Genomic DNA, 62,259 nt, shown 5'->3' with positions numbered 1-62,259 from the left:
CTATATGTACAACATGGTATGTTGGATGTGGCGCTATGTACATAGAGAATACTACACGAGGTCTCATTACTTACGAATTATACGAAACGAGTGTCCTTCCTATGGTATCTGACCGAGCGAAAGCGAGGTCAAAAAACCATAGGAAGGTCACGAGTTTCGTATAATTCGTATGTCATGAGACCGATTGTGGTATTTTATTTATTACCCACGTGTTACATGCATTAAATTGACAAAATAGCGTAGTTTTGGTATTGTTGTGGTTTCAAACCGAAACCGGTTTCATAAAGAGGTTGCGGAAGAATTTTGTTCTGACGTACACTTGTGCATGACGTCACACTGTATTGACGTCACTCGTCTGTCCCCTTGGTAATCGACGTCACGATGCATGTCAGTTGTCATCGCCTCTCGTACAGCCTCCTTCAGTAAACTACTCCGTAGCACACACACACACACACACACACACACACACACACACACGTTCTTGGTTTGCAACAGCTTCAACCGGCTAACATCACTGGTGGAAACATTGCGTTTATGTTTTTCGACGGATATAACGTCTCAGTTCGACTCACAATTAAACAGCGACACCACAACGTTCGCAATGTTTACATTCCCACAAAGTTGTAGAATGAATGAATTCACGTGTTTGTTATGAATGAACAAGTAGTTCCGTCACAACGTGACCTAACTGAGAGGTCATCGGTTATCCAATCAAATCGTTAGAATCTCAGGTCAAGTCGTTACGACATAGGTCAACGCGATACGACACTCGTGTAACGTACGAGATTAGTATGCAACTACCCATACGTTGACCACCTGGGTAATAAAACATAATGTGTCTGAGGTGTATGCAATATACAACATGACATGTTGGTTGTGGTGCATTATACAATAAGATAGATCAGATGTGATGCAATAGACAATGAGATACAAGGGATGTGATGCAATATACAGCATGATATGTCAGATGTGGTGCTTTAAACTATACGACATGTCATATATGATGCTATATACAACATAGCATAAAGCATGATATCTCGGATGTTGCGGACTGCCTCCGTGGTGTAGTGGTTAGAGCGTCCACCCGGAGAGCGGAAGGTCGCGGTTCGATCCCCGACCGCGTCATACCAAAAGACGTTAAAATATGGTACTTGTTGGTCCCTGCCTGGTGCTCGGCATTAATGGGTACAACAAGGACTGGTCGGCTAGGAGTCTAGGAGTCAGTATAATGTGTCTGAGTGGGGTATTCATGCTTCACTGCGGCATGGTATCTCAGTGGGCTAGCACTATAAAACCAGCTTCAGTCTGGGCTAGTACAAGCAGCCGCACATACACATACACACTCATGCACGTCGTCATATGAGCGAAATATTCTCAAGCACGACGTTAAACCCAATTTCACCTCCCCTCACCTCGGATGTTGCGCTATGTACAACATATGTCGGATGTGACCCCATATACAATATGATATGTCTGATATGGCGCAATATACAACATTGTATGCTTGGTGCTGTGCTATATACAGCATGATATGTCGGAGGTGCCGCAATATACAATACGATATGTTGGATGTGATGCAATATACAGCAGGAAAGATCAGATGTGGCCATATATACAATATGATATGTCGGATATGGTGCTATATACAACATGATAGGTCGTTTGATATGATATATACAATACGATGTTTCGGCTATGACACTGTATACAACTTATGTTGGATGTTGCGCAATATACAGCATATGTTGGATGTGACCCAACATACAATATGCTATGTCTGGTGTGACGCTATATACAACACTGTATGCTGCATGTTGCACTATATAAAACATGATATGTTGGGTATGGCACCACATACAACACCCTATACAGGCTGATATTTCACTGGTCTAACTATGTTACATCCTGGTATGTTGGATATCTGATTATGTTCATGTATTTGTATATGTCATCATGTAATGACCGCCGTTTATGACGGAAGACTTTGGTTTCATGAAAAATAAAATAAATTTAACAAAAGAAGTGGGCAGGTAAGTTTTTGTCAAGGCTGGCAAGTTTTACATCTAACCAGCCCTGTGGTCGGGCTGATATTTTAGGAGTTTCATACCCTGCATAAAGCCGTCTTGTACGTCTGCAAGTGACTTTTTACAAGATGTAGTATCAAGAAAGACAGTTGACTCAATCCCATTTCAAATTATTTGTGCATGAGAGAGGCAGCAGCACTTGTACCGAAATGGAAGTCAACTGTCTTCCTCGACCAAGTACAATATTTAAACTATGGCACCACATGGTTCTACAGCACATACAATTCTTAACATAAAAAAAAATGCAAGTCTTTTTTTGTCTTTGTGAAATGTACAAGTGAAGAAAGGCAATGAAGAAACACTTTACTGTGTACATAATTCATTTTGAACTCGTCGCAGTCGTTTCGTCACGTCTGAGGCTCTTCCCCCTGCTCTTGTCCATCCTTTCTAGGCTACCATACCAAGTAACATTAAACATTTCACACCAGACAACGGGCGTGGAATATGGTTCGGTTAGCCGAGCGCAGTGAGGCTTTGCCATGTGGATGCTACAGGCCCGGGTGCCGTTCTATAAAGCGATCGTAGCGCTAAGGTGATCGTAACTCCCATACTTTAACATAGACGTACGACAGTCGTAGCGCTACGATCGGTCTTTGAAACGGGGCCCTGATCAACGTCAGCTGCAGTGGTGACAGACAGACAGACAGTGTCGAACGGCCTCTTTCTGGTCACAGGACCGTTACATCCGGGTCACACAACTGCGTGACCGACAGCTACGAGCAACACAGGCAGATGCACCCACCCACGTCATCCAGTGTCGGCCGACACAATCCGTCGTCGTTGAAGAGCGGTGGGAATCAGATGTCGTCGTCTTTGTCTCAGACCTAACGGCTGATATCGCTTTATATCACAGTCAAGTACGTCGTACAACCTACTGCATCATGATAATATTGTTTTATAACAATAGCAAGGACACATTGTACATTTTACTGCATCCTGATGATACAGCTTTATAACACTACCAAGTACATTGTATAACCTACTGCATCCTGATGATACAGCTTTATAACACTACCAAGTACATTGTATAACCTACTGTATCCTGATGATACAGCTTTATAACACTACCAAGTACATTGTATAACCTACTGCATCCTGATGATACGGCCACTGCATCCTGATGATACAGCTTTATAACACTACCAAGTACATTGTATAACCTACTGCATCCTGATGATACAGCTTTATAACACTACCAAGTACATTGTATAACCTACTGCATCCTGATGATACAGCTTTATAACACTACCAAGTACATTGTATAACCTACTGTATCCTGAGGATCGCCTTCTCCTGGCGTGTGAGTCTGTTCTTGACTGTCAGGAGGTTCATCTTGTTCGACTCCTGCCCCTCCCAGATGTACCGAAGGTTCTTGTTCATGTCATTCAGGGGAGGCGACTCCCATCTCTCCAGGAGGTCATGTGGTTGTGACACCACCTCAGACTCGCAGTACTTCTGGATCCGGTAACTCTGTGGACCACACACGGGAAGACTGACTGGCAATACTACTCATGAACGCTCGGCGTAGAACTGACGCATACTCCATATTTTAACTAACATACTCTAACGTAGTTAATGCTCTAACATAGTCCATACCTAGTCCATACTCTAACGTAGTCCATACTTAGTCCATACTTCAACGTAGTCCATACTTAGTCCATACGCTACCGTAGTCCATACTTAGTCCATACTTTAACGTAGTCAATACTTTGTCCATACTCTAACGTATTCCATACTTAGTCCATACTTTAACGTAGTCCATACTTAGTCCATACGCTACCGTAGTCCATACTTAGTCCATACTTTAACGTAGTCAATACTTTGTCCATACTCTAACGTATTCCATACCTAGTCCATACTTTAACGTAGTCCATACTTAGTCCATACGCTACCATAGTCCATACTTAGTCCATACTTTAACGTAGTCCATACTTAGTCCATACTCTACCGTAGTCCATACTTAGTCCATACTTTAACGTAGTCAATACTTTGTCCATACTCTAACGTATTCCATACCTAGTCCATACTTTAACGTAGTCCATACTTAGTCCATACGCTACCATAGTCCATACTTAGTCCATACTTTAACGTAGTCCATACTTTGTCCATACTCTAACGTAGTCCATACTTAATCCATATTCTAACGTAAGTTGAAATGGCTACATGAAAACAAGAAATTGATTACTTGTATATCACAAGATTATATTCACATATATGTATATGAAGGCTGGTCGGTGTTAAAGTAGGAGACAGTAAAGAGGAGGGTGTTTAAAGTGGATCTGAAGAGGATACATTCTCAGCCAGTAAGATGTTTTCAGCACACTGTCTGGGTCATGTTAGTGGCGACGGGTATGCAGTGCTGGTGAATTATTACACCATAAATACAACCATAAACTTATTTCAGATTCTAGGTCGAGTCACATAAGCCTTTAAGGGGCTGTAATAAAAGGGTGTATGGAAGTATATATGCCGGTAGTATCTCAATGTTCTCACTCTCCGCAAGTAGATACTGTTGAATTCCACCCTCGCTATAATCCAGGCTCTGTTGAGCTCCAGGGCACGCTGCGCGTCTGTCTGCACGTTCTGGTAGGTGTCGCTGAGCTGAGCGATGAGGATGTTGAGGAGGACGACGATGCAGGTGAAGAGGAAGATGACCAAGATGACGCAGCTCAGCGTGCTGTATAAAGAAATAAACACGGTCAGCAGCCCAGAACCCACAACCAGTTACTTGACAGATGCCGTGACAATATATCGGACATTACATTATTGTAACCACTTTCTAAGAGGCATCGAATATTCTTATGTTGACATAGACAACAGAAGATACGGCTGCTAGAACCGCAAGACTGACCAGAAAATGCCGCCTTTAAAGTTGCTGTTATACCCTCCCATGACATCAACTCACTTGTATCCGTCTTGGCCGTAGTAGGCCACGATGGGGTCGGACTCGATGAGGATGCGCACTCCGGTAAACATCACCTCCCAGAAGGTTCTGTGAAGACCGCACAGAGCCATGGCTAGATTATTGATATATTGTATAGCCATTCTATCCATTTTAATAACAGAATACATCCAGTAATTATTGTTTGAAACAGCACTCAGATATACTGCAACTGTATGCCCGCGGCAAATAATCGAGTATGGACTAGACAATCCTGTGATTGATTGTTATTAAAGGGGATTATTCTCGCTATCAGACATGGAGCTCAGCCATCCATGAACCTGCATGTTACATAGGAACACAACCGTCAGTACATACCCAGTCTCAGGGTGCACCTGTAGGGAGTTCTCTCCCCTGAGCGCTAGGATGAAGGATCCGCTGAAGGCCAGCAAGATGACGGAGAAAAGGACAGTGAACTGGACGAAGTCGTGCCCCAGGATCCGCTTCAAGACAAGTGCATATGCACCTGTCTGCCTGTACACAGGGAAGTACAGTGTACACCAAGAGGATATATGTGGGGTATTGCGAGTGGTAGAAACCAATGGTCAATTATGTGCACACTGAACCCCATCCCAGACTCCACCCCATCCAACCCCAACCCCACCCCACAACTGGGGTAAGTTTACAAACACGCCGAGGTCATTGTTGAGGATAAGGATCGTGAGGTTCCTTCAGCTGATTACATGAAAGCTGCACTTGGAGAGCTTCTGATACGATCTTACCCAAAGACCACCGCATACCTGACGATCTTGAGAGCCCGCAGTAGATGTGGCCATACTTGAAGATCGCCGCAGACATGAAGATGACATGAGCCCATAGAAGATTTCATATTACCTGTTGCATATCTGACCTCCATCAGTGCCAACAGTGGATATGACATTAACTGAAGATATTCGAAGACCACGAGTGCCAACAGCAGATATGACCTTATCTGAAGACTGCTGCATACTTGAAGATCTTGAGAGCCCACAGCAGATATGACCTTACCTGAAGACTGCTGCATACTTGAAGATCTTGAGAGCCCACAGCTGCATACTTGAAGATTTTGAGAGCCCACAGCAGATATCTCCTTACCTGAAGACTGCTGCATACTTGAAGATCTTGAGCGCCCACAGCAGATATCTCCTTACCTGAAGACTGCTGCATACTTGAAGATCTTGAGCGCCCACAGCAGATATCTCCTTACCTGAAGACTGCTGCATACTTGAAGATCTTGAGAGCCCACAGCAGATATCTCCTTACCTGAAGACTGCTGCATACTTGAAGATCTTGAGAAGATCTTACCTGAAGACTGCTGCTTTGAAGATCTTGAGAGCCCACAGCAGATATCTCCTTACCTGAAGAGACTTGATCTTGATATACCTTATCTGAAGACTGCTGCATACTTGAAGATCTTGAGAGCCCACAGCAGATATCTCCTTACCTGAAGACTGCTGCATACTTGAAGATCTTGAGAGCCCACAGCAGATATCTCCTTACCTGAAGACTGCTGCATACTTGAAGATCTTGAGCGCCCACATCATATATCTCCTTACCTGAAGACTGCTGCATACTTGAAGATCTTGAGAGCCCACAGCAGATATCTCCTTACCTGAAGACTGCTGCATACTTGAAGATCTTGAGCGCCCACAGCAGATATCTCCTTACCTGAAGACTGCTGCATACTTGAAGATCTTGAGAGCCCACAGCAGATATCTCCTTACCTGAAGACTGCTGCATACTTGAAGATCTTGAGAGCCCACAGCAGATATCTCCTTACCTGAAGACTGCTGCATACTTGAAGATCTTGAGAGCCCACAACAGATATCTCCTTACCTGAAGACTGCTGCATACTTGAAGATCTTGAGAGCCCACAACAGATATCTCCTTACCTGAAGACTGCTGCATACTTGAAGATCTTGAGCGCCCACAGCAGATATCTCCTTACCTGAAGACTGCTGCATACTTGAAGATCTTGAGAGCCCACAACAGATATCTCCTTACCTGAAGACTGCTGCATACTTGAAGATCTTGAGCGCCCACAACAGATATCTCCTTACCTGAAGACTGCTGCATACTTGAAGATCTTGAGAGCCCACAGCAGATATCTCCTTACCTGAAGACTGCTGCATACTTGAAGATCTTGAGAGCCCACAGCAGATATCTCCTTACCTGAAGACTGCTGCATACTTGAAGATCTTGAGAGCCCACAGCAGATATCTCCTTACCTGAAGACTGCTGCATACTTGAAGATCTTGAGAGCCCACAGCAGATATCTCCTTACCTGAAGACTGCTGCATACTTGAAGATCTTGAGAGCCCACAGCAGATATCTCCTTACCTGAAGACTGCTGCATACTTGAAGATCTTGAGCGCCCACAGCAGATATCTCCTTACCTGAAGACTGCTGCATACTTGAAGATCTTGAGCGCCCACAGCAGATATCTCCTTACCTGAAGACTGCTGCATACTTGAAGATCTTGAGCGCCCACATCATATATCTCCTTACCTGAAGACTGCTGCATACTTGAAGATCTTGAGCGCCCACAGCAGGTAGCCGATGGAGAAGACGTGCCACTGGTGCTGGGAGTGCGTGAAGCGGAGCGGGATGACGGACAGCAGCAGGCACGACGAGGACAAGTCCAGCCAGTTGAACATGTCGCGCCAGTAGGCCAGGCGGTGTCTGGGAAATACCGGCAAACATAGAAGCATCTGGTATTGGTGCCAAGGAAACAGATTCCTTGCTGCTCCAAGTTCGTTGTTGGACAGTCACGGTCATAAACACATTGACTATACACACAAACTGATATTGTTACGTATAAAGACGATTCCCCCATCAACAGAGGAACCAGAGAAAGATCATTCATCAGCCGATGTTAAATAGAATTCTTCACATTAAACACATTAAACTTTTGGAAAACACCTCACCTCCTCATCTGATTCACCTCAAGAGCAAGACTGAAACCCACCGCGCTACTCGCCCACACCTCAGCAGCCGCACGCGCCTTATCTCGGGGGTCTGGGTACTGGGCAGGGTCAGGGGTCAAGGTCGCTACAGCCAGAGAGTAGGTCAGGCAGAGCAGGGTGAAGCAGTATATGATGCTATTCACACTGCAGACAAAAGCATGTCAATGTCAGAAACGGAATTATCCTTGGTTCAAACTTTAAACTGTTTGATGTTTGATTGTCCCACGTAACGCCATTGCCTACATTTCAACGGGGAGACAATCTTAGGTCATAATTACATTAATGAAGTCGCTACATTAACAGACGTTACGTACACGAAGCGAGACCTGGCGTATTCTTTCCACTTCCGCCGTATGAGAAGCCGGACACAGTCATGGAACACCACCTCCTGGACAGACGGAGATACAGCGATGGAGACAGTGGGAAGGACGGGGTATACATCACAGACAGAAGTACAGGAACTATCTCACAGTACACAACATGACGGTCTGAGTTCTATCCCCTGACGGCCAGATGTCTATGCCCCGACAGCCTTGAATAATGTTAATTGTAGTTATCCTGCCTGGTATAAAGGGAGCAAAACTCATCTGTGAGTCAGTTAACAGTGCCTTAGTGGGCAATCTTGTTCACGTGCAGCATGGTATCTCAGTGGCATAGTTCTATAAAACCTTTATACGTGTATACCACCATCTTCCTGGGAAAAGGGAGGTAACAACTAGACAGCAATTTCTTGGTTCGATCGTATTTTCACAAGTGGCTATTATGATTTATTGACCAGTCATGTTATACCTCTTATAGGTTGAAATCTGGTCGTTGATAGTTAGTTAACTGTTTTACCTACAGGAGGTGAATGATCACAAGCAGCCACGTGCGCGCGCACACATACGCACGCACGTACATGCAAGTGCTATAAAAGTGCTATATTCGCGATGTGAAACTACACTTATCGTCTCATTGCCCACCGTGAAATGAGATGTCACCTGTATTCCATCAAACAATGCATGGTTTGTATCACAGTAAGCAATGTATCACCAAATATTTGACTAGTTCTCTGCTCGCCCACAACACAGACGCTCACCGGAACATATTTACCTTAAGACTTCCCTTGGCGATGAGATTGAGGCAAGATTTGGACTCGTCATCAAAGTCTTTGTGGGTTGGTGGTCTCCCTTCCTCGTCGGCCTCCAGCACGTGGTAGAACACCATCACGTGCCCCGTTTCACCGATTGGGTCCATGAGACAGTCAAGGACCCCCATAGCTGCGTGCTGAGGAACAAATCAGTGGCGTCAATTTCAGTAACGCTTTCAACAATTCTGGCAAAGGAGGAGAGAGTCTATGAGCACTCAAAATGGAACGGTGAAAGCATTTGCTATTTATTAAGTCTCACCTGCATTTCTTTACGAAGCAGGTCATGAAGGGTGAACTCTGACTTCGTGGAGGTCCTTGTGATATACATGTCTCTAACGCTGAAACATGGAACACAGGCGGTGATTGGTTGAATCTAAGACTGAAAAGTGCAACATAGACAGTGATTGGTGGAAAGTAATACTGAACCATGCAACAAAGGCAGTTATTGGTTGAAACCTGTACTAAAACACGAAACACAGACCGCGAATGGTTGAATCTAATACTGAAACACACACCGGCAACAGCAACAACAGCAACTGAACCTCAGCGAGTGATTGCCTTTATCATGGGAGACGCGCGGAGTTTCATACTTTTGTGTCTCTCTGCTGATTTGGCGTGAACCTTTATGCATTATTTGTCAAAAGGTATTCCAGTGCAAATATGTAGTCGGTTCGCTCCTACAGCAACACTGTTAGCTTACACGGCGTTGGGCATGTAGCTGAGGATTAGGGCCGCGATGTCGTCGTTGTTGTTGTTGAGGGCAAGGTGGTAGGGCATGTTGTTGTCCTTGTCTCGGACGTGGGGGAGGGCGTCGTTCTCCAGCAGTTTACTACACACACCCTTGAATTTCCTCTTGACGGCGTGGTGGAGGGGGGTCTGCCAGCAGCTGTCGCACGTCGATGGGTTGGCGCCACGTTGTAGAAGCATATTGACAAACAGCTGGACCTGTTGGAACACATTGCAGCAGATATATAATAGTTACATTAATAGGAATGGATTTTCTCCGGAAGATTGTGTTGTAGCAGCCATTCCAGGACGAGAGATACCAGAGCGTTCAGCCACATCTGGGAGTAGAACCTGAGACAGATCAGGAGACACGTTGTCCAGAAACAGCAGCTCTGACAAACCTTATACTCTGTTGGGAATTCTGACACCACGAACATGAGCGCCTTCTCCTTGTCGCCATACTTCTCCACTAGTCTGTCCATAACCACCTCCCTCTCCGCCTCCTGGCGCCCGATCAGCAGCGTCCGAGTCTTGGCCGCCACCTGGTTGAAGATGAGGCCTTGGTGAAACGTGTGCGTGCGTGTTTGATTGCTTGCTTACGTGCGTACGTGCATACATGCGTGTGTGTGTGTGTGTGCCGTATGGTAGAAGGGGTGTTTTTTATAATGGTGTGTGTTGATGTTTTTTCATTAGGGTATTTATTAAACTTTTCAGGATGTACGTGTTGTGCATGTGTTTTTTGGTTGTTGTGTATGTTTGTGTGCGCTTTGGGCGTAAGTGTTGTTTGCAACGCCACAGATTTTAATCTTGCCCTGATGACATACACTGGACCTAATCAGGGCACTTTCGTCAGACCTAAACAGAACACTTCCGTCAGACCTAAACAGAACACTTCCGTCAGACCTAAACAGAACATTTCCGTCAGACCTAAACAGGGCACTTCCGTCAGACCTAAACAGGGCACTTCCGTCAGACCTAAACAGGGCACTTCCGTCAGGCCTAAACAGAACACTTCCGTTAGATCTAAACAGAACACTTCCGTCAGGCCTAAACAGAACACTTCCGTCAGACCTAAACAGGGCACTTCCGTCAGACCTAAACAGGGCACTTCCGTCAGGCCTAAACAGAACATTTCCGTTAGATCTAAACAGAACACTTCCGTCAGACCTAAAAAGGGCACTTCCGTCAGTCCTATACAGAGCAATTCCGTCAGACCTAAACAGGGCACTTCCGTTAGACCTAAAAAGGGCACTTCCGTCAGTCCTATACAGAGCTCTTCCGTCAGAAATCCAATTCAACATATTCCTAAGATTCTAAATAATTTCTGGTCATACTATAATAATGGTGGACTGGCATGTCACTGTAGATAGCAAAAAAGGAAAATAATTGTGGTCTGAGGCCTGACGGCCCTCCTGAAAGACCTACACTGGGCACTCTCCAAAGACCTACCCCGGGCACTACCGAAAGACCTACTATGTTCTTTCTCGAAAGACCTACATCGGACGGTCCTGAGAATCTTACCCCGGGCACTACCTTAAGATCTACCTCGTTCACTCACTACGGCACGGACACAGGGAACTCCTGAAACACCTACCTCTTGCTGGAACTGATCCTCTGTCAACTCCTCCCCCAGCAGGTCGGAGAACGAGGGGGTCTGGGGCAGGTGTGTCGGCGGGATGTGGATACAGGCACCACAGAACCCAGCGTCCTCGGGGTAGGCGTAGTCTGCAGCAGGAAGCACGTGGGAGATGGGTAGGCGCACAGACACACTCACAAGACAGCTGTCCTATCAAGATGTTAAACCCCCTCCTCTTTTGTAACACACCCCTCCCCATACCGACTCCCCCCTTGTGACATATTTGTCCCATTCAGTCTTGGCAATGTGTGACCCGTGAAGGTCCGGGTTAGAATATTGATATTCAGTAACCTATGCTTGTCGTAAGAGGCGACTAACGGGATCGGGTGGTCAGGCTCGCTGACTTGGTTGACACATGTCATCGGTTCCCAATTGCGCAGATCGATGCTCATGCTATCGATCACTGGATTGCCTGGTCCAGACTCGATTATTTACAGACCGCCGCCATATAGCTGGAATATTGCTGAGTTACGCGTAAAACTCAACTCACACTCACTTACTATATTTGCTCATAGTGAAGTAATAAGATAATCGTTTGATACACATATGAACATTATGGTAGCGGGTTAATATTGAGGATGTACAGCTGGATTATGGGATCAGCACACTGACACTTGTCCCACTGGCAGCCCAGTCGATACTGAGTATATAGCCCGCATAACTATATTACCTAACAATCAATAACTGGTTCTGTGAACTTCTTTGTTGACTAGACTACGGTGTATATGTTATGAATAGATATACTCGATGGCAGCAGTAAGAATGGCGCACCTGGTCTATAAAAATGTTTCGGGGCACGTCTCGCTGTGCAGGATCATTCGTCGAACAGGGCGGGGACAAAACTTTCCTCCCCCCTCGTCCCCAGCAAACAGTGTCCCTCAATACCCCTACTTGTACATGTGTTAATCCCAACATTCGATATCCCTACCTCTCGTGTTCCTAACATATAATACCCTGTAAGGTCACCAACATGTGGTATCTCTACCTGTGAAGTCCCCAACATGTGATATCTCTACCTGTGAAGCCCCAACATGTGGTATCTCTACCTGTGAAGCCCCCAACATGTGATATCTCTACCTGTGAAGTCCCCAACATGTGGTATCTCTACCTGTGAAGCCCCAACATGTGATATCTCTACCTGTGAAGTCCCAACATGTGGTATCTCTATCTCTACCATGTGTGAAGCCCCAACATGTGGTATCTCTACCTGTGAAGCCCCCAACATGTGATATCTCTACCTGTGAAGCCCCCAACATGTGATATCTCTACCTGTGAAGCCCCCAACATGTGGTATCTCTACCTGTGAAGCCCCCAACATGTGATATCTCTACCTGTGAAGCCCCCAACATGTGGTATCTCTACCTGTGAAGCCCCCAACATGTGATATCTCTACCTGTGAAGCCCCCAACATGTGATATCTCTACCTGTGAAGCCCCCAACATGTGATATCTCTACCTGTGAAGCCCCCAACATGTGATATCTCTACCTGTGAAGCCCCCCCAACATGTGCCCCCAACATGTGGTATCTCTACCTGTCATGTGATATCTCTACCTGTGAAGCCCCCAACATGTGATATCTCTACCTGTGAAGCCCCAACATGTGGTATCTCTACCTGTGAAGCCCCCAACACCTGTGAAGCCCCCAACATGTGATATCTCTACCTGTGAAGGTATCTCTACCTGTGAAGCCCCCAACATGTCCCAACATGCCCCCAACATGTGATATCTCTACCTGTGAAGCCCCAACATGTGTGATATCTGTGAAGCCCCCAACTATCTCTACCTGTGTCCCCCAAGCCCCCAACATGTGATATCTCTACCTGTGAAGCCCCCAACATGTGATATCTCTACCTGTGAAGCCCCCAACATGTGATATCTCTACCTGTGAAGCCCCCAACATGTGTGATATCTCCCAACATGTGATATCTCTACCTGTGAAGCCCCAACATGTGATATCTCTACCTGTGAAGCCCCCAACATGTGATATCTCTACCTGTGAAGCCCCAACATGTGATATCTCTACCTGTGAAGCCCCAACATCCCCAACATGGATATCTCTACCTGTGAAGCCCCCAACATGTGATATCTCTACCTGTGAAGCCCCCAACATGTGTATCTACCTACCTGTGAATCTCTACCCCCCAACATGTGGTATCTCTACCTGTGAAGCCCCCAACATGTGATATCTCTACCTGTGAAGCCCCAACATGTGATATCTCTACCTGTGAAGCCCCAACATGTGATATCTCTACCTGTGAAGCCCCCAACATGTGATATCTCTACCTGTGAAGCCCCCAACATGTGGTATCTCTACCTGTGAAGCCCCCAACATGTGATATCTCTACCTGTGAAGCCCCCAACATGTGGTATCTCTACCTGTGAAGCCCCCAACATGTGGTATCTCTACCTGTGAACCTGTGAAGCCCCAACATGTGGTATCTCTACCTGTGAAGCCAGAAGCCCCAACCCCCTGTGAAGCCCCCAACATGTGGTATCTCTTCCTGTGAAGCCCCCAACATGTGGTATCTCTACCTGTGAAGCCCCCAACATGTGGTATCTCTACCTGTGAAGCCCCCAACATGTGATATCTCTTCCTGTGATTCCCACGAAATATGATATCCCTACTATGAATAGAATACTGAGCTGGAACGCGCGTTAAAATTACCCCACAATCAATAATAACTTTGTTGTCGATATTGTATATTTTACTGGTGATGCCCCCAATCATATGATATCTCTTCCTGTGATACCCCAACATACGATATCTGTACCTGTAATACCCTAATCATATGATATCCCTACCTGTAATATGCCAATCATATGATATCCCTACCTGTAATATGCCAATCATATGATATCCCTACCTGTGGTATCGAGATGCCCCAAGGCGATGCTCCGATGTTTCTGTCTCCTCATCGTCCCGGCTGTGTTACCATGACAACACAGGTGTACTCAAGTATGTTCGACGTACTGCTAGTTCCATGAGGAGCATGTTCACACCATGAACTGAATACCCAGGTTTACACTATGAACTGAATACCCAGGTTCATACCATGAACTGAGGACCGTGTAGCTACTGTTTCACTGTCACTGATCGATGCCGTGTCCTCCTCCACTCGGGTCGTAGAGCGACGCTTACTGCCATCACAGCTGGAAATAGTCGCAGGAGAGCCGCGCAGCCAAGAAACAACGGATTGTCACTAAGTATATAATATCATGGCGGTGAAGTAACCGTAAATCTCCAGCCACCCATTCTCCAGGAACACCTCCACCCAGCACCGCCAGGCGTCTGTGTTGTGACTGTATGAGGAGGAGGAGGGAAGGGGGGTGGGGGGGATCACTGATAAGCTTAGTAAGGAACCCAGATAACGGTAGTAATTTATTGATACAAATACTTCCTCTCGTGGCATAGAAAGAATGTCCCTGCCAGGGTACTGTAGAAGTTAAATGATCTAGCTCGGGAAAGGTCTCGGCAAGTCGTAGGTCACAAAGGCGTCTAGTTCAAAGCGATCAAGCTGTATTTTCACATAATGCGTAGTTTGGTTGTTTAGTAGATACTGATCTCCGATACTGTACGTGTTTCCTGGTGATCGGCGTCGAACTACAGCAGTGGTGGATTATTAACGAACCAAGGTTCCTGTACTGGGGTCGCCATACCACGCCGTACTCCACTGTTATCGCTTACAATTGGACAAATAATTCATGCACGATGTTAAACGATACTGGAACTGTGTACAACCTGCCTGTCTATTGTTGTCTTTTACGTAGGCAATAATAACAATAATAATAACAACAAAGCGATACTGCTGGTGGTGATATGGTTTATACATCCTGTTTTATAATGAAATGATACCTGAAATCCAGGGAATGTTGATAAGCTGGTGAGTGATCCACGGTTAGCCACAGTCAGACATCACCGTGTCAGACACCAGCATGTCCGACATCACCGTGTCAGACACCAGCATGTCAGACATCACCGTATCAGACACCAGCATGTCAGACATCACCGTGTCAGACACCAGCATGTTAGACATCACCGTGTCAGACACCAGCATGTCAGACATAACCGTGTCAGACACCAGCATGTCCGACATCACCGTGTCAGACACCAGCATGTCAGACATCACCGTGTCAGACACCAGCATGTCAGACATCACCGTGTCAGACACGGGCATGTCAGACATCACCATGTCAGACACCAGCATGTCAGACATCACCGTGTCAGACACCAGCATGTCCGACATCACCGTGTCAGACACCAGCATGTCAGACATCACCGTGTCAGACACCAGCATGTCAGACATCACCGTCAGACACCAGCATGTCCGACATCACCGTGTCAGACACCAGCATGTGTCGACATCACCGTGTCAGACATCACCGTGTCAGACACCAGCATGTCAGACATCACCGTGTCAGACACCAGCATGTCAGACATCACCGTGTCAGACACCAGCATGTCAGACATCACCGTGTCAGACACCAGCGTGTCAGACATCACCGTGTCAGACATCACCGTGTCAGACACCAGCATGTCAGACATCACCGTGTCAGACACCAGCATGTCAGACATCACCGTGTCAGACACCAGCATGTCAGACATCACCGTGTCAGACACCAGCATGTCAGACATCACCGTGTCAGACACCAGCATGTCAGACATCAGACATCACCGTGTCAGACACCAGCATGTCAGACATCACCGTGTCAGACACCAGCATGTCAGACATCACCGTGTCAGACATCACCGTGTCAGACACCAGCATGTCAGACATAACCATGTCAGGATTGCATACTTCTCATCGCTGCTCAGTCACGTGTATCCATGGTCTCACTAGTAAACTCAACTACTGGATATGCGTATTGCCCTCTGACTGGGCTGTGGATATTGTGGACTGACTGCACCTCCCTCTCTGCGGTGTTCAGCATCAATATGTGGAATCACAGCGGGAATGCTGTGGGTAGTCGGCTCCCAACAATACCACAATGTGTTGTCCCTTGCAGAGATATTGTAAGAATTTGGCTTAAGTGACTTAAAACTATACTTCATCTTGGAGACCAAGTTTCATAAAAAAAAAACCCAAGAAAGCAAAACCCAAGAAACAAATGTTGTGCACTATATAAATATCCTATAATAATAATATGACATCCACAACTGGTTGGTTGGTTTGTTGTTTAACGCCGCCTTCGGCACTATTCCAGCTGTATGGCGGTGATATTATCGAGTCTGGACCAGACAAGCCAGTGATTAACATATCATGAGCATCGATCTACCCAATTTACGATACGATGACATGTGTCAACCAAGTCAGTGCGCCTGACCACCCTATCCCGTTAGTAGCCTCTTACGACAAGCATGTTCGTAGCGCAAATACGGTTGCGTAACAGAGAGAAAATGACCACGGAGTGAAGGAACAGGGGAGTTAACTCTAAAGATAGCTGTTGCTTCACATGTCCGCTAAATGCACAGTTACCTCCCTTGCTGTCATACACCCGTTACGTCAGAAGTGGGTTTTTTTAGAATGAAGTTTACAAACATTCTAAAAATAACGACGGCAGATAAGATAATTAATTTTCAACAGTTTAAAGGTAAAATCAAGCAGTATGACATTTTCGTTTTAATTTCTCTTGTTCTTGTTCCTTCACACCGCTTGAAACCGGAAGCTGGCAGGGGTAATGGAAGCGAAGAACAATTTGATATGTCACAAGTGGTGCTGAATCAAAGATATTTTACGTGAATAATTATTAAATATGAGGTTGGAAATCTGAGCGCACAAATCTGTGAGGAAATGGGTGTCTACCTTTAATGGAGGCGATATTCCATTTGGACATAAACAATATTTTTCGAATCGAAGCGAGGGAAGTACGTAGCCAACCTAGGAAGACTGGTAAGTTCTCTCTGTTGCACAACCCTATTTGCGCTTCAGTTTGCCGGTGAACAGACAAAAAATCCCGTCTCTCTTCGATGATTTTATTGACGCTTCTGTCACCTCCAGAGGGGTTGCAGGATGAATGTTTATGAATTTAATTGTTGGGATTAAATCAAGAGAAAAGCAGCTCGGAGATATTGTTTATGTGTTTTTAGTCATCAGTTTGGGCACATGTGTTGTTTGTGGAATTACAGTATGATAAGTGACAATGTTGTAAGGAATGCATGGTGAGACTAGAGTATGAGCAGCTGTACATACGTGCATAGTTGACAGCGTCATGGGGTCTGGGCGGTGTCTAAACATATTCAAACGGCTGGGTCGTGTGATGTTGTGCTGGGTCGTGTGATGAGTGTGCTGAGTTTAGTGATTGAGTTTCGTTTTACGCCGCACTCAGCAATATTCCAGCTATATGGCGGCGGTCCTGAGTAGTGTGATGTTGTGTGATGTGCTGAGTTGTGTGATGTTGTGTGATGTGCTGGGTTGTGTGATGTTGTGTTGAGTTGTGTGATGTGCTGGGTTGTGTGATGTGTTGAGTTATGTGATGTTGTTGCTGGGATTTGTGAGGTGAAATTGGATTTAACGTCGTGCTTGAGAATATTTCGCTCATATGACGACGTACATGCGTGTGTATGTGTATGTACGGCTGCTTGTACTAGCCCAGACTGAAGCTGGTTTTATAGTGCCAGCCCACTGAGATACCATGCCGCAGTGAAGCATGAATACCCCACTCAGACACATTATACTGACTCCGAGCCGACCAGTCCTTGTTGTACCCATTAATGCCGAGCGCCAGACAGGGACCAACAAGTATCATATTTTAACGTCTTTTTGGTATGACGCGGTCGGGGATCGAACCCGCGACCTTCCGCTCTCCGGGTGGACGCTCTAACCACTACACCACGGAGGCGGACATTTAGCTGAGGTACCAACGTCAAATGTGGTTTCCCCAGATGGTGGTGGTGGTGGCATAGTTTAAGGGCGACTGGACTAGGATTATGGTATATATAACTGAAGTTGAACTATCATATATGTAAGTAGACATATTGCACCAAAAGATTACATGTACAATGCATATAATTGTATTCATTGTATTTAGATATTTTGATATCATGATCTCCTGTTTGAAAAAACCCATAAAACAAACAACCTTTTGTTTATACAAAACACCAGAAAACACACACACAAAAGTATGATACTCGTTCAATATAAAGGCAGAAAATCAAACAGAAAAAGAAATGATAAAACGATTTCAAATTTTGGTTTTCCCAGGGGGCGCGTGGTGGGTTGTCTCCCCTTTGAACAATCAGCACAGTCAGCTGAGACCGGCCATTCCTCCTTGTTGAGACAAATGATACGAGCAAAGGTAATGACATACACCTGAGACGGTACCCCTGAGACAGTCGGCGACGTGGTCTCTTCCCATAAGACAGACCTCCCAAAAGACAGACCCCTGAAAACAACACATTTTATGGTTGGTTGCATAAGGGTTAATGAAGCTGTACCCTTGATAATAATGGTATGTGCCCAGATAAAACAGACAACATTAGGTATTAACTATAGTTTTATCAATTCATGTAATGATTTATGATTTTGAAATAAAGACATATTGCATCAACATATATGTACATCAAGATATATTTGCCAGGTCACATTTACTTGTGAATATTATCAAAAACAATGAATTATGTACATGTACCTATCAAACATATGACACCAAGCACCATGTTATTTTACATCACATGTTTGTCAGTGCACAGATAACACTTATTAGAAAGTCACTTGAACGTCATCATTTTCTACTTTCACCTTGTTCTTGACATACAGGTAGCCATCTAGAAGGGTGATCGGAAGAAACGTCATAGGAAAAAACTATTAACTATTATAAAACATCCTGTTCTCCAGTTATATACTTTGTTTATGCTCAATTTTATAAATACTGTTTCACGTTCATCTTCAGTAATAAAAACATCCTGTTCTCCAGTTATTTGCAAAGGCCAACTCAACAACTGTTATTAAAAACGTCATATTCTCCAGTTATTTACATTTGTATTATACTTGAATAAATACATTACTTTTATAAGTTAGGTTCAAATGTGGTTCAGAGAAATGTATGTAGTGCTTGTGATGATAATATTGTTATGACTTGTTGAATAAAAACATTACTTGTATAAGTTAGGTTTAAATGTGGTTCAGAGAAATGTATGTAGTGCTATTGATGATAATATTGTTATGACTTGTTGAATAAATACATTTTAGTACTGATCATTGTTCCTACAACCTGGTAGCGATGGGTCAGTAAAAGGATTAGTGATATGTTTTGAGAAGGGCACAGGAGGTAGGAGTTGTTGTTACTATACTCTGCGGTGACTCAGGGTCAGCTCATTAATTAAATAGGGGTGGACAGCATGGCTCAGCTAATTAGTGTATTCATTTAGTCTGTCTTATGGGAGGTCTGTCTTTTGGGAGTGAACCGGCGACGTACACACGTGCACTAGTCCCCGCTATACCGCTTTCTCAGTGTAAGAACTAGTCCCCGCTATACTGCTTTCTCAGTGTACGAACTAGGCCCCGCAATGTATGATATGGAAATAGTTTCTGAAAATTATTATGAGAACGGCGATGACCATGATGATTATGACGATGATGGTGATTGAGACGGTAGTTGTGATGATGAAGGTGAGGACAGTGGTAACGACGCTGGTCACAGCAATGGTGTCAGTGGTGATCACGATGAAGATGACAGTGTTGGTTAAGATGATGGTGATCCTGACGACTATGGTCGAGACGACAACAACGATGATGATGATATGGGTGACGACGATAAGGACGTCTCTGGGTGGATGCAGGATGTGCTGCATGTCTGACGTCAGACACATCAGGTAGATTCTACGTGTCTATTTGCTGTCACCTCATCGCGCCCTTCCGTCCAGCCTCCAGCTTGTCACGTGACTCTGCATTTACCAGGTGCTCCAGATACTCTCTGAAACACGATGACACAAACGTGATGTTCTCTGTGAGACATTACGACAAAAACGTGATGTACCCTTGAAAAAACATTTCCCGACGTATTTATGGTATTATCCATAAACACAGAGCATATAGAGGTTGGACTTACTGAATGAGCACGAGGCTGTTCTCCTGCCTGGCCAGTCTGGACTGGATGGTTAGCAGGGTCATCCTGTTGGAGTCCAGGTGATCCCAAAGGTCCCGGATGTTCTTATTCATCTGACTGAGCTCCGGGCCGTCCCAGCGTTTGAGGATGTCACGTGGGTTGTGTATTTCCTCCATCTCTATGTACGTCTTGAACCTGCTGCTCTGGAACATCAACTCACGGAGTCAGAGATTAGGCCATGGGAACATTAACACACGGAGTCAGAGATTGGGCCATGGGAACATCAACACACGGCGTCAGAGATTAGGCCATGGGAACATCACCACACAGAGTCAGAGATTAGGCCATGGGAACATCAACACACGGAGCCAGAGATTAGGCCATGGGAACATCAACACACGGAGTCAGAGATTAGGCCATGGGAACATCAACACACGGAGTCAGAGATTAGGCCATGGGAACATCAACACACGGAGTCAGAGATTAGGCCATGGGAACATCAACACACGGAGTCAGAGATTAGGCCATGGGAACATCAACACACGGAGTCAGAGATTAGGCCATGGGAACATCAACACACGGAGTCAGAGATTAGGCCATGGGAACATCAACACACGGAGTCAGAGATTAGGCCATGGGAACATCAACACACGGAGTCCAGAGCCATGGGAACATCAACACACGGAGTCAGAGATTAGGCCATGGGAACATCAACACACGGAGTCAGAGATTAGGCCATGGGAACATCAACACACGGAGTCAGAGATTAGGCCATGGGAACATCAACACACGGAGTCAGAGATTAGGCCATGGGAACATCAACACACGGAGTCAGAGATTAGGCCATGGGAACATCAACACACGGAGTCAGAGATTAGGCCATGGGAACATCAACACACGGAGTCAGAGATTAGGCCATGGGAACATCAACACACGGAGTCAGAGATTAGGCCATGAGAGCAACACATGTAAACCTGGGTACCATCAACAACATATAAAATACGCACATGCTTTGACCATGGGCCCAAGGAACATCTGCCCATTGCTTACATGGAAGGTGAGGGGTAAAGGTTACAACCTTTGGAGTCAGTGAAAACTCGTACCTTTCATTACAGGCCACTATTTCAGCAGAATAAAGACCGAGAGCTGGATACCAAACTGACCTACCTTTCCCACATATATACTGTTGAGATCGACTCTTGTGATGATCCACGCCCTGTTGAGCTCCAGCCCCCGTTGTGCGTCTCTCTGCACGTAATGGTAGGTGTCGCTGAGCTGGGCGACGAGGATGCTGAGGAGGACGACGCAGCAGAAGAACAGGAAGATGACCATGATGAAAGTGCTCATCGGCCTGAAGACGACCAGGTAGATCCATAAAGTGGACACACTAACAGACGTGGGGAGACCAAGACCTCATAACAGCAATGAGGATGCACTTTGGAACATATACCATAGTAAGAACACCACATTCTGTCATAGTATTCTAGTTACTCTGTCATGCCAGGAGCAAACAGAATCTGAATTAGGGAATTCGTCTGAAAGGTACCATAAGCTCAAACATGTTTTGCACAAAGATCGTTGAATATATTTATGACTTTTAGAAGAGGTTATCATTTGTTATGTGATATAGTTTTATGCTACACAATCAGGATATTTCTGTGAAGGAAGAGTAGTTGTTCACGTACGGATAGCCTCCCTCTCCCGAATACTCCACTACAGCGTATGCCTCTATCAGTGTCCTCACGCCGACAAACATGACGTTCCAGTAGTTGCTGAAAAACAGGAAACAGGTCTGTGTCGGCATCAAGTCACCCCGGAACATAATGACATATGATACCAGCCAGTGTAGCTGCAGAAACATGGAAACACATATCTCTGTGTAGATACTGAAACATGGTAACCATAGCTACCACGTAGATACCGAAGCATGGTAACCATAGCTACCCCGTAGATGTTGAAACGTTGTAACCATAGCTACCCCGTAGATGATGAAACGTGGTAACCATAGCTACCCCGTAGATTCTGAAACATGGAAATAATAAAACTAATAACGGTTAGCACTATATCGACTCTGTAGGTGCTGAAGCTTCTCTGTAGTTGTTGAAGAATGGTAACTTGACGTCTCTGTAGGTGACCCCATTCCTATCAGTGTCTACTTCAGGCAAAGTGTATCCACAAAGAGTAATGTCCATACACTCTCGCCGGACGCCTTTCATACAATTAACATCTTTTGACTTTGACTTGACTTTGGCCAGGGCATACGTCTGTAGTGCGTGTTATGTATGTTGTGCCACAGGAATATTATACCGCCTACCTGGTTTCGTTATGCACGGTCAAGGCGTTTTCTCCTTTGAGTGCCAAGGTGAAGGACCCGGTGAAAGCCAGGAGGATGACGAGGAAGAAGAGGATGAACTGGAGGATGTCCCTGCTGATGATCCTCCACAGGATCAGGGCGTACGCTCCCGTCCGTCTGCAGGGAAATATTCACGAGACACGTGCATAGGTAGATCTACATTGAAAACATCAAACATTTTCACATATGGTGTTCACCTGTTGTCAGTTACCTGAAGACCTCGTGTGCACGTGCTATCAGCTACCTGAGGACCAGGTCTACACCTGTTGTCAGTTACCTGAAGACCTCGTGTGCACGTGATATCAGCTACCTGAGGACCAGGTGTTCACCTGTTGTCAGTTACCTGAAGACCTCGTGTGCACGTGATATCAGCTACCTGAGGACCAGGTGTTCATCTGTTGTCAGTTACCTGAAGACAGCGGCGTACTTGAACATCCTGAGTGTCCACAGCAGGTAGCCCATGGAGAACACTTGCCACTGTTCCTGTCTGTGTGTGAAGCGGAGCGGGATCACCATCAGCAGCAGACAGGAGGACGACAGGTCGATCCAGTTGAACTTGTCACTCCAGTAATCTCTTCGGTGTCTGGAACAAGATGGCAAAAGAAAAAAAGAAGCAATACACGTTTTAATATTTTTTTCAGCAAACCATTGCTGTGTTACCTTGAAGTCCAGCCGAGTGTCTGAGTTACTCATCCACACAGTGTGATGGCAGACTTACCTCCTCATCTGGTTCAGCTCCAGGATCAGGGTGGTGAGGACGAGGACGGTCCCCACGCATTCCGCCACCCCCCGGGCGATCTGCAGGGGGTCCGAGTATATAAATGGGTCAGAGGTCAGGGACGAAACAGCCACGGAGAAGGTCAAACACAGCAATGCGACACAGAACAGCAAACAATTCAGTCTTCAGTCTGTAGAGAAGTCAAACACACTACATCAAATGCTACGTCATATTATGTAAACAATACTGACTCCATTAGAAGCATTCATTTCACTTGTGCCGTAGGGGTGGAAAGTAGGTGTAATTTAAATAGCCACCACTCCCAATACAGAAGTACACACCTATAACCTACCGATACAGTACTGACAGCCGGCAGGAAAACTACTGCGGCATATTACCTTATACTGATGTCAGAAGATATGTGGTATATAGTGAACGCCACACAACCCACTTTGAATATCCCACGAACCAGATTGCCATGGGAGAAAGCGGCAAATAGCAAGGACAATTGTATGAATGGAGAACTGAAATACAGTGATGATCTGATATAGCAACTATTCTCGAGTACCGAACCCGTTTTGATATTAAGTTACATCTTACTCGAATCGGAGTCTAGCGTATTTCTTCCACTTCCGGCGTATGAGGAGACGGACAACGTCGTGGAAGACTAGCGACTGCAACAGAACACGACAACACATACAGTACATGGTGAGGTAGCAAGCTTTCTGTGGATGATTGACTGACCTGCCTGGCTATGTAGACTCGGAGTTTAGAAAATACAGACTGTTTCCTGACCGCCACGGTGGTTTGAGGTTATCATGACTTAGGAATCTGAATATTGGACTATGTTTATTCGTTGTTTCTGGCCTACCTTCAAACCTCGCTGTGAGATCAGATGGAGGCAAGACTTGTCGTGGGAGTCAAACTCGGAATGACTGGGTGAGCGACCTTTCGCATCTACCTCCAGCACGTGATAGAACACCCTCACGTGACCACTGTCACCCAGATGGTCCATCATGGCGTCCAAGACGCTTAGTGCTGCTTGCTGTAATACAAATATAGTTCCTAAGAAACGAACCCTGAGTCCATCACACACAGTATCGTCGTCATTAAGTATAGCCCATATATCCAACAGAGACACTGATTATATATACCTGTACATGCACCTACTTACCTGTTTGACGTCATTTGTACCTGCGCTTAGTCCCACTTTCCTGTATGACGTCATATGTAACTGTACTTAAATCCACTTACCTGTGTGACGTCATCTGTACCTGCACTTATATCTACTTACCTGTATGACGTCATCTGTACCTACACTTATTCCCACTTACCTGTAAGACGTCATCAGCACCTGCACTTATATCCATTTTTCTGTATGACACCATCTGTGTAATGTAATTTGTATCTTCACTTTGGTCGACCTACCTGTGCAGTGTGTGACTACCCTCAGGACCAATCATTTGTTTTACGCCATCTCTACCTGCATGTATACCCGCTGCATCCCGCCATGTGTACCTTTACCGTTATATGTAAGATAATTGCCTCAAAGACCATCACCTGCATGTTGTTGTTTATCAGGTCATGTAGGCTGCACTCGGAAGTGGCTCCGGCGTCCTCGGTAGCGACAAACATATTCCGTACTCTGTAATCAGACACAACAGATTAGAGACCGGCCTTAGCATCAGTTGCTGAACATACAACACATGTGTGTTATACCATCTACTGTCTACAACTACTGTCTGTAAATAATGAACACGAGAAACCATTCGACCCTTTATTGGGACGATCGACCTACACGGTATGGGGCATGACCGACAGCAACATCGCCGCGATGTCGTCGTTGTTGTTGATGAGGGCAAGGTGGTAGGGCATGTTGTTGTCCTTGTCTCGGACGTGGGGGAGGGCGTCGTTCTCCAACAGTTTACTACACACACCCTTGAAGTTCCTCTTGACGGCGTGGTGGAGGGGGGTCTGCCAGGAGCTGTCGCACGTCGATGGGTTGGCGCCGCGGTGCAGCAGGGTGTTCACGAAGATCTGCACCTGAACAGAAACGTCTTGCATAATACACATTAATGAATGTTGTATTCTCAGTGAAATAACTTGAGGGCGGACATGTGATGGCGAAACAGTTTCTACCTTAGCTTCAGTAGGAAAGTGTGAGATGGCGTACAACAGTGCTGTCTCCTTGTCCCCATGGTTACTGATGAGGCAGTCTACGATGGTCTCCAGCTCAGCCTCCTGCCGCCCGATCAACAGCAGCTGACTCTTGTGGGCGACCTGCAGCAGACAAAACACAGACATGGTGACCATCGACCTGACACCAAACACAGACATGGTGACCATCGACCTGACACCAAACACAGACATGGTGACCATCGACCTGACACAAAACACAGACATGGTGACCATGGACCTGACACAAAACACAGACATGGTGACCATCGACCTGACCCGGCATGCGGCGTGTTTCTGTGGCTGTACAATAGCAGTGCTCATACAAACCACACTGGCACCATGACTAGCAAGCCGCCTTTTGGATATCTGACTTTACAATAGTAGCATACAGCCCACAGGGACATCCTTGTCATCAGCTGCCAACAGCCAGCCAGTAATCATTACGCCATTACGCAGAATGTGTATTACTATGGACGCAGGAATGTTTCTTTTCCCTCTATGGATAAAGCATGTATAATAGCTAAAATACCTCAGCTTGAAAATCGTCGCCTGTGACGTCCTGTCCGAGCAGATCCGACAACGACGGCACTGACGTAATGTGTTCACAGGAACGACACCGACCGTCTTCACACACATCCACGCTCCCACCTCGGGACGAGTAGCGGGGGACCTTGTTCTTACAGAGGGGGCAGTGTCTGTCGTCCCCCCGGGGGTGAGGGGCAGGGGAGGTAGGCGTGAGTGGGGGAGCTGGTCCAGGCTGGTCCGGAGGAGACGTTGTATCACTCCCTCCTTTCTCCCTCTCTGCGTCATCCTGTGGGACGCCTCCTGCGTACAACACAACACCTACACAGTGACTAGGTAACGAATGACATGGGTTGTCCTTGTCGGTCATATTACAACATTGGCTTGTCTGGACATGGTCGGACGTACGTACAGCTGAGTCGGTGAGTTTAGTTTTACGCCGCTTTTAGCAATATTCCAGCAATATGGGCTTCACATATTGTACATGTGCGGAATCGAACCCAGGTCTTCGGCGTGATGAGGGAACGCTTTAACCACCAGGCTATCCCACTGCCCGTACAGCTGAAGATAGGTCTTTCAAACCTCGTGTTTCATTCAGTATTTAGGCGATATGAGGAAGGACCAGTGAATCCCATCTTTAATGGGTTAGTGGACACTTCCATTCTACATAGCAGGGGTGTGGATGTAAATGTTTGTAATTAGTGTAGGCCAGATGGGGTGTAGGAAATATGAAGGTAAACCTAGGCCACGGGAACAGTAATTCATTCTGAACCGCTACATAAAGTAAGGAATATCTATGCTGTGCTATTGGATCTGAACATAAATGTTGGAATCTTAAAATGTCACAGTCAACAAATAATTAAGAAATGTTTTTTGTTCTCTGTACCAAACTTGACCGCCGACGTGTACAGGACGATCACCAGTGGATGTGACTGCTTGTAAATAATCGAGTCTGGACCGCACGATCAAGTGATTGCTGAGTAACGACCCACTAAGCCTGAGTACGATGACGCCTTCGTTGAAGTCACCGACACCGTCCACCGGATTTCGGAAAGGTTATTAGTATTCTAGGAATGATAATATCTTCTCTTTTCAGATGTGAATAAAGTTCAGAGTTATTACAAGACAGTATCACAAGACATTATCACAAGACATTATCACAAGACATTATCGGAAGACATTTTCACAAGACATTATCACAAGACATTTTCGGAAGATGTTCAAACTAATATTCATCCAATCTCGTTACGTGCCTGTGACGTCTGGATTTACTTGCAATGTCTGTATGTATTGAGAGATTAATGATTAACAACGGCAAGTCTTGAGAGTTCGGAGCAGTAGCCGAGTGGTTGCAACGTTCACTGGACACGTCGACAGTCAGAGTTTGATTTCCCATCGAGGGAATATTCTGGCGTAAACCAGGACTCTCTGAACTATGATGTTTGTCATACCAGTCCCGCGCCTACGGCCTCAGTTTACGGGTAATGTATCACTCCTGAAGATAATGAGGTCTCGGTAACACACGCTACAATCATGTCTCGGGGCAATATACTTCATAGGTCTATCACAGCGACGTGTTTCCTCATATGTAACCTAAACTATATATATATATATCTGAATAATACTAGTTACATATTTTTTGTTGTAATTTGTTAGTGATATGGTTGACATGATTTGTTAGACTTGTGATTTATTAGACTTAAACATACATTTGCAAATAATTATTTTCCTGATAATAAAAAACCCCAGACAAACAAGAAGGCGTATCCCACAAACCACGTGTTCAGTTTAGCATACACATATTTATCCATCAACATGCTCCTGTTGAGTTTATTAGGTTGCTGTACACAGGCTGACAACACGTGTCAGATAGCGTACTTATAACAAGGAAATACCCAGTCAATAGGGGTAGAGGTTGGTGTGATGGTACTTCCTCATTGTGTAGACCAGGAAACTCTGGACGGGCATGAATGAGCACTTCTAGATTATATTAAAGTGTTTGGTAGTTTTACTACTTTATAACATTTCAGAAACTTAGCAAACCTTTACGATGAGCGAGGTGTAAATGGGCCTAGCTGCTCAAACACCTATTACACTTATAATATTCAAACAATTATCAGTGAGTGAGTGAGTGGGTGGGTGAATGGGTGATTGAGTGCGTGAACGAGTAAATGAGTGTGTATGTGTGTAAGTGTGTGAGTGAGTGTGTATGTGCGTGAGTGTATGTGTGTGAGTGAGAGTGTGTAAGTGTGTGTGAGAGTGTGTGTGTGGGGGGGTTGGGGTGGGTGGGGTGAGCGAGTGTCTGTGTGTGTGAGAGTAAATGAGTGAGTGAGCGAATGAGTGTGTGAGTGGTTGAGTGGGCGACTGTTTGAGTGAGTGAATGAGTGAGTGAGTGAGTGGCCGGCTGTGTGAGTCAGTGAGTCAGTGAGTTGGATAGTCCAGTATTCCAGGTATGTACACACTACAGTTCTGTATCAAACTTCAACTTGTTTTCTCAAGTCTCTACGATTACCGTCTTAATCAAGAAAATCGTGGATTCTCACCTTTGTCCATGTCATCCAGGACTATGTCACCGTGGTCAATGTCGCACATGTTTAGTAGAGTCCTTGACGGGCACCGGATGAAGCGTCTCAAACACCGGACAACCTCCTAGTCGACATCCTCACAATACAGGAAGGGAGAAGCCTGTTGTCGGTATAAATAACTCGTGTTTTACCATACGTGTACAGCTGTTACTATTCAGCTGTGTGATTGTGGGGCACATAATGACACAACTGTAGGGTACATACTGACACAATACTGTAGGGCACATAGTGACACAACTGTAGGGCACATAGTGACACAACTGTAGGGTACATAGTGACACAACTGTAGGGCATATAGTGACACAACTGTAGGGCATATAGTGACACAACTGTAGGGCACATAGTGACACAACTGTAGGGCACATAGTGACACAACTGTAGGGCACAGAGTGACACAACAGTAGGGTACATAGTGACACAACGCTGTAGGGCACATACTGACACAACACTGTAGGGCACATAGTGACACAACTGTAGGTCACATACTGACACAATACTGTAGGGCACATAGTGACACAACACTGTAGGGCATATAGTGACACAACTGTAGGGTACGTAGTGACACAACTGTAGGGCACATAGTGACAAAAGTGTAGGGCACATAGTGACACAACTGTAGGGCACATAGTGACACAACACTGTAGGGCACATAGTGACACAACACTGTAGGGCACATAGTGACACAACTGTAGGGCACATGGTGACACAACACTGTAGGGCACATAGTGACACAACTGTAGGTCACATAGTGACAACTGTAGGTCACATAGTGACGCAACTGTAGACACATAGTGACACAATACTGTAGGGCACATACTGACACAACACTGTAGGGCACATAGTGACACAACTGTAGGGCACATAGTGACACAACAATGTAGGGCACATAGTGACACAACTGTAGGGCACATAGTGACACAACAGTAGGTCACATAGTGACACAATACTGTAGGGCACATAGTGCAAAAACTGTAGGGCACATACTGACACAACACTGTAGGGCACATAGTGACGCAACTGTAGGTCACATAGTGACACAATACTGTAGGGCACATAGTGACACAACACTGTAGGGCACATAGTGACACAACTGTAGGTCACATACTGACACAACTGTAGTTACATAGTGACACAATACTGTAGGGCACATACTGACACAACACTGTAGGGCACATAGTGACACAACTGTAGGCACATAGTGACACAACAATGTAGGGCACATACTGACACAACACTGTAGGGCACATAGTGACACAACAGTAGGGCACATAGTGACACAATACTGTAGGGCACATAGTGCAAAAACTGTAGGGCACATACTGACACAACACTGTAGGGCACATAGTGACGCAACTGTAGGTCACATAGTGACACAATACTGTAGGGCACATAGTGACACAACACTGTAGGGCACATAGTGACACAACTGTAGGTACATAGTGACACAATACTGTAGGGCACATAGTGACACAACTGTAGGTCACATAGTGACACAACTGTAGTGGACATAGTGACACAACAGTAGGTCACATAGTGACACAATACTGTAGGGCACATAGTGCAAAAACTGTAGGGCACATACTGACACAACACTGTAGGGCACATAGTGACGCAACTGTAGGTCACATAGTGACACAATACTGTAGGGCACATAGTGACACACATAGTGAGTGACACAACTGTAGTGCATATAGTGACACAACTGTAGGGCACATAGTGACACAATACTGTAGGGCACATAGTGACACAACTGTAGGTCACATAGTGACACAACTGTAGTGGACATAGTGACACAACTGTAGGGCACATAGTGACACAACTGTAGGCACATGGTGACACAACTGTAGGCACATAGTGACACAACTGTAGGTCACATAGTGACACAACTGTAGGGCACATAGTGACACAACTGTAGGCACATAGTGACACAACTGTAGGGCACATAGTCACATAGTGACACAACTGTAGGGCACATAGTGACAGTCACATGGTACCAACTGTAGGTCACATAGTGACACAACTGTAGGGCACATAGTGACACTTCTGTAGGACACATAGTAACAACTGTAGGTCACATAGTGACACAACTGTAGGCACATAGTGACACTTCTGTAGGGCACATAGTAACAACTGTAGGTCACATAGTGACACAACTGTAGGCACATAGTGACACAACTGTAGGGCACATGGTTACACAAACGTAGATCACATAGTAAACTATACTGACAGAGCAAGCCGTATAGACACATAGTGGCACAACTGTAGTTCACATAGCAACACAACCGTATCACAACCCTAACATATCTTCATTGTTTGCCTACTGGTTTCGAACATAGATTTTCAATCCAATAGATATAACTCATATACAATTCGTGTGAATATCAAGTCTAAAGCCTATTATGTAAAGTGAACTATATCGGGAACGTATCTGTACATAGACTAACAACTAGTCTCTGAAATGAACATATTTTACTGAAAAAAGTTCATAGTAAAAAACTATAAAATATAATGAAAAGGAGCCCTGAGACCTTCTTCATTTTCAGGAAATCTAGACTTGCCACATTTTCTAGACTTGTGTGGGCTTTCTTGGATATATTTGCTTCAGGATCTGTACGAGAGACTAATCTGTACATAGAGAGGGAAAATAATGGTCTGACTGTGGATCTAAATTTGGGAACAATAAACATTAGTTTTTCAAGGATAACCAATAATAAATTAAACATTGACTGTATTTGTCTAGCAGTGTCACAGACTGCCGCAGGGTCAGTGAAGGCAGTACATGCATAACTGCATTGCTCTATATTACTTAAAATATTCATCATACATTGTCTCCAATCTGTCCGTACACCTGCGAGGGAATATCTCAGTGACTCGGGTTATATCAGTGTTTACGACATTAACTATGTCCATATTGTCAGTTATAACAGTTTGTACTACATTGTGTATGTCCATAAACCGAGTTATAACAGTTTTTACGTCATTGTGTATGTCCTTAAACCGAGTTATAACAGTTTTACGTCATTGTGTAGGTCCATAAACCGAGTTATAACAGTTTTTACGCCATAAACCGATTTTACGCCATTGAGTATGTCCTTTAACCGAGTTATAACAGTTTTACGTCATTGTACGTCATTGTGTAGGTCCATAAACCGAGTTATAACAGTTTTTACGTCATTGTGTATGTCCTTTAACCGAGTTATAACAGTTTTACGTCATTGTGTATGTTCTTTAAACCGAGTTATAACAGTTTTACGTCATTGTGTTTGTCCATAAACAGAGTTATAACAGTTTTTACGTCATTGTGTATGTCCATAGTGCGGGTTATTACAGTGTTTGCTACATTGTGTCATAGTGACATCGCAAGTCAGGCGTTTGAATTTCATCTGAAGCTATCATCTATACATACAAATTTGAGTCGTCACAACTCCGACTGTAACTCTCTGGAAGAACATCACCATCCACCTACCGGGTTTTGGGGTTGATCCAGACGCTGAGAAGTACAATCCGGGGCTTCAGGGCTGTCAGAATCACATCAAGGTCAGAGGTCAGCACTTCTGGAGGCCACGTGTCCAGCAGACTCACGTGTTCATGTGCTGACACTTGACCAATACAACTTTAGGACGGTGACTGATTCTGGAGTACACTGGTACATACACGTGCTACAGCGATGGTGCTAACGGCCAGGACGCGGGAACAGTTCACATCACGCCCATCGCCGGGGAGGGGCAGATATGTGAGAATGCTTGAATAAACACTTGCAGGCCAACTCGCGGTGCAGACTGCCTGGCTCTCCGCTGTATCCCGAGGCTATCCGCCATGACAGACGCAGTCAGCGTAATAAACCCCACATGCAAACACAGGCCTCCATCTTACCCCGCGCCAGCTGCAGCGAGGTGCAAACAATTGAATGACATATGATTGTATTTGTCTTATAACTCAGTATTTACCATCTGCGGTGTAGTCGTAAACTCGCTGTTTTATAGCAGTAGCGCAATTGTTTATTCTATTTATTTAAATCTTAAAGTATATTTAGTGAGAGCACAATTCATTCAGAAATATCTGTGAGAGACTGATTGATGTAATAATTTATACGAGTGTAAAAATGGGCTTCACAACGCTTCCCGGCTTCTCCCCTAATGTGATGTAACGATGTTTCTTTGCCTGAGTCATGTCTCGCTGTTGTCTTGTGGCGCCTGTCAAGAATCAGTCACTATACCACACAGCTGCTGCCAGCGGGGAGTATGAACAGGTTGGAGGGTTACGGTAGCTAGCTGAAACACACTAGGCAGTGTTAATTAGTGTTATTGTTCAGGTGAAGACAGCTTACACTAGTCTGCAGGTGGACAGGAGGTCTCTTGACTTGGTATGACTGGTTTAGTGATTCCTGTTGAACAGGATCCGTCCCAGAAATTTATTAGTGCAGGGGCTTGTGTAATTTTTAATTTTTGGAACCAATACTAATTGTAATCACTATTGTGTATGGATTCAGGATAAACATGGTTCCATTTTTTCTGTTTGCTATAAGTGTCATTGTGGGGTGATTGAATATGAGTTCACAAAATTGCTTGCGACACCATTTCAAGAAAAACATGTTTTCATAAACTTATCACAACATAGTCATGTAGCATATCATAATAAAGCTTATGATGTATGACATAGAGATAACCACATGATATGCTTCTAATTTCAATTTGGTGATATAAAATATGACATAATCATATAAATTATTGTCTTAATAATATTGTATTTCCTTCATCAGACACCAACATTGTAAGTATTGGCCTATGTTAATGGAAACCACTTATTCAATTAATGTATTCTCCCATTTCATAAAATATACTACCATGACGCACTTATGTAGTAATAATAGTATCCAGGTAAGGTTAATGTGACTATCATACAGCCGTGCACAAGTGTCAAATCAGGCCTACCAGTACAGTCAGAATTGACACACTGACACTCGTGTCTGGGTAATTTAATGGCAAACGACATAAAGCCAAATCTGCAGACAATATAATCTTAATGTATTAATACAGGAGTGACAAATTGTATCACAGTGAACAGATAACTACATATTGCAAGTGGGGTATGCAAGTGCAATATATAATGTGCACTAGTATATTTATTTTAACTTTCACATTGTTAAGTAACTTCCATAATCAATCAATCCGTCATTAACCTGCAAGAACAAAATATTCTGTTGAAATACAAGCCTCGACATTATTTGTCATACAAACACAAGCATGAATTCTACGCATATTTTTTCTTAATTTGGAAACTAGAAGGGCCCTTGTTAGAAAACACGCCTCCGCCTTGCACAGCTATTACATTTTTAAAGTACTACTGTGTACTCGTACTTTAATGTACTTTGACCAAACCGTACGCAGGTAGCTCTTGTGTCATACCTAACATAACCACCAAGATTGATTCAAATCCACCAATACCTATTGAGATATTATTCATATTCTCCATTTATTTAACATTGCGATTATTTTCAATGTGCCTCTGTGTACATATGTGCTTTAACATACACTCTTCAAAAAATAACATTTGAAACTAATGATCGAAATATTGTAGTTAGTATGGTTTAGAAGAACAACCATATACGATTTTGAATGGTTTATCGATCATGATTGTCATGATGGGCTGACTGTTATTGAACACAACCAAAAGCATGCAAGGCATGAGTACAACCTATGACTATAAAAGACCGAAATGCATCTCGAAAATGGGACGTCTGAACGGTGCCCACCGAAATATTGCCATTGGACGATTACAAGGTGGTGAATCAGGACCTTCAGCATTTATCCCAGCACAATAACTCGTTTGTGGGATCGTTTTGTGCATTCCATGTCGACAAATGACCATCCAAGACACCGTGGAAACTGGAGACACATATGGTTCAGTGATGAATCGCGGTATCCCCTCAAGCGACGTGACGGAAGACAGCGTGTCTACAGACCACGCAATGAACGTTTTGCATCCAGCTGCATCAGGCAAGTGGACAGATTTGGTGGAGTTGGTGTGATGATGTGGGGAGCCATGTCATACACCTGCAGATCGGAATTGGTGCTCGTCCAAGGCAATCTTTCGGCTGCTCGATATATCGACCAGATTCTGTGCCCCCAATTGCATCGCCTTGTCGACTGCCAAAGGGAGCTGTACCAACAGGACAACGCCAGACCTCACACAGCACGTGCTACAGTGGACTACCTGGACAATAACAACATCCATGTCCTCCCCTGGCCCTCCAGATCCCCAGATCTGAAACCAATTGATTACCTGTGGGATCAGATAGATACATGTGTACGTCATTAATGTGTACGTGATTAAACCATTGAGACTGTAACAGTAACTGTTGTTCAACATGCTGCAGGAGGAATGGAGAAAGATTCCACAAGGAAACATCCAACAACTGATTCAATCTGTGTCAAGGAGGTGGCGTGCAGTTGTAGCAGTAAGAGGTGGTCATACAAGGTAGTAACGTCAACGTCACCTCGTGGACAGCAGTAATGACTATGATGAACATCATCCTTGTGAAATGTGCACGAGATACCAATGTATTGCTCTACTTATGCTTCAATGCTGTACCGTTTATTTTCGTTGATTTACATAATTGAATAAGACCAAATTTTTCAATGATATTTTGCTTTTGCGTTTCTTATTTTGAAGAGTGTACTTTCTTCAACATCTAATTGATTTGTCCTGGGGACATACCTAAGAGATCCAGTACGTTTAAATGAAATCCATCAAGTAGGTTTTGAGCAAGATGCTAACACATATACACACACACAAACAGGGTTGAGTGCATACCCTCTGCAACAAACCTTCGGTTTGGGCAGAAGCAGTTATGATCATATTGATTATTATGCATACATATATTATTGAGATTCATGATACATAATGGTAGTTGTAAAACACACATCACAAGGTACATTTTGACATACTACATGCCTATGTTGTGATAGGTTTATAAAAATATGTTTTCTCACATTGGTGTTGCAGCTCGATTATGGGTACCGATGTTCAGTTACCCCAGAATGACACTTATAATCAGCAGAACAAATGGAACCATGGTTTTTCTGAATCCATATGCAGTACTGATCACAATTATCAGTGGTTCCAAAAATTAACATGCACTTCCCACGGACATTATTTTTGCTACATAAGCCCCCGCACTATATCTTGTGCTGCTATTGTTGTAGGTCTGCGTTAAAGGTTTAGGATTGCTATGGAAGCGACCACTGCTGACTGTCAGCTGGAGACCTCAGAGTTCCGACTTTATGACTAACATTGAGGCTCTCGTTGCTAGAACTAACCACCATAGTGCCTGTGTGCATGTGGCCGTGAGAGTGTGAGTTGACATGTTACGTCGCCTCGGTATTATTTCAGCCATATAGCGACGAAACCAAGTCAGGACATATATACAGGTCCGTTTTATATACAAAGTTTAAAGGTGATTTCTTCACTACAGTATTATTTAGAACTAGAAAACATCGCAACATCAAATCTATCAAGTCACATACATTGAGATAACGTTTTCTCAGGTAGTTGACAATGAGATGCCTGCTCTCTCGCAACAAAACAGATCATCCAGATATATTGCTTCATAATGTGAATCCGTTGCATGTGAAAGGTCCACACAGTCAAGCAGAATATACTTGATGATGAACACTTCATTGACAGAGACACACTTGGGAGGCTCATCTCCATCCGTTTTGAGCAGATAGTCCTGAGTAAACCGCCCCTGATAATCCGGGTTAGAATTGGTCTTCAGTAATCCATGCTTGTCGTAAGAGGCGACTAACGGGGTCGGGTGGTCAGGCTCGCTGACTTGCTTGACACATGTCATCGTATCCCAATTGCGTAAATCGATGCTGATGCTGTTGATCACTGGATTGTCTGGTCCAGACTCGATGATTTACAGACCACCGCCATATAGCTGGAATATTGCTGAGTGCGGCGTTAAACACCAACCAACCAATCCTCAGTATACTGACTGTGGCCAAGATGTAAAAATACCTTATCATGTCTTGACTGATAACCCAAGTAAGTAGAACCAATTGTTGGTTTCAGTTCGGGAAGTTTATTTCTTTGATAGTGGGTTTTAAATCACTCAACTGGTCTAGCAGTGAAGATAGCGGTTTGTGACCGTACCAGGAAACTGCAAGGAAACTAGCCACATGTGCATCACTGCGAGAGGTCGCCTTAATCTTTGTCATGTACGATGCACGAAGCCCCCTTCTATACGGCTCTACTTGTTTTGGACGATGCCGTCAGTGTAGGAAAGTCATTTGCTTCATTTCCTGCGAACTAGATATGCACATTTAGACACGAACTGAATATACTTGCTGACATAGTTCCTGGCTTTGTTAAGATGGCATTGGTAGAACCTTTGTTACCAAAGTCTGACCTGGTCATTACAGGCTGCGATTTGACAGACTTGTCACATTCACGCCCGCGATCTGAGAGAAATCTGTGAAAATGCAATTTAGATCTCATCTACCATTGTGTGGACCGTGTCTGTGTACGGCCAGAGTTTTAGTCAAGAAAACTGCCCGCCTGTGTGTGAATTTGTGCACCCATTGTAGTGGTCAGTTTAATGCAATCTATGGACTACAGTGCCGCTTTCCACACAATTGATTATCAGATCTCGGTGATATTAGGGTGCCACAATGTTAAGTCCTCGGTCCAAACTGTTCAAGTTTTTACACAGGGTATCTTGGGAATATCATTTATAATCATACAGTCAAACGTGTTTTGTTGATGTCATCTAGCTGGTTTCGAAGCCTATTTTACAACTAGAACTCTGGTTGTTAACGCGTGGTTGAGAACAAGAGCAAGGATTCGGCATAAGATCTTGACCATGACCAACAACTGTGTCAAGGCCACGTGACTGGACACAAACCCTTCCTAACTCTGAAGCAGTTGATGGAACACTGTAACTTGGTCCAACGATTTCACCACCTTTGTTTGCTGTCAGGAATAATGGCTCACCCTTCAAATTTTCTGTTATTTATAACACAGCTATGAGTTAATTTCTTGAATTTCACTTTCATCTTTCTGTATAATGTAGTAGTGGAATCTGGCGTTGTAGAAATGGAATTATTTTAGCAATTATTATTTATCTGTCTTTTCGTGTTTCAGACTCCACACGTGACCCATTGACTTCTTCGGTGGCCAGTGCGGTCACTAAGACTTACCTCCCTTCCCTTGTATAGAAGCCTTCATTACATGAAGCGTCATAAAATATTATTCTTTCCCCCTGTATCCATGCCTCTACCGGCACGTGGCGTAGAGCAAACTGTTTTGATGTTGGCCCGGCTGTTATAATTCTACATCAATTCGGCAATACCTCTGGCAAACACATGTCGTTGAGCCACTGTAAGTGTTTTGTGGATATGTATTGCAGGTACAGCTGGTCAACCCGTGAACATCCCCGTTAGAACTGGTGTCGTAAGAGGCGACTAACAAGGTCGGGTTGTCAGACTCGCTGACTTGGTTGATGAATGTCATCGTATCCCAACTGAGAAGATCGATGTTCATGATGTCAATCACTGGATTGACTGGTCCAGCCTCAACTATTTACAGACCGCCTTCATATAGCTGGAATATTGCTGACAAACAATATAAGTTGTATGGTTCTCTCGAGGGTAATACGGTCTGATGTACGCCGCTTTGTAGCAGTGTCACCCAAGCTGGTAGGCGAGGGATGACACTGCTACAAAAGGCGTACATCAGACCGTATTACCCGAGGGAGAAGCATACAACGTATTTATGGTACCGCCATGTTAAATGTACAAAAAATCATGTTATTTTATGTTAAAGATCGCTACCGACTATATGACATGTAAACAAAATGGCGTCTGCCTCTAGACTGGATTTTAAAAACAGTGAGTCATATTCTGACAAGCTTAAAACTGCTATAAAATGGTTAACTATGTTTAAGTTGAGTGTGCAAACCATTCAATGTATAAAATAGCTTAAATAAAGCATTGAAAGTCGGTAAAATAAATCTGTACAAAGTGAACACAAAAACAGCTGATCGAACGGTTTTCGAACTCTGGGCACGGTATGTGCCATATTATGACGTCATACGATTGTTAGCGCATCAGCTTCTCGGCGGACAGCTTGGCGGTTACCATGGCAGTGGGTAATATTTTTTCCAGCTGGGGTGACACTGCTACAAAGAGGCGTACATCAGACCGTATTACCCTCGAGAAAAGCATACAACTTATATTGTTAAAGCGTCATTGATCAATGAAATTAAAGTATTTTACATGAAGGTAAGATATTAAACAAACAAATGCAACTAGTCAGTGGGGCAGTTTGCTATACTCTTTCATATTGATGTGTGTGCCGTTAAACAGCAAACCACCAACCGGCCAGACGGACGGACGGACGGACGGACGGACGGACGGACGGACGGACGGACGCAGGGGTTGTTGTCCTGTATATGCGATATAGAGCTGTACGGCAACCTGTGTGTAATCTTGGGTCGGGAATGTAGTGTACATGGCGAAGGTCAACATATGTTGCAGGTACAGACTATGGAATATTCATGTATGTAGACACACTAGTCTGTACCACTCAACCCAACTGCTCTGTATGTGGTGTCCAGTCTCCATCGCATGAATTATACATCGCCAACACTTGCTCAGGTGAAACCGAACCCATTATCAGCTGATTTGGTATTCAGAATAGGGTAAACACAACAACCTAACATTGATTTTCTTTCGGCATAGATACAGTCTGTGAGACTGGACACCGTATCAACCCTATAAAACACATTATGCACGACCTTTGTCGAGTTGTGTATCGAGGTAAAATCTACTGAAACACCTAATTTGTTAGCTTCCAGGCTCCACATAATAATGAATCAATACTGAGTGATACCGAGGTTTGGTGGGTTTCCTTCCCGAGACTTCTGCCTGGGTACTTGTACATGGTATAAACGACTCGTCTCACTGGCTATAAACACAGAACACAGGCTCAGCAGTCTCGCCATACTTGACATACACACTAAGTGATTATTGGACATACATGGCGGTACATGTGCAATCACATGTCTCGCCACAGGGTCTAGATACTTCCACGGCGTCCATCACTAGTCTTAGTCCTCTCTTTGATATATTGTAGCTCACCTTTCCTCTTTTAAACAAACTTGATAGATGTTTTGGTCGTGCAACTGACGCAGAACTGACACAGGCTTGGCCGAAAGTTGCCCCCAACATGTCAGCTTGCCCAGACTGTTTACACTCCTCTTTCTTCAACCGTCTGATTATCAGAACTTTGACTGCATCCAGTAAAAATTGTTGACGTAAATCTGGGCGTTGGACAAATAACCGGTAAGACAATAATATACTATTCACACTTTGCTAAGGATCAAATCATTGATACAACAGAAAACTATGATGTGAGATGAAAGCTGGTTTAAATATCTAAGCTTATGGTAAGCATGGATCCAAGTTTTCAGTATGTCACTGAACGTCTTTGATGAAACTGTCCAAAATCATTTCAGAGGAAGACACACTGGCAGTAATATACCCCAAACATTGTTGAATGTCTAAACTGAAAGCTGTGGAACAATATCTGATAATGAATGTTGCCATTATTGGCCCTATGTGAAGCTGCTGAGTTGTACATAGTTTATACACTTACGGATTATCTTGCCCTGCTTTACGAGTTTGTTTGGATTGTGCATCCTGACAGATTGTTAAACACTGACGAAGTTACTATTGAGCATGCATACTGATATACTGTGGATATGTCCAAACAAGTTCGATGTGCTTTGAAATACACTCACACCAGCATGTTTGTGAAGAACAAGGAAAATATGAAATTAAATTTGTGGGAATTTGACGCCTTGGAAGGTTTATGACTGATATCCGAGTTCGTATTTATCGCAGCAAGCACTGCACAACGGGATATGACTAAGACGTGCCGTGTGGCGGCATCATTGAAGGTGTTTTGGGCTGCCTCTAACATGGCTATGAACTTGATCTTGTGACGATCAGAACAGACAAAATCTGAACAGACAACCGTACAACCCTGGTATCCTACACAGGCGTGTTATACTACATGGCCATGGTCCACATGTTAGGCCACATCGAGCACGTACCGAGACGAGGCGGTAGTAACTCTACCTTGGCCTGCCAGATCTCAATCCCATTAGAGCATGTTTGGTAATTATGGGTCACAGAATACGCCAGAGAAATCCTCCTCAACAGAATCTTGCTGTATTAAACAAGCCCTCCACCAAGAATGGAACGCAGCGTCAAATTCAGTCTGATACACTCAATGAGGAGGAGGGTCAAGGTTGTTATTGCATTGGAAGGATGCAGGTACTGACATTGATATCATCAAGTATTATTGATACTTATGTGATGTATCGGGGAATGCAACGTCATAGTTATCAGCACTACAAAGATGAGTCAGTTTGAGGTTTGGATAAGTTCCTCTGCTGTGGTTGATGGTAACAAATTGATGTTATGAAAAATATGGGATATTACGATAAAAAAGTCCATGTATATAATCCGACTCTACAATAAAAGATATTTAAAGACATCACAAATTATTTATAGTCTCATGAAAACTTCGGGCGTTTTTAAATTATTTTGAGTAGTATGCAATTGGCGCCTTGTGGAGTCAATTTTTATACAGTATTTCAAGTGGTACGTTCACGACGAAGATGACGGAAGGCGTGTACTCCAAGAACCAATAACTGCCAACCACGTAATGAAGACCTGGACTTTACAGATCTCAGCCATTGTTGTTAGGAGCCTTGAATACCGGAGAGAATGTCAACAAGTATACATTTGCAGATTTGTGTGACTTGAAGGCGACCTCAAGTCAGACCAATATCTGTAGAGTTTGTTGACGGAACTCTTGAGGTCATCATGGATGCATCATGGCTGCCAGGTAGTGTTTGCTGCGTCAGTTAAAAGCGCGGAGAGAGACGTGGCGGACCGCGAGAGTGTTGTCTTAACTGAATAATAATAATTCATGTCACGACTACCCGGCGATGAATGTCTATCGCATGGGAACATGCCGTGACACAGGGACATAGCGTGACAGAGGGACATAGCGTGACACAGGGACATATGTTGGGCTCGACACCAGCTGAACGACAGTACACGGAGCGGCATCTCCCGATACAGGTACAGTTAAATCATTTCTACAATCACAAATGTTAAGATTCTGTAGGAGTCATGTGATTTGTTCACACTTAAGGGGCGTCACAATACCAGTATTATTAATATAGGTAAAATAGGCTATATTATACGACAAGAGGCTTCGTGTAGCGCTTGTGTGCCAGATTGTAGTTGTAACGATGGTTACGTCCACACCCTCGTCACGTGACATACTACATCAGTTGTACTTTTTACTGCGGCTGTCTCTTGGGTGATGTGTGATCAAACACAATAAAATCTCAAACAGAAAGTTATAACGTGGCAAACAGAACACTATAATGTGACAAACAGAACATTATAACATGTCAAATAGGACATTATATCACGACGAACGGAATATAATACGGCGACAGAGACTATAAAATGATAGTATTATAGGATGAAAAATATGGCAGTTAATATTTTAAGATGACAGTCACTATATAATGTAAAACAGAACAATATAAGATGTCAAACATTATAAGATGAAAGACAATATGTAATATTGTAATGTGTAAAACAGCCTTGTCAAATGGGAAACCGGCCATTAGACGATGACAGTCAGTACGCGATGAAACACAGATTATCAGATTACAGTGATGATTTTAGGAGGTGACAAACTCTTTTTCCTATGTGACAGAATGAAGACGTTCGATGAAATCCTACACCACGTGGGGGAGTTTGGAACTTATCAGAAGAGGATATTCTTCTTTCTTTGTCTCCCCTCGATAGTTACAGCGTTCCTCACATTCAGCTCAATCTTCACCATGTACATCCCCCCTCACAGGTAACACCCCTACACCCCGTAACAGGTGATACTACTACATAACCCCTCACAGGTAATACCCCTACACCCCGTCACAGGTAACACCGTTACATCCTCGTCACAGGTGATACACCTACACAACCCTCCCGTCACAGGTGATACACCTACACAAACCCTCACAGGTGATACACCTACACCCCGTCACAGGTAACACCCTACACGCCGTCACAGGTGATACCCCTACACCCCGTCACAGGTGATACACCTACATAACCCCTCAAAGGTAACACCTTTACACCCCGTCACAGATAACACCCTACACCCCGTCACAAGTGATACCCCTACACCCGTCACAGGTGATACACCTACATAACCCCTCACAGGTAACATCTTTACACCCCGTCACAGGTAACACCCCCACACCCCGTCACAGGTGATACACCTACATCCCCCCTCACAGGTAACACCGTTACACCCCGTCACAGGTGATACACCTACACCCCGTCACAGGTAACACCCCAACTACCCGTCACAGGTGATACACCTACACCCCACCTCACAGGTAACAACGTTACACCCCGTCACAGGTAACACCCCTACACCCCGTCAGAGGTGATACACCTACATAACCCCTCACGGGTAACATCTTTACACCCCTGTCACAGGTAACACTCCTACACCCCGTCACAGGTAACACTTTCACCCCCCGTCACAGGTGCACCCTGCACAGCCTCTATCAGGTGATACACCTACATAAGTGTCCCTCACAGGTAACACCTTTACACGCCGTCACAGGTGATGCCTCTCTACACCCCGTCACAGGTGATACACCTACATAACCCCTCAAAGGTAACACCTTTACACCCTGTCACAGGTAAACACCCTACACCCCCTCACAGAGTGATACCCCTACACCCCCGTCACAGGTGATACATCTCCCTACATAACCCCCTCACAGGTACATCTTTACACCCCGTCACAGGTAACACCCTCACACCCCGTCACAGGCGATACACCTACATCCCCCTGTCACAGGTGATACACCGTTACATCCTAGTATACAGGTAACACCCCGTCACAGGTAACACCCCTACACCCCGTCACAGGTGATACACCTACACCCACTCACAGGTAATACACCTACACCCCCTCACAGGTAATACCCCTACATCCCTGTCACAGGTAACACACCTACACCCAGTCACAGGTAATACACCTACATAACCCCTCACAGGTAATACCTTTACATCCTTGTCACAGGTAACACACCTACACCCAGTCACAGGTAACACACCTACATAACCCCTCACAGGTAATACCTTTACATCCCGGTCACAGGTAACACACCTACACCCAGTCACAGGTAACACACCTACACCCCCTCACAGGTAATACACCTACATAACCCCTCACAGGTAATACCTTTACATCCCCTGTCACAGGTAACACACCTACACCCAGTCACAGGTAACACACCTACACCCCCTCACAGGTAACACCCCTACACCCCGTCACAGGTGATACACCTACACACACTAACAGGTAACATCTTTACACCCCGTAACAGGTAACACCCCTACACCCCGTCACAGGTAACACCCCCACACCCCGTCATAGGTGATACACCTACACACCCCCTCACAGGTGATACACCTACACCCCGTCACAGGTGACACACCTACACCCCGTCACAGGTAACACCCCCAACACCCCGTCACAGGTGATACACCTACATAACCCCTCACAGGTAACACCTTTACACCCCGTCACAGGTAACACCCTACACCCCGTCACAGGTGATACCCTACACCCCGTCACAGGTGATACACCTACATAACCCCTCACAGGTAACATCTTTACACCCCGTCACAGGTAACACCCCTACACCCCGTCACAGGTGATACACCTACACCCCCTCACAGGTAATATCTTTACACCCCGTCACAGGTAACACCCCTACACCCCGTCACAGGTAACACCCTACACCCCGTCACAGGTGATACACCTACATAACCCCTCACAGGTAATACCTTTCCACCCCGTCACAGGTGATACACCTACACCCACTCACAGGTAATACTCCGACACCCCGTCACAGGTAACATACCCTTACACCCCGTCACAGGTGATACACCTACACCCACTCACAGGTAATACACCTACATAACCCCTCACAGGTAATACCTTTACATCCCTGTCACAGGTAACACACCTACACCCAGTCACAGGTAACACACCTACATAACCCCTCACAGGTAATACCTTTACATCCCCGTCACAGGTAACACACCTACACCCAGTCAAAGGTAACACACCTACACCCCCTCACAAGTAAGACCCCTACACCCCGTCACAGGTGATACACCTACACACACTCACAGGTAATACCTTTACACCCCGTCACAGGTGATACACCTACATAACCACTAACAGGTAATACCCCTACACCCAGTCACAGGTTATACACCTACATAACCCCTCACAGGTAACATCTTTACACCCCGTCACAGGTAACACCCCCACACACCGTCACAGGTGATACACCTACATCCCCCCTCACAGGTAACACCGTTACACCCCGTCACAGGTGACACACCTACACCCCGTCACAGGTAACACCCCAACTACCCGTCACAGGTGATACACCTACATCCCCCCTCACAGGTAACAACGTTACACCCCGTCACAGGTAACACCCCTACACCCCGTCACAGGTGATACACCTACATAACCCCTAACAGGTAACACCGTTACACCTCGTCACAGGTAACACCTTTACATCCCGTCACAGGTGATACACCTACACAACCCCTCACAGGTGATACACCTACACCCCGTCACAGGTAACACCCTACACGCCGTCACAGGTGACACCCCTACACCCCTGTCACAGGTGATACACCTACATCCCCCTCACAGGTAACACCCCCACACTCCGTCACAGGTAACACCCTACACCCCCGTCACAGGTGATACACCTACATGAACCTCAAAGGTAACACTTTTTACACCCTGTCACAGGTGTAACACCCTACACCTGTCACAAGTGATACCCCTACACAACCCGTCACAGATGAAACACCTAGCATAACCCTCACAGGTAACATCTTTTACACTCCTGTCACAGGGTAACACCCCCACACCCCGTCACAGGTGATACACCTACATCCCCCTCACAGGTAACACCGCCACGACCTCACACAGGTGATACACCTACACCCTGTCACATGGGTAACACACCTACGCAACCCCTCACAGGTGATACACCTCCATACACCCCGTCACAGGTAACACCCCTACACCCCTGTCACAGGTAACACCCTACACTCGTCACAGGTGATACACCTACATAACCCTCACAGGTAACACCTTTACACCCCCGTCACAGGGTAACACCCCCTACACCCCGTCACAGGTATACACTCTACACCCCTGTCACAGGTAATACTCTTTCCACCTCACATACACCCCTCACAGGTAACAACGTTACACCCCGTCACAGGTAACACCCTCACACTCCTGTCACAGGTGATACACCTACATAACCCCTCACAGGTAACATCGTTACACCCTTTCGTCACAGGTAACACCTTTTACACCCCTGTCACAGGTGATACAACTACAAAACCCTCACAGGTAATAACCCCCACATTCCGTCACAGGTAACACCCCCACACCCCGTCATAGGTCATACACCTACATAACCCCTCACAGGTAACACCGTTACACCTCGTCACAGGTAACAACTTTACATCCCGTCACAGGTGATACACCTACACAACCCCTCACAGGTGATACACCTACACCCCGTCACAGGTAACACCCTACACGCCGTCACAGGTGATACCCCTACACCCCGTCACAGGTGATACACCTACATCCCCCCTCACAGGTAACACCCCCACACTCCGTCACAGGTAACACCCCCACACCCCGTCACAGGTGATACACCTACATAACCCCTCAAAGGTAACACCTTTACACCCCGTCACAGATAACACCCTACACCCCGTCACAAGTGATACCCCTACACCCCGTCACAGGTGATACACCTACATAACCCTCACAGGTAACATCCTTTACACCCCTGTCACAGGTAGGCACCCCCAGCACACCCTGTCACAGGTGATACACCTACATCCCCCTCACAGGTAACACCAGTTACACCCCGTCACAGGTGATACACCTACACCCCGTCACAGGTAACACCCCAACTACCCGTCACAGGTGATACACCTACATAACCCCTCACAGGTAACAAAGTTACACCCCGTCACAGGTAACACCCCCTACACTCGTCTGTCACAGGTGATACACCTACATACAACCCTCACAGGTAACACCTTTACACACCGTGTCAGGTAACACCCCCTACACCCTGTCACAGGTAACACCTTCTACACCTCCTGTCACAGGTTTTTACACCTACATCTCACACAGGTAACAACGTTACACCCTGTCACAGGTAACACTCCTACACTTCCTGTCACAGGTGATACACCTACATAACCCCTCACAGGTAACACCGTTACACCTCGTCACAGGTAACACCTTTACATCCCGTCACAGGTGATACAACTACAAAACCCCTCACAGGTGATACACCTACACCCCGTCACAGGTAACACCCTAGACGCCGTCACAGGTGATACCCCTACATCCCGTCACATGTGATACACCTACATAACCCCTCACAGGTAACACCCCCACATTCCGTCACAGGTAACACCCCCACACCCCGTCATAGGTCATACACCTACATAACCCCTCAAAGGTAACACCTTTACACCCCGTCACAGATAACACCCTACACCCCTGTCACAAGTAATACCCCTACACCTGTCACAGGTGATACACCTACATAACCCCTCACAGGTAACATCTTTACACCCCGTCACAGGTAACACCTCCCCACATTCCCTGTCACATGTGATACACCTACATCCCCCTCACAGGTAACACTGTTACACCCCTACACAGGTGGATACACTCTACACCCACTCCTCACAGGTAATACCTTGATACCCCTGTCACAGGTGATACACCTACACCCCCGTCACAGGTGATACACCTACATAACCCTCAAAGGTATACACCATTACACCCCTGTCACAGATAACACCCTACACCCCGTCACAGGTGATACCCTCCACCCCGTCACAGGTGACACCCCTAACATAACCCCTCAAAGGTAACACCCCTACATCCCCGTCACAGGTAACACCCCACACCCCGTCACAGGTGATACACCTACATCCCCCTCACAGGTAACACTTTACACCCCTGTCACAGGTGATACACCTACACTCCCCTCACAGGTATACACTGTTACACCCTGTCACAGGTGATACACCTACACCCTGTCACAGGTATACACTCCCAACTACCTGTCACAGGTGATACACCTACATCCCCCTCACAGGTAACAACCTACACCCCTGTCACAGGTAATACCCTACACCCTGTCATCACAGGTAATACACCTACACCCCTCACAGGTATACCTTTTACACCCTGTCACAGGTAATACACCTACACCCCTGTCACAGGTAATACACCTACACCCCCTCACAGGTAATTTCTACACCTAATAATTTCTACACCCTGTCACAGGTAATAACTTTACACCCCTGTCACAGGTAATACACCTACACCCTGTCACAGGTAATACACCTACACCCCTGCACAGGTAATACCCCTACACCTGTCACAGGTAATACACCTACACACACTCACAGGTAACACCCCTACACCCTGTCACAGGTGATACACCTACACCCATCACAGGTAGGTATACCTTTACACCCCAGGTCACACCACACCTCACAGGTATATACCTACACCCTGTCACAGGTAATACCCTACACCCTGTCACAGGTAATACACCTACATCCCCTCACAGGTAATACCCCTACACCCCTGTCACAGGTGTATACACCTACACACCCTGTCACAGGTAATACACCTACACCCTGTCACAGGTGATACACCTACATCTCCCTCACAGGTAATACCCTGTCCTACACCCTGTCACAGGTAATACACCTACATAACCCTCACAGGTAATACCCCTACACCCCTGTCACAGGTGATACACCTACACCCTGTCACAGGTAATACACCTACACCCCTGTCACAGGTAATACACCTACACCCTGTCACAGGTAATACACCCTACACCCTGTCACAGGTAATACACCTACACCTCTGTCACAGTGTAATACCTCTACACCTCCTGTCACAGGTAATACACCTACACTCCCTGTCACAGGTAATACACCTACACCCTCCTCACAGGTAATACCCTCTACACTCCCTGTCACAGGTGATACACCTACATAACTCCTCACATGTAATACCCCTACACCCTGTCACAGGTGGTAATACACCTACATAACCCCCTCACAGGTAATACCCCTACACCCTGTCACATGTGATACACTTCCATAGCTCCCTCACAGGTAATACCCCACACCCCCTGTCACAGGTGGATACACCTACATACACCCCTCACAGGTAATACACTCTACACCCCTGTCACAGGTGATACACCTACACCCCTGTCACAGGTAATACACCTTTACACCCTGTCACAGGTGATACACCTATATCCCCCTCACAGGTAACAACCCTACACCCTGTCACAGGTAATACCCCTACACCCCGTCACAGGTGATACACCTACATCCCGTCACCTCATAAGGTACATCCTACATACCTTTACACCCAGTCACAGGTAATACCCCTACACCCCTGTCACAGGTAATACCTTCTACAACCCGTGACACAGGTGATACACCTACATAACCCCTCACAGGTAATACCTTTACACCCTGTCACAGGTAACACCCACTACACCCTGTCACAGGTAATACACCTACATAACTCCCTCACAGGTAACACTTTTACATCCCTGTCACAGGTAATACACCTACACCCTGTCACAGGTGATACACCTACATAACCCTCACAGGTAATACCTTTACACCCTGTCACAGGTGATACACTCTACACTCCTGTCACAGGTAACCCATACCCTACACCCTGTCACAGGTGATACACCCACATCCTGTCACAGGTAACACCCTACACCCCCGTCACAGGTGATACACCTACACCCACTCACAGGTGATACACCTGACACCCCTGTCACAGGTAATATTCTTTACACCCCGTCACAGGTAATACACCTACACCCCGTCACAGGTACATATCCTTTACACCCTGTCACAGGTAATACACCTACATAACATGCCCTTCGTCACAGGTAATACACCTGCACACCCTGTCACAGGTAATACACTCTACACCCCAGTCACAGGTGATACACCTACATCCCACTCACAGGTAATACACCTACACCCCCTCACAGGTAATACCTTACACCCCTGTCACAGGTAATACACCTACACCCAGTCACAGGTAATACACCTACACCCCTGTCACAGGTAATACACCTACACCCCGTCACAGGTGATACACCTACACCCACTCACAGGTAATACCTCTACACCCCTGTCACAGGTGATACACCTACACCCTGTCACAGGTAATACTCCTTTACATCCCCTCACAGGTAATACACTCTACACCCCTGTCACAGGTAATACACCTACACCCACTCACAGGTAATACACCTACACTCCTGTCACAGGTAATACCTTTACACCCCTGTCACAGGTAATACACCTACACCCAGTCACAGGTACACACCCTACCCCTCACAGGTAATACCCCTACACCCCGTCACAGGTGATACACCCCTACACCCCGTCACAGGTAATACCCCTACACCCCGTCACAGGTAATACACCTACACCCCGTCACAGGTAATACCCTACACCCCGTCACAGGTAATACCCCTACACCCCGTCACAGGTAATACCCCTACACCCCGTCACAGGTAATACACCTACACCCCCCATCACAGGTAATACCCCTACACCCTCACAGGGTAATACCCCTACACCCCGTCACAGGTAACACCCTACACCCCCTCACAGGTAATACCCCTACACCCCGTCACACCCCCTGCTGATACACCTACACCCCTCACAGGTAATACCCCTACACCCCGTCACAGGTAATAGCACCTACACCCCTACTACACCCCCTCACAGGTAACACCCCTACACCCCGTCACAGGTGATACACCTACATAACCCCTCACAGGTAATCCCCTACACCCCGTCACAGGTGATACACCTACATAACCCCTCACAGGTAACACCCCTACACTCTGTCACAGGTGATACACCTACACAACCCGTCACAGGTAATACACCTACATAACCACTCACAGGTTATACACCTACATAACCCCTCACAGGTAATACACCTACACCCCGTCACAGGTAATACACCTACATAACCCCTTACAGGTAATACTCCCCCTCACAGGTATTATTCAGTTCAACAACTACATCATATACCCGTCTAACCCAGTTCTCCCCATCCCTTTTTAATTCTTCTCTGTATCCGACGGTAGGTGTGCAGTTCCCGGCCTCAGTAACGACACATACGCCATACAGGGAGACAACCATCGTCGACTGGTCAACCTGACCATCCCCGTTAAAGATGGCGCCTTCTCCAAATGTAATGTCTATACAGATGACGTCACAGACCTTGATCAGAGGGCAGACAACTCCAGCCAGTCTCAGTGCAGCCAATGGGTGTACGACAAATCAATGTTTACATCCACCATAACAGAAGACGTGAGTTGAATTTTTTATCAACTTCTTACAGTTCTTGTTTTAGCGAAACATGACAACATGTTGCATGTAGCAGCTGTTGTGACTCTTCCAGAAGGTGTGCACGTACTGGTGCTTGGTGAAGATCAAAGTCTCTATAAGAGGTTCATGTGGTCAACATGGATGTTCCTGGGGTATGAGTGAGTGGGTTGGGATTTACACCGCTTTTAGCAATATTCCAGCAATATCACGGCGGGGACACCAGAAATGGGGTTGTGGTGATGTTGGGTTGTGGTGATGTTGGGTTGTGGTGATGTGGGGTTGTGGTGATGTGGGGTCCACAGCTGTGTGGTGATGTGGGGTTGTGGTGTGTTGTTGTGGTGTTGCGGTGTCTTGACGCTAGCTTTCCCTCCACAGCTGTCTGGTGGTGACAACGTGTGATGTGGGGTTGTGGTGATGTGGGGTTGTGATGTGTAGTGGTGATGTGGTGTGTGGTGTCTTGACGCTAGCTTTCCCTCCACAGCTGTCCCTGGTGTGTGACAACGTGGTGATGTGGGGCTGTGGTGATGTGGTGTTGTGGTGATGTGGTGTTGTGGTGTCTTGACGCTAGTGGTGTGTGACAACGTGGTGATGTGGTGTTGTGGTGATGTGGGGTTGTGGTGATGTTGGGTTGTGGTGATGTGGGGTTGTGGTGATGTTGGGTTGTGGTGATGTGGGGTAGTGGTGTTGTGGTGTTGTGGTGTTGTGGTGCCTTGACGCTAGCTTTCCCTCGACAGCTGTCCCTGGTGTGTGACAACGTGGTGATGCGGTCTCACTCCAACATGGCCGTCATGGCGGGGATGCTGGTTGGCTCGTTCGGACAGAGTGTCATCAGCGACATGTGAGAGTACTGCTAGATTACTCGAGGCTCCTGGTGTTCTGTGCTCTCCTCATGTGTCTGTCCATCATGTCTCTCTGTGTATCCTGTGTGTCTCTCCGTCAGATCGTCCATGAATCTCAATCTCTGTGTGTCTCTCCGTCAGATCGTCCATGAATCTCAATCTCTGTGTGTCTCTCCGTCAGATCGTCCATGAATCTCAATCTCTGTATGTCTCTCCGTCAGATCGTCCATGAATCTGTATCTCTGTGTGTCCGTTATTAGCCTATATAAGCCTCCCCGAGGCTCTGTTATAGCATGCAAGTCGGAATGATATATTTGGTTCCGATGGTACCTTCCAGTCTGTTCTGGGTTATGGAGATATACTTATTTTCATGGACAGCTGATTGAGAGATACTCACTTCATCACTTTCACCTACCCTGTGGTGTAACGCCATTCATTCTTCACATTCCAGTTTTGGACGGAGAAAGTCGTGCATGATCTTCCTTTTAATGCTCATCTGTGTCGGCTTCCTCAACTACGTCATCCGCGACTTCGCCTCCCTCATCATCATCCGCTTCCTCACTGGATGTGGAACAACATCGGTGGGCATCGCGTGCTACGTCATGGGTACGTCATGAGTACGCCAAGGTACATCATGGATACATGTGTATGTCGTGAGCACGTAATAGCCACGTCATGAGTACACTATGAGTACGTCACGGGTGTGTCATGGACACGTCCTGGGTACATCACGGGTATATATATCATCTTCAGGATAACTGTGTCATTCTTCCTCTTGGGTTCAGAGGAGACTGGACCAATCTTAAGTTCACTGCATAACGGAGCACATACATGTAGTTAGCACATGATGCGTGCTCAGTACTACTTTCTCAATATACGTCTCATGGAGGCGTGTCAAGTGTACGTTCATAGTTTGGTTTAACATGAGATACATATTATACATGGAGTATTTCAAAGCTCACGTGTACAATTATTAAAGATATTTCGCTACGGTATTAAGAGAGGGGTTTGATACATGGTCTCGCTTCATGTGCAGGCCAAGCAAATGGCCCGGCTGGATGTCGCTCCCAAAGGGGCCGTGCATGAATCAGTGTATCAAACTGTAGGAATTGTTTTGTGACTCAAACTTTGGTCAACTGCTTGGTCTCTTGGATGGAATAGTTTTTCTCATTCGGTGATTTTAAAACCAATGTTGCGTTTGCAACATGAAGATTATACTAGATTCATTTCATTTGTGTTTTTTTGTGTTGCAGTACATAGTTTCTCTCACAAACGTTATTTCGAAAAAAAGTTATTTCGAAAGTCTGTGGTAAATTAAACCGCCCTTTGTTAGATAGGTGAAGTTATTTCTCCTGTAACGTTTCTATTCGTGCTAGGGTCAGGGTCAGGGTCAGGGTCAAGGTCAAGGTCAGGGTAAGAACCTATAGTACATTGTTGGTCACTTGAAGATATAAGGCAAGTTACGCTGTGAAAGGCATGATGTAGCGTGTGTGGATGGGTCTGTTTCAGGGATGGAACTGGTAGCTCCGACCAAGCGCGTCTACGCAGGGATGGGGGGCTTGTTCCTCTGGATGCTGGGGATGGTTCTGATGTCGGGTGTGGCCTACTTCCTCCGTGACTGGCACAACTACGTCCTCGCCCTGGCAGCTCCCTCGGTCGTCTTCCTCTCCTACTGGTGGTAAGCTGGTGTACGTCTGACTGTGAAACATGGTGCTTATTAGAAAGTAGTAAAAAAACAGAGGTTCAAAAGAATGTAGACACCTACCTTTTATGGGGATTATTTTCCAAAACATTACATTGCATTTTGAAAAAAGGTGTTTTGCGTTGTGACAGTAACACCACAGTTATCCTTCACAATGTCATACGCGGGACATCATGAACATTACGTTGTTGTTGAATTGCACATGCATGATATCACTAACAGTATAGAACACAATCGACTGAGGTTGTTGGCGGTATACATGTTAAAGGCACACATCAAACATGTATTGATTGTATTCATTGTGTGACATCTATTGACTGTATTCATTGTGTGACATGTATTGATTGTGTGACATGTATTGATTGTATTCATTGTGTGACATGTATTCATTGTGTGAGATGTATTCTTTGTATTCATTGTGTGACATGTATTGACTGTATTCATTGTGTGACATGTATTGATTGTATTCATTGTGTGACATGTATTCTTTGTATTCATTGTGTGACATGTATTGACTGTATTCATTGTGTGACATGTATTCTTTGTATTCATTGTGTGAGATGTATTGATTGTATTCATTGTGTGACATGTATTCTTTGTATTCATTGTGTGATATGTATTGATTGTCTTCATTGTGTGACATGTATTGACTGTATTCATTGTGTGACATGCATTGATTGTATTCATTATGTGACTTGTATTGATTGTATTGATTGTGTGACATGTATTGACTGTATTGATTGTGTGACATGTATTGATTGTATTCATTGTGTGACATGTATTGACTATTAAAGGATTGTGCCAGAATCTCCACGGTGGCTCATGTCTAAAGGCAGGTTTGAAGAAGCTGAAGCCATCATCCGGAGGTTTGCGAAGGTCAACAAGACAAAGCTTCCAGAAGACATGTTTGATGGTAAATTTGTGGCGGAGACTGAAACTAAGGGCAAACTGTCTGAGCTGCTGACGAACAGAACCCTAGCGATTCGCTGTTTGATCATCAACTTCCACTGGTACGTGACCTGGATGTTAACGTGCTTCAACCTCACGTGTACATCTGGTCTGGTTGTCATCTTGTTTACTTTATTCAACGCTTCCATAGATAATAGGCATATTAACCGTAAAGTAGAACTTCTGTACGGAATATTTGTTTTGAACAGGGCCGTGTGCAGTTTGATCTATTATGGCTTGACGCTGAACGTCACCAACCTCAGCGGCAACGTCATCATCAACTTCGTGCTGTCTGGGCTGGTGGAAGCAGTGGGGTATCTGCTGACACTGTTTCTGCTCAACAGACTTGGCCGGAAGCGGCTCCATTGCATTTTCTTGCTGGGCGGGGGCCTCGCCTGTCTCGCCTCCATCTTCCCAGTCCTGTATGCTGATGATGGTATGTAGCTCGTCACCATTTTGTGACAGTTTTAGTGAAATGTTATAGAATTACGATTTCTTTGTTTCATCATGAGATATAGGCTTTATAAACTTTACACATATGTCTGAAGACTCATTGTTCATTAAAGACGACCATTGTGATTACAGTTGTTGATCTGTATTGTCCAGAAACCAAGTGGACCCTGGTCGTGTTGTCCCTCGTGGGCAAGATGGGCGCGGCAGCAGCGTTTTCAACACTCTACATCTTCACTGTTGAGCTTCATCCCACCCCCGTCCGCAACACTGCTGTTGGTGTTGGGAGCATGTGCTCTAGACTTGGAGGGATCGTCTCCCCTTACATCGCCGATCTGGTAGGTTCGGTAGGCTCTCAGTGTACGTGACACTTACATAAAAACCTTGTCATAAAATACAACTCTCCTGGCCTAAATAGGGATAAACGTGACAAACATGATGGATCTTCCCTTTTGCCAGAATGTCTAATTAACACATAGATTGGTACGTGTGTCCTTGTAATGAGTTTTTATAGTGTTGGAGTTGGTGCATCACCCCAAGACGGGTTCCTTAAACGATTAACCATGCAAACTCTACCTGCCATCTGTCTAACAATCTGTCGTTGTTTCCAGGGAATGCTGGTAAAGGGAGGGTTTAGGGATGCTCTTCCCCTCATGGTGTTTGGTGGTGCTGCAGTATTGGCGGGCGTGTTGACCTTCTTCCTTCCGGAGACGCTCAACCAAGACCTGCCGGAGACCATCGAGGACGCCAAGAACCTTGGCAGGTAACAATACTGGGAGTATATGATGGTGGTTGGGCACCTCGCTGGACGCCAAGAACCTTGGCAGGTAACAATACTGGGAGTATATGATGGTGGTTGGGCACCTCGCTGGACGCCAAGAACCTTGGCAGGCAACAATACTTGGTGTATGTCATGGTGGTTGGGCACCTCGGGGGACGCGAAGACTTCAGGTGGGTGACACAAGTATTATATATCATGTCGTTCAGCTACCAGAGAGGTCGGCGGACATCTGTGCCTTGAATGGCGTACAGACTATACGTTATGGTTGAAAGGTCCAGCAATACTGAATGTCCTTGACATGTTTAATGACAGACTGTAGAAACACTGCATGTGTCGAGTTGGTAGATCTACATATCAGACATGTATGTTTCAGATCCAGGTCGAAATCTGCGTCCAATGTGTACAACATGGGGAACACGCTTGAAGGCCAGGACAACCCAGTGTTTACTCTGTCCATCAAAAACAAAAACTGAAACATATATATACAGTCCCAGCTGCTGCATCCGACATGTATCTGTTAGTGTCTTGATTAAACATTAATCGTCACCTGCCTGCTCTTATCAACATTAGCTGATGTTCATATTGGAAAATAAAGCGATAGACATCTTTCAATAATCAGTGCTCAAAGCAGAATCTTCAATATAATTACGCCCACGTCATTAGCTGATGTTTAGGCATCCCTAGTGAGCATATCATGCACTAAATGTGGCATCCCTAGTGAGCATATCCTGCACTCACTGGTGGCATCCCTAGTGAGCATATCCTGCACTCACTGTGGCATCCCTAGTGAGCATATCCTGCACTCACTGGTGGCATCCCTAGTGAGCATATCCTGCACTCACTGGTGGCATCCCTAGTGAGCATATCCTGCACTCACTGGTGGCATCCCTAGTGAGCATATCCTGCACTCACTGGTGGCATCCCTAGTGAGCATACCATGCACTCAATGTGGCATCCCTAGTGAGCATACCATGCACTCAATGTGGCATCCCTAGTGAGCATATCATGCACTCAATGTGGCATCCCTAGTGATCATATTCTGCACTCACTGTGGCATCCCTAGTGAGCATATCCTGCACTCACTGTGGCATCCCTAGTGAGCATATCCTGCACTCACTGTGGCATCCCTAGTGAGCATATCCTGCACTCAATGTGGCATCCCTAGTGATCATATCCTGCACTCACTGTGGCATCCCTAGTGAGCATATCCTGCACTCACTGTGGCATCCCTAGTGAGCATATCCTGCACTCACTGTGGCATCCCTAGTGAGCATATCCTGCACTCACTGTGGCATCCCTAGTGAGCATATCCTGCACTCAATGTGGCATCCCTAGTGAGCATATCCTGCACTCAATGTGGCATCCCTAGTGATCATATCCTGCACTCAATGTGGCATCCCTAGTGAGCATATCCTGCACTCACTGGTGGCATCCCTCAACCGTATACTAAGACGGATAATTAATACGAAGTTTTCTGATGTAGTGACGTGTATTTAGATGTTGCCAATCTTAGCAGTAATTGATGATGAACAATTGGAGGTACAGGGATTTGCCTACTTATGCCCTGTTCTAAATTTCAATTAGACGCTATGTATAAGGAAGTCAAGCATTTAGCATATTTTGTCAGTATACTTTACAATCTTTGACAAATTGTCCTGAATCTTTGGAGAAGTAACTATGCTTAGGTCTAATTGAAACCACACAAGGAATAACAAGCAGCTTGGTAAAGGGAAAACAAGTAGACGCTATCCTCCTGGACTTCGCGAAGGCGTTCGATAAAGTCCCACACAGGAGACTCTACAAACTAAGATACTAGGAGTAAGAGATAGAACCAACGTCTGGATCCAATCATTCCTCGGAGGCATGAAGCGGAAGGTCATACTCGAAAGTGCCAAATCCGACCCGGCAGATGTGATATCAGGAGTACCCCAAGGGACAGTCCTGGGACCTTTCCTTTTCCTCGCATTCATAAACGACCTTCCGGACTCATGCCAACACGCTGACGCTCGCCTATTCGACGACTATAGCCTTCTGTACTGTCAAATTAACAGCACTGAGGACAGCAAAAACTACAAGAAGATCCATCAGCCCTGGAGAATGTGAGAAGACCTGGCAGATGAGCTTCATGGAGTCAGACTTGCCAAAGAAACACCAAGCAAGTACTTGGGCGTCACAGTATCAAACGACCTAACATGGAAAGAGCACATCTCCAAGACCATCAGCAAAGGAAACAGGACTATTGGTTTCCTCCGCAGGAACTTCCGAGACTGCAACAAGACAGTTAAAGTAACAAAATGCACCACCATTGTCAGACCAGCCCTGGAATATTCGTCCACTGTATGGGATCCCTACTGCCTCAATGAAATCAATTCACTGGAAGCAGACACAGAATACAGACTATGTATGCTACAGAAGATCCAGCACGGCCTCTGCTACACAAGATCCAGCACGGCAAAGTCGGTATCAACAAAGACCTGTACCTGAGACGAAATGACTCCAGGACGAGAGGCGCGAACAGGGTATACCAAGCAAGATCAACGCCCACAGTATACCACAACTCATTCTTTCCAAGAACAATCAGGGAATGGAACCTGTTACCAGTACAGCTGACAGAAGCAGAGACTATTTCCAGGTACCAGGCTAGCCTCACAAGAGCCAGCAAGGAGCTGGTCCCACCAAAACCTCCAATACACCTGTAGATAGTTTTAACACAACCGCCTCTTGACTGACTTGTGCGTGTTTGTGTGTGTGCGTGTGTGTGCGTGCGTGTATGTACGATGCCTCCTACTGTCAACATAAGCTCCTTTGTATGTTGCTATGTAAAATTGAGAAATTAGACGTCACATATTCATCATTTTCATGATTATTATTTATTACATATGTTGTGATATAAACACTGCCTATCACAAAAAGGTATCTGCAGAACGCTTTGCATAGAGATCTAGTTGGAGTATAGACGAACATAAACAGAGTTTCGAGTGTAGAGTGCTTGTTTGCAATATTAGAGATGTTTAAACAATTCCTAACAGACTATCTTCAGTATTAAAACCACGTGTCTTGACTTGACCAGTACTTTGATTAATTGTGGCGAATGCAATAGTTCAGTTGTCTTTCCTCCTAACCTTCATGGCGGAAGATGTGTGGCTGGAGGCTATCAGTGAAAGTCCCGAGGGAGAGGCCTGTGTCAAGTTTATGGACTATGTGACAACAACATGGATTGAGGGAGCCTGGGACCAACTGACTTGGAACTACTTTGCTAATGATGGACACAGAACAAACAAAAACATTGAAGGTTGGCACAACAAGATCAACACCCTCACCCCATGCCACCCGAACATATTTGATTTCATTCAGCTCATCAAGAGGGAACAGTCTACAACCGAGGTGAAACTTGCACAGCAGAGAGGAAACAGACGTGAACCACCAAAACGCCGACAGTATGTGGCAGTATGTCCCCCTAGACCCCTGTTGTTACAAGCTACTATGTAGTACCTCCAGCCCCTCACCTGGCTGTTCTGTTAGCTGTACTCACTCCCCTGAAACTGGATTAACTGCTACTAAGCTCGTGAGGTCAGGTGTTGTGAATACGTGACTACCGGTACATGTTATGTGAGAGAAATCTTGACTCATACCTGTGTGCCATGGACATATGATGGACGATATGTATGTTGCGTAAAAACAAACATCAGATTAACATCAACACCAGCATTTAAATAACAAGAGGCACAAACAGGAGGAGGGATTAAGAACAACGGTAAAAACAACAAGCAGATAGGTTGCTGAAAGATAAAGTATACTACACACCATAGGCCTATGAAGACTTAATGTATAACTAGCTACAGACTCATAGATGCATGTTGCCGAAAACTGTCCATATCTTTTTATAACACTTGTTAAGATTTCGAAAAGGGGTAACATGATAAGGGTGCTGTTGTACAAAACAACCTTAGCGCTAAGACTACCTTAAGTCTATGTTAAGGTACGTGAGTTACGGCCACCTTAGCACTAAGACTACCTTAAGTCTATGTTAAGGTACGTGAGTTACGGCCACCTTAGCGCTAAGACTACCTTAAGTCTATGTTAAGGTACGTGAGTTACGGCCACCTTAGCACTAAGACTACCTTAAGTCTATGTTAAGGTACGTGAGTTACGGCCACCTTAGCGCTAAGACTACCTTAAGACTATGTTAAGGTACGTGAGTTACGGCCACCTTAGCGCTAAGACTACCTTAAGTCTATGTTAAGGTACGTGAGTTACGGCCACCTTAGCGCTAAGACTACCTTAAGACTATGTTAAGGTACGTGAGTTACGGCCACCTTACCGCTAAGACTACCTTAAGACTATGTTAGGTATGTGAGTTACGGCCACCTTAGCGCTAAGACTACCTTAAGTCTATGTTAAGGTACGTGAGTTACGGCCACCTTACCGCTAAGACTACCTTAAGACTATGTTAAGGTACGTGAAAGTACGGCCACCTAAGCGCTAAGACTACCTTAAGTCTATGTTAAGGTACGTGAGTTACGGCCACCTTAGCGCTAAGACTATCTTAAGTCTATGTTAAGGTACGTGAGTTACGGCCACCTTAGTGCTTAGACTACCTTAAGTCTATGTTAAGGTACGTGAGTTACGGCCACCTTACCGCTAAGACTACCTTAAGACTATGTTAAGGTACGTGAAGTACGGCCACCTAAGCGCTAAGACTACCTTAAGTCTATGTTAAGGTACGTGAGTTACGGCCACCTTAGCGCTAAGACTATCTTAAGTCTATGTTAAGGTACGTGAGTTACGGCCACCTTAGTGCTTAAGACTACCTTAAGTCTATGTTAAGGTACGTGAGTTACGGCCACCTTAGCGCTAAGACTACCTTAAGACTATGTTAAGGTACGTGAGTTACGGCCACCTTAGCGCTAAGACTACCTTAAGACTATGTTAAGGTACGTGAGTTACGGCCACCTTACCGCTAAGACTACTTTAAGTCTATGTTAAGGTACGTGAGTTACGGCCACCTTAACGCTAAGACTACCTTAAGACTATGTTAAGGTACGTGAGTTACGGCCAGCTTAGCGCTAAGACTACCTTAAGTCTATGTTAAGGTACGTGAGTTACGGCCACCTTAGCGCTAAGACTACCTTAAGACTATGTTAAGGTACGTGAGTTACGGCCACCTTAGCGCTAAGACTACCTTAAGTCTATGTTAAGGTACGTGAGTTACGGCCACCTTAGCGCTAAGACTACCCTATGTTAAGGTATGTTTTTGTTTGTTTGTTAACCTTAAGAATCAAGCTGTATGGATGCGATCTGTAAATAATGGAATCTGGACCAGACAATCCAGTGATCAGCATCATGGGCATGTTCGTCGTTCCACGCTGTTGGTATGTTATGACATGTGTTAACCAAGTCACCGAGCCTGACCACCTGATCCTGGTAATCACCTCTTAGGACAAGCATGGGTTACTGAGGACCAAATTTAACAAGGGAATTACGTTTGACTGAGTGGGTATGGTTTTACACCGCTTTCAGGAATATTCCAGCAATATCACGACGGGGGACACCAGAAATGGGCTTCACGCATTGTACCCATGTGGGGATTCGAACCCGTGCCTTCGGCGTGAATTATTAGCAACAGTGACCATCTACTGATCAATAATGATCACTGAGCCGTGATTCTCTATTATCGGCGGTCACTACTCACAGCCAACACCTGGCCTAACGAGGCAATTAATAGTAGCAGTTAATCCAGTTACAGGGGAGTGAGTACAGCTAACAGAACAGCCAGGCGGCTAGAGGTACTAATTAGTTGCTTGTAACAATGAGGGCTAGGGGGACGGGGGCTAGAGGCATGGAGTCATTAAACTTCAGTAGTTGGATTTGAAAAGAATTTATGTGGTAAATACAAACATCGCAGATTTCGATAACATTTACATTCCCAAATAAAATGAAATAAAATTATTGATTTTCAACATACAAAACATAGTCGACTTGATCTGGGTTGATTAATACGTCGACCGGT

General features: G+C 45.4%; 3 protein-coding genes across 3 annotated transcripts in view; 1 reads left to right on the top strand and 2 right to left on the bottom strand.

The window, feature by feature from the left end:
• The window catches only part of LOC124281272, a 16,107-nt gene extending 1,364 nt beyond the window's left edge, over nucleotides 1–14,743 (bottom strand). Inside the window, exons 1-13 of the mRNA XM_046717302.1 lie at nucleotides 14,326–14,743; nucleotides 11,420–11,550; nucleotides 10,227–10,367; nucleotides 9,800–10,044; nucleotides 9,359–9,437; nucleotides 9,063–9,236; nucleotides 8,285–8,358; nucleotides 7,932–8,114; nucleotides 7,513–7,686; nucleotides 5,344–5,499; nucleotides 4,990–5,076; nucleotides 4,578–4,761; nucleotides 3,355–3,554 (exon numbers count right to left, since the gene is read on the bottom strand). Coding sequence (XP_046573258.1) covers nucleotides 3,355–3,554; nucleotides 4,578–4,761; nucleotides 4,990–5,076; nucleotides 5,344–5,499; nucleotides 7,513–7,686; nucleotides 7,932–8,114; nucleotides 8,285–8,358; nucleotides 9,063–9,236; nucleotides 9,359–9,437; nucleotides 9,800–10,044; nucleotides 10,227–10,367; nucleotides 11,420–11,550; nucleotides 14,326–14,377 — 1,880 coding nt within the window. The 5' untranslated portion in view covers nucleotides 14,378–14,743. The remainder of the gene's footprint in view (nucleotides 1–3,354; nucleotides 3,555–4,577; nucleotides 4,762–4,989; nucleotides 5,077–5,343; nucleotides 5,500–7,512; nucleotides 7,687–7,931; nucleotides 8,115–8,284; nucleotides 8,359–9,062; nucleotides 9,237–9,358; nucleotides 9,438–9,799; nucleotides 10,045–10,226; nucleotides 10,368–11,419; nucleotides 11,551–14,325) is intronic.
• A 4,305-nt stretch (nucleotides 14,744–19,048) lies between these two features.
• LOC124281298 lies at nucleotides 19,049–32,623 on the bottom strand. The gene is made up of 15 exons (XM_046717325.1): nucleotides 32,326–32,623; nucleotides 28,818–28,959; nucleotides 26,282–26,577; nucleotides 25,714–25,854; nucleotides 25,373–25,617; nucleotides 25,135–25,219; nucleotides 24,446–24,619; nucleotides 24,175–24,248; nucleotides 23,575–23,757; nucleotides 23,266–23,439; nucleotides 22,818–22,973; nucleotides 22,189–22,275; nucleotides 21,671–21,854; nucleotides 20,507–20,706; nucleotides 19,049–20,371 (listed from the first exon to the last, which is right to left on the bottom strand). The coding sequence occupies exons 2-15, from the start codon at nucleotides 28,864–28,866 to the stop codon at nucleotides 20,296–20,298; spliced, it is 2,124 nt and encodes a 707-aa protein (XP_046573281.1). The 5' UTR covers nucleotides 28,867–28,959; nucleotides 32,326–32,623; the 3' UTR covers nucleotides 19,049–20,295.
• A 9,175-nt stretch (nucleotides 32,624–41,798) lies between these two features.
• Nucleotides 41,799–56,796, top strand: LOC124281269 (organic cation transporter protein-like). The gene is made up of 11 exons (XM_046717298.1): nucleotides 41,799–42,019; nucleotides 42,672–42,818; nucleotides 51,286–51,511; nucleotides 52,264–52,367; nucleotides 52,820–52,974; nucleotides 53,878–54,046; nucleotides 54,865–55,080; nucleotides 55,228–55,454; nucleotides 55,625–55,806; nucleotides 56,080–56,231; nucleotides 56,623–56,796. Exons 2-11 carry the CDS (start codon nucleotides 42,673–42,675, stop codon nucleotides 56,720–56,722), a joined length of 1,677 nt encoding a protein of 558 aa, XP_046573254.1. The 5' UTR covers nucleotides 41,799–42,019; nucleotide 42,672; the 3' UTR covers nucleotides 56,723–56,796.
• Nucleotides 56,797–62,259: the final 5,463 nt, after the last annotated feature.

This window comes from Haliotis rubra, unplaced genomic scaffold (assembly GCF_003918875.1).
Source record: "Haliotis rubra isolate DU_JTF1 unplaced genomic scaffold, ASM391887v1 Scf281, whole genome shotgun sequence".
Classification (NCBI taxonomy): domain Eukaryota; kingdom Metazoa; phylum Mollusca; class Gastropoda; order Lepetellida; family Haliotidae; genus Haliotis; species Haliotis rubra.
Note: the sequence above shows the minus strand (reverse complement) of the source record. Positions and strands in the feature narration are given on the sequence as shown.

Bases quoted from the DNA above. Each gene is read 5' to 3' on its own strand.
- LOC124281269 (XM_046717298.1), top strand. From the start codon at position 42,673: ATGAAGACGTTCGATGAAATCCTACACCACGTGGGGGAGTTTGGAACT. The intron at 52,368-52,819 runs GTGAGAGTACTG...TTCACATTCCAG, and splicing joins CAGAGTGTCATCAGCGACAT to TTTTGGACGGAGAAAGTCGT. The intron at 54,047-54,864 runs GTAAGCTGGTGT...TGACTATTAAAG, and splicing joins GTCTTCCTCTCCTACTGGTG to GATTGTGCCAGAATCTCCAC.
- LOC124281298 (XM_046717325.1), bottom strand. From the start codon at position 28,866: ATGTGCGACATTGACCACGGTGACATAGTCCTGGATGACATGGACAAA. The intron at 26,578-28,817 runs GTGAGAATCCAC...TGTTGTACGCAG, and splicing joins CCTGGATGACATGGACAAAG to GAGGCGTCCCACAGGATGAC. The intron at 25,855-26,281 runs GTATTTTAGCTA...TGTCTGCTGCAG, and splicing joins GCGACGATTTTCAAGCTGAG to GTCGCCCACAAGAGTCAGCT.